General features: G+C 48.1%; 1 protein-coding gene and 1 pseudogene across 1 annotated transcript; one reads left to right on the top strand and one right to left on the bottom strand.

Moving 5' to 3' along the window:
* Positions 1-32,267: 32,267 nt before the first annotated feature.
* LOC123103848 (putrescine hydroxycinnamoyltransferase 1) lies at positions 32,268-36,327 on the bottom strand. Its single transcript, XM_044525531.1, has 2 exons — positions 35,806-36,327; positions 32,268-33,379 (listed from the first exon to the last, which is right to left on the bottom strand). Exons 1-2 carry the CDS (start codon positions 36,244-36,246, stop codon positions 32,513-32,515), a joined length of 1,308 nt encoding a protein of 435 aa, XP_044381466.1. The 5' UTR covers positions 36,247-36,327; the 3' UTR covers positions 32,268-32,512.
* A 10,159-nt stretch (positions 36,328-46,486) lies between these two features.
* LOC123107093 (uncharacterized) lies at positions 46,487-48,136 on the top strand (annotated as a pseudogene).
* The last annotated feature ends 23,953 nt before the right edge of the window (positions 48,137-72,089 follow it).

The following is a 72,089-nucleotide window of genomic DNA, read 5'->3' as shown; positions in this document are numbered from 1 at the left end:
GGGCTTGGTTGCTGGGTTGGGCTAGGCTCGGGTGGGCTGGTGAGTGGTCGGATTAGATGAGGAGTGCATCTGTGAGTGGTCTGATTAACTAACCTTGTACCTATGACTTTTGCTTTGGTTGAATAAAGATGGCGAGTTCCTCTCAAAAAAATCTATTAGGAAAATCTAAACGACGAAATCACTAATTAAAGAATACTTTTGTCGGAGTAAATAACCATGGGTAGCCTAGCCGGCTCCCCCTGGCCCTTCTGAAAAAAATTGCAAGCCCATCCGGACCTCAAGAAACCAAGACATGGGACCGCCTTCCCCTTGCCGGCTGACTCCCAGGCCGACTATCGGAAGACGGCCCGACTTCAGCCCTCATGAAGAGAGCCACGGGAGGGCCGGCTCCGAGGAGCCGGCCGCGAGAAGGCCGACTCCAAGAAGCCGGCTCCCACAAAGCGGTCAAGATCGTACCCTCAAAGTCTGCATCCACGTAACGGCGATGTGACGGGGCGTGAATACAGTAAAGCCTGCCACCCCCAAATCCCGGAGCACGCCTGGCACAGTGCGCCATACGGGTGGCCATGACCTGTCCGGCGCAGCATTGTTGCCACGTTGCCCCTGATATCATCCACGACGGGCTGCCAGTGTGGCCCATGGGCGGTGGGCCCCTTCGGGCAGAGAGACACCCGAAGGCGGCCAGGCCTCCCCTAGTCGGCCCGAGACAGAGCCGGCTCTCCACATCCGGCTTGCCCTCTCCTCGGAGAGGACGCCCCATTAAGGAGACAAGACGCAGTGAGGCTACAGTGATCACCCGCCGGACGGCGGCACTGTAGCCACGCCCACCTCGACGAAGCCCTCGTCACCAGAATTGAGCAACAGTAACCAGCCACCGACCAGGCCCTGGACAGTGGGGCCTGCCTGTCGGCCAAGGAGCCGGCAGCCGGCGAGATCCACCAGCCGGCGGGCCCCAGCAGTTGGCGCAGAAGCCGGCGAGTGTAGACACAGACGGCTGGGCCCCGCGCCCAGCCGGTTTACCATTGTACCCCTGGGGGGTAGGCCTATATAAACCCCCTGGGACATCCATGCAAAGGGTTGATCCCTGCTAGTTTTAGACACCACATAAGGAGAAGAAGAGAGCGAGTCGTGCCCTTCTTCCTCCTCTCACCAAATAGCTCCAGGAGCATCGTGTAGCTACTTCTTCATCTAGTGATCATGCGGAGGCCCCGCAGAGCAGCAGTAGGGGTGTTATCTCCATGGAGAGCCCCGAAGCTGGGTAAGATTCGTCGGCGTGCATGTCTTCGCCTCATCCCGTTTCCAAGCACCGGCAATGTTTTACTGGCTCCCACAATGATAAGCCACCCGTTGGCATATGTCGCACCTACCATCCGACATTTGGCGCCCACCGTGGGGCCAGGTGCACCGTCGTCCGGAGACCTGTTCTGGACGGGAACCCTCTTCCTCCCAAACGAGCGTAGCCAGCCCGACACGCCCGATGGCGCTCGCCACGACGCGCTGCAAGGCGTCACCAGCATCTGCGCGGTGAGCAGCCTCGCCGATCTCCTCGACAAAACCTTCATCTCCGACGAGCTCGCCTCCGACGCGGGCACCGACCACCTCGTTAACCTCCTCGGCCAGCTCCACGTCTCCGGCGAGCCTGCTATGGACTTGGAGTCGGTTGGCTCCACCGATCCGATGCCTATCGACTCCGACACGGCCTCACTCGACACTTTCCCCACCGACGTCACGATATACAACGACCCGCTTCCCCGGGCTGATGGCTGCGACGCTGTCACCACCGAGGTGATGGTCATCGGCCATGGCGACGCTCCCGACGAGAGCGCCCACGACACCCCGCATGCGGCGGCTCACGATTTGTCCATCCCCCTCCCGGCTGATGCCGACGACGAAGCACTGGAGGCTCGCCGCCTCGCCCTCCTCGCGGAGGGCCGGAGGCTGGCCTCCATGAGACGCCTCACTGAGGCCCACCAGCGCGAGGCCGACCGCGCCGCTTTTGGCACGCCGCCCCCAGGCGGGCCCAGCCGGGCCGGTGTTGTCAGACAGCGTGGCGCTGTCATCGCCGACACGCTGGGAGTCGACCGCCCGGTCTATGCCACTCCAGTCGAGAACCTGCGCGCCGCCCAGGCGGCCGTAGACGAGCTAGACGGATTGGGGGCCGAAGAAAACTCCCCCACATGACCAGACGCATCCAGCAGCTAATTAATGCGGCGGCGCGACGACACGAAGCCGACGCCCGCGCGGAAAGCCCTCCCCCGCGCCGAGATCACGGCGCGACGTCCCGGACACCGACTACGGGTAACACCCGCGCGCGGCGCGAGAAAGAGTCGGCTGCTAGCCGAAGCCGGACCCGAATCTCCATCGAGCGAGACGCAGAAGGCCACCCCCGGGCCGTGGAGTGGCGGGGCAACCCGCCTCCGCCTCGGCCCCGTGAAGAGAGATATCCCACCCCGCAGCCTGTTGCGCATCCGACTCTCAGCGGCCGGCTAGGTCACCGCGAAGGAGTCGGCGAGAACGACGCCCGCCATCGGATCGACCGCCTGGCGCTATCCCTAGCGCTGGAAGAAGAGGACGATGTCGGCCGCCTTGCTTCGGCCCCCGCATCCGCGACGAGCCTTTCCCCAAAGGGTTCTCGCTCCCAAGAGACACGCCCAAGTACAACGGCTCCGTGAAGCCGGAAGATTGGTTGATCGACTACTCCACGGCGGTTAGCATAGCCAACGGCAACAGGCGCGTTGCCGTGAAGTACGTGACCCTCATGCTGCAAGGCACGGTGCGGACCTGGGTCAACAGCCTCAAGCCATTCAGCATCAACAGCTGGCTAGATTTCACAGAAGCTTTCGTTCGCAACTTCACCAGCACCTACAAGCGGGCTTCCAAGCCCAGACAGCTCTCCTTGTGCGTACAAGGCCCCGCCAAGTCTACTCGCGACTACCTCATGCGTTGGGCCGAGCTCCGCAACTCTTGCGAAGGGGTGCACGAGGTGCAAGCCATAGAATACTTCACTGTCGGGTGTCGAGAAGGCACCCTCCTCAAGCACAAGCTTCTCTGCAACGAGCCGACTACCCTCGACGAGCTTCTAGACATAGCGGACTAGTACGCCACCGCTGACTCCTCAATGAAGACCGAGCTCCGGGTAGATGCGTCCGGGAAAGTACTCAACCCGGCGCCCAAGACGCCGGCAAGGGATTCCGGCCGACGCCCACACCAGAACGACCACAAGCGCAAGGGCCCCGTGCCGCCTTCCGCCAGTCGGCAGGTGGCCACGGTCGAACACGAGCAGCCCGAAGGGCGGCCCGCGCCCAAGAAATCCAAGGGCGGCAGGCCGGCTTGGCAGCCGGCCTTCTCCTACGAGCAAACCCTCGACGCCCCGTGCAAGTTCCACAGCGGCGCGAAGCCGTCCAACCACACAACCCGGAAGTTGTTGGGGAACGTTGCAGAAAACAAAAATTTTCCTACGGTTTCACCAAGATCCATCTAGGAGTTCATCTAGCAACGAGTGATCGGATTGCATCTACATACCTTTGTAGATCACGCGCGGAAGCGTTCAAAGAACGGGGATGAGGAAGGCGTACTCGACGTGATCCAAATCACCGGAGATCCTAGCGCCGAACGGACGGCACCTCCGCGTTCAACACACGTACGGTCAGCGTAACGTCTCCTCCTTCTTGATCCAGCAAGGGGGAGAAGAGGTTGAGGAAGATGGCTCCAGCAGCAGCACGACGGCGTGGTGGTGATGGAGCTGCAGTACTTCTGCAGGGCTTCGCCAAGCTCTATGGAGGAGGAAGATGTGTTGGAGAGGGAGAGGGAGGCACCAAAGGCGTGGTGTGAGAGGCCCTCCTTCCCCCACTATATATAGGGAGCCTAGGGAGGCGGCGGCCAAGGGAGGAATCCCTCCTCCCCAAGGCATCTAGGAGGTGCCTTCCCCCTTTAGGACTCTTCCTTTCTTGATCTCCTGGCGCATGGGCCTCTTGGGGCTGGTGCCCTTGGCCCATATAGGCCAAGGCGCACACCCCTACAGCCCATGTGGCCCCCCGGGGCAGGTGGCCCCACCCGGTGGACCCCCGGGACCCTTCCGGTGGTCCCGGTACAATACCGGTGACCCCGAAACTTGTCCCGACGGCCGAAATAGCACTTCCTATATATAATTCTTTACCTCCGGACCATTCCGGAACTCCTCGTGACGTCCGGGATCTCATCCGGGACTCCGAACAACATTCGGGTTACTGCATATACATATCCCTACAACCCTAGCGTCACCGAACCTTAAGTGTGTAGACCCTACGGGTTCGGGAGACATGTAGACATGACCGAGATCGCTCTCTGGTCAATAACCAATAGCGGGATCTGGATACCCATGTTGGCTCCCACATGCTCCTCGATGATCTCATCGGATGAACCACGATGTCGAGGATTCAAGCAACCCCGTATACAATTCCCTTTGTCAATCGGTATGCTACTTGCCCGAGATTCAATCGTTGGTATCCCAATACCTTGTTCAATCTCGTTACCGACAAGTCACTTTACTCATACCGTAATGCATGATCCCGTGACCAGACACTTGGTCACTTTGAGCTCATAATGATGATGTATTACCGAGTGGGCCCAGTGATACCTCTCCGTCATACGGAGTGACAAATCCCAGTCTTGATCCGTGTCAACCCAACAGACACTTTCGGAGATACCCGTAGTATACCTTTATAGTCACCCAGTTACGTTGTGACGTTTGGTACACCCAAAGCACTCCTACGGTATCCGGGAGTTACACGATCTCATGGTCTAAGGAAAAGATACTTGACATTGGAAAAACTCTAGCAAACGAACTATACGATCTTATGCTATGTTTAGGATTGGGTCTTGTCCATCACATCATTCTCCTAATGATGTGATCTCGTTATCAATGACATCCAATGTCCATAGTCAGGAAACCATGACTATATGTTGATCAACGAGCTAGTCAACTAGAGGCTTACTAGGGACGTGTTGGTGTCTATTATTCACACATGTATTACGATTTCCGGATAACACAATTATAGCATGAATAAATACAATTATCATGAACAAGGAAATATAATAATAATGCTTTTATTATTGCCTCTAGGGCATATTTCCAACAGTCTCCCACTTGCACTAGAGTCAATAATCTAGTTACATTGTGATGAATCGAACACCCATGGAATTCTGGTGTTGATAATGTTTTGCTCTAGGGAGAGGTTTAGTCAATGGATCTGCTACATTCAGGTCCATATGTACTTTACAAATATCTATGTCTCCATCTTGAACATTTTCACGAATGGAGTTGAAGCGACGCTTGATGTGCCTGGTCTTCTTGTGAAACCTGGGCTCCTTGGCAAGTGCAATAGCTCCAGTGTTGTCACAGAAGAGTTTGATTGGCCCCGACGCATTGGGTATGACTCCTAGGTCGGTGATGAACTCCTTCACCCAAATTGCTTCATGTGCTGCCTCCGAGGCTGCCATGTACTCCGCTTCACATGTAGATCCCGCCACGACGCTCTGCTTGCAACTGCACCAGCTTACTGCCCCACCATTCAAAATATACACGTATCCGGTTTGTGACTTTGAGTCATCCAGATCTGTGTCGAAGCTAGCGTCGACGTAACCCTTTACGACGAGCTCTTCGTCACCTCCACAGATGAGAAAAATTTCCTTAGTCCTTTTCAGGTACTTCAGGTTATTCTTGACCACTGCCCAGTGTTCCTTGCCGGGATTACTTTGGTACCTACCTACCAAACTTACGGCAAGGTTTACATCAGGTCTGGTACACAGCATGGCATACATAATAGAACCTATGGCTGAGGCATAGGGGATGACACTCATCTCTTCTATATCTTCTGCCATGGTCGGACATTGAGCTGAGCTCAATTTCACACCTTGCAACACAGGCAAGAACCCCTTCTTAGACTGATCCATATTGAACTTCTTCAATATCTTATCAAGTATGTGCTTTGTGAAAGACCTATGAGGCGTCTTGATCTATCTCTATAGATCTTGATGCCTAATATATAAGCAGCTTCTCCAAGGTCCTTCATTGAAAAACTCTTATTCAAGTAGGCCTTAATGCTGTCCAAAAGCTCTATATCATTTCCCATCAAAAGTATGTCATCTACATATAATATGAGAAATGCTACAGAGCTCCCACTCACTTTCTTGTAAACGCAGGCTTCTCCATAAGTCTGCGTAAACCCAAATGCTTTGATCATCTCATCAAAGCGAATGTTCCAACTCTGAGATGCTTGCACCAGCCCATAAATCGAGCGTTGGAGCTTGCACACCTTGTTAGCATTCTTAGGATCGACAAAACCTTCCGGCTGCATCATATACAATTCTTCCTTAAGGAAACCATTAAGGAATGTCGTTTTGACGTCCATTTGCCATATCTCATAATCATAGAATGTCGACAATTGCTAACATGATTCGGACGGACTTTAGCTTCGCTACCGGTGAGAAAGTCTCATCGTAGTCAACCCCTTGAACTTGTCGATAACCCTTAGCGACAAGCCGAGCTTTATAGATGGTCACATTACCATCCGCGTCTGTCTTCTTCTTAAAGATCCATTTATTTTCTATGGCTCGCCGCTCAACAGGCAAGTCAGTCAAAGTCCATACTTCATTTTCATACATGGATCCTATCTCGGATTTCATGGATTCTAGCCATTTGTCGGAATCCGGGCCTGCCATCGCTTCTTCATAGTTTGAAGGTTCACTGTTGTCTAACAACATGATTTCCAAGACAGGGTTGTCGTACCACTCTGGTGCGGAACGTGTCCTTGTGGACCTACGAAGTTCAGTAGCAACTTGATCTGAAGTTTCATGATCATCATCATTAACTTCCTCTCTAGTCGGTGCAGGCACCTCAGGAACATTTTCTTGAGTTGCGCCATTTTCCGGTTCAAGAGGTAATACTTCATCAAGTTCTACTTTCCTCCTACTTACTTCTTTCGAGAGAAACTCCTTCTCTAGAAAGGATCCATTCTTGGCAACAAAGATCTTGCCTTCGGATCTGAGGTAGAAGGTATACCCAATAGTTTCTTTAGGGTATCCTATGAAGACGCATTTTTCCGACTTGGGTTCGAGCTTTTCAGGTTGAAGTTTCTTGACATAAGCATCGCATCCCCAAACTTTCAAAAACGACAGCTTAGGTTTCTTCCCAAACCATAATTCATACGGTGTCGTCTCAACGGATTTCGACGGAGCCCTATTTAAAGTGAATGCGGCAGTCTCTAAAGCATACCCCCAAAAAGATAGCGGTAAATCGGCAAGAGAAATCATAGATCGCACCATATCTAATAGAGTGCGATTACGACGTTCGGACACACCATTACGCTGAGGTGTTCTAGGCGGCGTGAGCTGTGAAACTATTCCATATTTTCTTAAGTGTGTGCCAAACTCATGACTCAAGTATTCTCCTCCACGATCTGATCACAGGAACTTGATTTTCCTGTCACGTTGATTCTCAACCTCACTCTGAAATTCCTTGAACTTTTCAAAGGTCTCAGACTTGTGTTTCATTAAGTAGACATACCCATATCTACTCAAGTCATCAGTGAGGGTGAGAACATAACGATAGCCACCGCGAGCCTCAACACTCATTGGACCGCACACATCAGTATGTATGATTTCCAATATGTTGGTTGCTCGCTCCATTGTTCCTGAGAACGGAATCTTGGTCATTTTACCCATGAGGCATGGTTCACATGTGTCAAATGATTCATAATCAAGAGACTCTAAAAGTCCATCAGCATGGAGCTTCTTCATGCGTTTGACACCTATGTGACCAAGGCGGCAGTGCCACAAGTATGTGGGACTATCATTATCAATCTTACATCTTTTGGTACTCACACTATGAACATGTGTAGCATTACACTCGAGATTCATTAAGAATAAACCATTCACCATCGGAGCATGACCATAAAACATATCTCTCATATAAATAGAACAACCATTATTTTCGGATTTAAATGAGTAGCCATCTCGAATTAAACGAGATCCTGATACAATGTTCATGCTCAAACTTGGCACTAAATAACAATTATTGAGGTTCAAAACTAATCCCGTAGGTAAATGTAGAGGTAGCGTGCCGACGGCGATCACATCGACCTTGGAACCATTCCCGACGCGCATCGTCACCTCGTCCTTCGCCAGTCTCCGCTTATTCCGCAGCTCCTGCTTTGAGTTACAAATGTGAGCAACTGCACCGGTATCAAATACCCACGAGCTACTATGAGTACTGGTAAGGTACACATCAATTACATGTATATCACATATACCTTTCGTTTTGCCGGCCTTCTTGTCTGCTAAATATTTGGGGCAGTTCCGCTTCCAGTGACCACTTTCCTTGCAATAAAAGCACTCAGTCTCGGGCTTGGGTCCATTCTTTGGCTTCTTCCTGGCAGCTTGCTTGCCGGGCGCGGCAACTCCCTTGCCGTCCTTCTTGAAGGTTTTCTTACCCTTGCCTTTCTTGAACTTAGTGGTTTTATTCACCATCAACACTTGATGTTCCTTATTGACTTCTACCTCTGCTGATTTCAGCATTGCAAATACTTCAGGAATGGTCTTTTCCATCCCCTGCATATTGAAGTTCATCACAAAGCTCTTGTAGCTCGGTGGAACCGACTGAAGGATTCTGTCAATGACCGCGTCATCCAGGAGATTAACTCCCAGCTGAGTCAAGCGGTTATGTAACCCAGACATTGTGAGTATGTGCTCACTGACAGAACTATTTTCCTCCATCTTACAGCTGAAGAATTTGTCGGAGACTTCATATCTCTCGACCCGGGCATGAGCTTGGAAAACCATTTTCAGCTCTTCGAACATCTCATATGCTCCGTGTCTCTCAAAATGCTTTTGGAGCCCTGGCTCTAAGCTGTAAAGCATGCCGCACTGAACGAGGGAGTAGTCATCGGTACGTGCATGCCAAGCGTTCATAACGTCTTGTTCTGCAGGGAGAACAGGTGCGTCACCCAGCGGTGCTTGTAGGACATAATCTTTCTTGGCAGCTATGAGGATGATCCTTAGGTTCCGGACCCAGTCCGTGTAGTTGCTGCCATCGTCTTTCAGCTTGGTTTTCTCTAGGAACGCGTTGAAGTTGAGGACTACGTTGGCCATTTGATCTACAAGACATATTGTAAAGATTTTAGACTAAGTTCATGATAATTAAGTTCATCTAATCAAATTATTCAATGAACTCACACTTAGATATACATCCCTCCTGTAATCTAAGTATAACATGATCCGAGTTAACTAGGCCGTGTCCGATCATCACGTGAGACGGACTAGTCAACATCGTTGAACATCTTCATGTTGATCGTATCTTCTATACGACTCATGCTCGACCTTTCGTTCTTCTGTGTTCCGAGGCCATGTCTGTACATGCTAGGCTCGTCAAGTCAACCTAAGTGTTTGCACGTGTAAATCTGTCTTACACCCGTTGTATGTGAATGTTGGAATCTATCACACCCGATCATCACGTGGTGCTTCGAAACAACGAACTGTCGCAACGGTGCATAGTTAGGGGGAACACTTTCTTGAAATTATTATGAGGGATCATCTTATTTACTACCGTCGTTCTAAGCAAACAAGATGCAAAAACATGATAAACATCACATGCAATCAAATAATAATAGTGACATGATATGGCCAATATCACATAGCTCCTTTGATCTCCATCTTGGGGCTCCATGATCATCTTGTCACCGGCATGACACCATGATCTCCATCATCATGATCTCCATCATCGTGTCTCCATGAAGTTGCTCGCCAACTATTACTTCCACTACTATGGCTAACAGGTTTAGCAATAAAGTAAAGTAATTTACATGGCGTTTCTCAATGACACGCAGGTCATACAAAAAATAAAGACAACTCCTATGGCTCCTGCCGGTTGTCATACTCATCGACATGCAAGTCGTGATTCCTATTACAATAGCATGAACATCTCATACATCACATATATATCATTCATCATTCATCACAACTTTGGCCATATCATATCACAAAGCACTTGCTGCAAAAACAAGTTAGACATCCTCTAATTGTTGTTGCAAGTTTTACGTGGCTGAAATAGGGTTCTAGCAAGAACATTTTCTTACCTACGTTAAAGCCACAACGTGATCTGTCAACTTCTATTTACCCTTCATAAGGACCCTTTTCATCGAATCCGCTCCAACTAAAGTAGGAGAGACAGACACCCGCCAGCCACCTTATGCAACTAGTGCATGTCAGTCAGTGGAACCGGTCTCACGTAAGCGTACGTGTAAGGTTGGTCCGGGCCGCTTCATCCCACAATACTGTTGAAGCAAGATAAGACTAGTAGCGGCAAGAAAGTTGACAACATCAACGCCCACAACAAATTGTGTTCTACTCGTGCAAGAGAACTACGCATAGACCTAGCTCATGATGCCACTGTTGGGGAACGTTGCAGAAAATAAAAAATTTCCTACGGTTTCACCAAGATCCATCTAGGAGTTCATCTAGCAACGAGTGATCGGATTGCATCTACATACCTTTGTAGATCACGCGCGGAAGCGTTCAAAGAACGGGGATGAGGAAGGCGTACTCGACGTGATCCAAATCACCGGAGATCCTAGCGCCAAACGGACGGCACCTCCGCGTTCAACACACGTACGGTCAGTGTAACGTCTCCTTCTTGATCCAGCAAGGGGGAGAAGAGGTTGAGGAAGATGGCTCCAGCAGCAGCACGACGGCGTGGTGGTGATGGAGCTGCAGTACTCAGGCAGGGCTTTGCCAAGCTCTATGGAGGAGGAGGATGTGTTGGAGAGGGAGAGGGAGGCACCAAAGGCGTGGTGTGAGAGGCCCTCCTTCCCCCACTATATATAGGGAGCCTAGGGGGGCGCCGGCCCTAGGAGATGCAATCTCCTAGGGGGCGGCGGCCAAGGGAGGAATCCCTCCTCCCCAAGGCATCTAGGAGGTGCCTTCCCCCTTTAGGACTCTTCCTTTCTTGATCTCCTGGCGCATGGGCCTCTTGGGGCTGGTGCCCTTGGCCCATATAGGCCAAGGCGCACATCCCTACAGCCCATGTGCCCCCCCGGGGCAGGTGGCCCCACCCGGTGGACCCCCGGGACCCTTCCGGTGGTCCCGGTACAATACCGGTGACCCCGAAACTTGTCCCGACGGCCGAAATAGCACTTCCTATATATAATTCTTTACCTCCGGACCATTCCAGAACTCCTCATGACGTCCGGGATCTCATCCGGGACTCCGAACAACATTCGGGTTACTGCATATACATATCCCTACAACCCTAGCGTCACCGAACCTTAAGTGTGTAGGCCCTACGGGTTCGGGAGACATGTAGACATGACCGAGATCGCTCTTTGATCAATAACCAACAGCGGGATCTGGATACCCATGTTGGCTCCCACATGCTCCTCGATAATCTCATCGGATGAACCACGATGTCGAGGATTCAAGCAACCCTGTATACAATTCCCTTTGTCAATCGGTATGCTACTTGCCCGAGATTCGATCGTCGGTATCCCAATACCTTGTTCAATATCCTTACCGGCAAGTCACTTTACTCGTATCGTAATGCATGATCCCGTGACCAGACACTTGGTCACTTTGAGCTCATAATGATGATGTATTACCGAGTGGGCCCAGTGATACCTCTCCGTCATACGGAGTGAAAAATCCCAGTCTTGATCCGTGTCAACCCAATAGACACTTTCGGAGATACCCGTAGTATACCTTTATAGTCACCCAGTTACGTTGTGACGTTTGGTACACCCAAAGCACTCCTACAGTATCCGGGAGTTACACGATCTCATGGTCTAAGGATAAGATACTTGACATTAGAAAAACTCTAGCAAACGAACTATACGATCTTATGCTATGTTTAGGATTGGGTCTTGTCCATCACATCATTCTCCTAATGATGTGATCTCGTTATCAATGACATCCAATGTCCATAGTTAGGAAACCATGACTATCTGTTGATCAACGAGCTAGTCAACTAGAGGCTTACTAGGGACATGTTGGTGTCTATTATTCACACATGTATTACGATTTCCGGATAACACAATTATAGCATGAATAAAGACAATTATCATGAACAAGGAAATATAATAATAATGCTTTTATTATTGCCTCTAGGGCATATTTCCAACAGAAGTGCCATTGGCTCACCCGAATTTCCAAAGGCGAAGGGCTCGCGCCGCCTCCGCCTGCCGGTCCGCCGCCTTCGGCTCCGCAGCCGCCGGCCGCTCGGCCTGCAGTCGGAGCCGTGCACGATGAGTTCCCCGACGAGCATGCCGCCTACGTCATCTTTACAAGCTAGCCTGAAGACCGGTGCAGCAAACGCCGAGAGCACCAGGAAGTCGGCATGGTCGCTGCCAACCCCGCTGAGCACATGCATTGGTCAGAAAAACCTATCAGCTGGAGCCGGGCCGACCACCCAGAGGTGATGCCATCTCCCGGCTCTTATGCGTTGGTTCTGGATGCCACCCTTGCAACGGACAGACGCGCCACCTGTTTCTCCCGCGTGCTGATAGACGGCGGGAGCAGCATCAACATCTTATACCATGACACCCTGGAGAAGCTGAACATCAAGACGAAGCAACTCATGCCTACTCGGACAGTGTTCCATGGCATCGTACCCGGCCTGTCCTGCGCCCCCATTGGCAAGATCAAGATTGACGTACTCTTTGGGGACAAGGAGCATTTCCGCCGGGAAGCGATCTGGTTTGAAGTGGTGGACCTGTAGAGCCCCTACCATGCATTGCTTGGCCGACCTGCCTTGGCCAGGTTCATGGCAGTTCCCCACTATGCATACCTTAAGATGAAGACGACGAGCACCAAGGGCATCATCACCATAGCCGGCGACTACAAGAAGTCCTCCGAGTGCGCAGCAGCCAGCAGCCGGCTGGCCGAGTCCCTTGTGATTGCCGAAGAAAAGAAGATGTTGGGCCGAGTCGTGGCCATGCCGGCAAACAGTCGGCCCTGTCCCCCGATCCCAAGGAGTATGATGCCCAAGGATCTTTCCAGCCGGCCAAGGAGACGAAGAAGATACCTCTTGACCCCGAGTACCCAGAGAAGTTTGCCGTCATCGGGGCAAACCTAAACAGCAAATAGGAAGGCGAGCTCGCCGATTTCCTCCGTGAGAATCGGGACATCTTTGCATGGTCCCCCAAGGACATGCCGGGTGTTCCGAAGGAATTCGCCGAGCACAAACTACACGTCCGAGAAGATGCAAAACCAGTCAAACAACCCCTCCGCCGACTGTCGGAGGAGAAAAGAAGGATTGTGGGAGAGGAGATAGCCCGGCTTCTGGCAGCCGGCTTCATTATGGAAGTTTTCTTTCCAGAGTGGCTTGCGAATCCGGTCCTCGTGTTAAAGAAGAACAACAAGTGGCGCATGTGCATAGACTACACGAGCCTCAACAAGGCCTGCCCCAAAGATCCCTTTGCCCTGCCGAGGATTGACCAAGTGATAGACTCCACGGCCGGATGCGAGCTGTTGAGTTTCTTGGATGCTTACTCAGGATACCACCAGATAAAGTTAGATCCGGCTGACCGCCTGAAGACCGCCTTCATCACGCCATTCGGAGCCTTCTGCTACCTGACTATGACATTCGGCTTGAGAAATGCCGGTGCCACTTTTCAGCGTTGCATGCAGAAGTGCCTCCTCAAGCAGCTCGGCAGAAATGCCCACGTCTACGTAGACGACATTGTGGTGAAGACGGAGAAGCGCGGCACCTTGCTGGAAGACCTCAAGGAAACATTTGAGAACCTACGCCGGTTCCAAATCAAGCTCAACCCCGAAAAATGCGTGTTCGGAGTGCCAGCCGGCCAGCTCCTAGGCTTCCTGGTCTCCGAATGCGGCATCGAATGCAACCCAGTAAAGATCAAGGCCATTGAGAGAATGGCGATTCCCACCAAACTTCGAGACGTCCAAAAGTTTACCGGATGCTTGGCCTCCCTGAACCACTTCATCAGCCGGCTCAGAGAGAAAGCTCTCCCTCTCTACCGCCTCATGAAGAAGACCACTCACTTTGAGTGGAATGACCAAGCCGACCAAGCTTTTCACGAGCTGAAGAAGATGATGGCCACACCGCCTGTCCTGGTGGCGCCGACTGAGAAAGAGCCCATGCTCCTCTACATTGCCACAACCAGCCGGGTGGTCAGCACCGTCATCGTAGTCCAACGCCCAGAAGAGGGACGAGCCCAGCCGGTCCAGAGGCCGGTGTACTATTTGAGCGAGGTACTGTCTACCTCGAAGCAGAACTACCCGCACTACCAGAAGATGTGCTATGGCGTGTACTTCGCCGCCAAGAAGCTGAAGCCCTACTTCCAAGAGCACCCCATCACGGTCGTATGCACCGCCCCGCTTGCCGAGATCATAGGCAGCCGGGATGCATCCGGCCGAGTGGCGAAATGGGCCATCGAGCTGGCCCCCTACACAATCTTCTACCAGCCCCGCACCGCCATCAAGTCCCAAGCATTGGCCGACTTCCTCGTCGACTGGGCCGAGACCCAGTACCTACCGCCAGCTCCCGACTCCACTCATTGGCGCATGCACTTCGATGGGTCCAAGATGCGCACCGGCCTGGGAGCCGGCATCATCCTCACCTCTCCCAAAGGCGACAAGCTCAGATACACGCTGCAAATTCAGTTTGCCGCCTCCAACAACGTGGCCGAGTACGAGGCGCTCATACACGGGCTCCGGCTTGCCAAAGAACTCGGCATTCGCCGGATCCTATGTTATGGCGACTCGGATTTGGTGGTCCAGCAATCATCCGGCGATTGGGATGCCAAGGACGCAAATATGGCAAGTTACCGCTTCCTCGTTCAGTAGATCAGTGGGTATTTTGAAGGATGCAAGTTCCTCCACGTACCGCGAGCCGACAACGAGCCCGCTGATGCCCTGGCTCGAATAGGCTCCACTCGGCAAGCAATACCAACCGGTGTCTCTCTACAACGCCTCCTCAAGCCGTCTATCAAGCCGTCTCCAGAGTCCGATTCCATCTTCGTACCACCTGACCCCGATACAGCCGGGTCCGGCTCGAAGAACCAAGCAGGTGACCCAGGGACTTTGATAGTCGGCCCGGGGACATCAGTAGGCGGCTCAAGGACTTCCGTAGTTACGCCCAACTCGGGGACTGTCACACCCGGCTCGGGGAGTGCGGTAGTCGGCCCGGGGACTGCACCAACACAATAGCCGGCGGCCGACTCCAGCATTTCACCACCCAGCCCGCCCGCCCTGGTCGCAGTAGCCACATTGGCAATAGAAGAAGTCGCAGCTCCATCATGGGCTCAGTCCATCCTCAACTTCCTAATAAACCAAGACCTGCCGGCTGATGAAACAGAGGCAAGACAAGTCCAACACCGAGCCGGAGCATACACAATTGTCAACAGAGAGCTCGTCAAGCGCAGTGTCACTAGAGTCCTCCAGCGATGCGCCGAGCAAGAGAAGGGCATTGCAATCCTCAGAGACATCCACCAAGGAGAATGCGGCCACCATGCGGCCTCAAGATCACTCGTTGCCAAAGCCTTCCGCCATGGTTTCTTTTGGCCGACTGCTTTGGATGACGCCAAGGAGTTAGTTAAACATTGCAAAGGGTGCCAACTCTTCAGCTCCAAGCAACACATGCCGGCTTCAGCACTCAAGACCATCCCCCTCACTTGGCCCTTCGCCGTCTGGGGACTGGACATGGTGGGCCCATTCAAGATGGCGCGCGGCGGCATGACACATTTGCTTGTCGCCGTGGACAAATTCACCAAGTGGATTGAGGCAAAGCCGATCAAGAAGCTGAATGGGCCAACTGCCGTGACATTCATCGCAGACATAACAACTCGGTACGGCGTGCCACACAGCATCATCACCGACAATGGCACGAATTTCGCCAAGGGAGCCTTGGCACGTTTCTGCGCGATGCAAGGCATCCGGTTGGACTTAGCGTCTGTTGCCCACCCGCAGTCAAACGGCCAGGTCGAGCGAGCCAACGGCCTCATCCTTTCCGGCATCAAGCCCCGACTGGTCGTACCACTGGAGCGTTCAGCCGGCTGTTGGCTCGCTGAGCTGCCGGCCGTCCTCTGGAGTTTGCGCACTACTCCAAACAAGTCAACCGGCTTCACTCCTTTCTTCCTCGTGTATGGTGTCGAGGCGGTCATCCCAACCGACATCGAGTTCGACTCACCTCGAGTAGCCATGTACACGGAGGCGGAGGCCAAGGAAGCACGAGAAGACGGCGTCGACCTGCTGAAAGAGGGCCGGCTATTAGCCCTCAGCCGGTCCGCCATCTATCAGCAGGGCCTGCGCCGCTACCACAGCCGGAAGGTCAAGCCAAGATCCTTCCAAGAGGGCGATCTTGTGCTCCGGCTGATCCAGCGAACAGCCGGCCAGCACAAGCTCTCGGCCCCTTGGGAGGGCCCCTTCGTCATCAGCAGAGCTTTAGGCAACGACTCCTACTACCTAATCGACGCATAGAAGTCCAAGGCACGCAAGAGAGACGACTCCGACAAGGAGTCGGAACAACCATGGAACGCCAACCTCCTCCAAAGATTTTAAAGTTGAAATGTAGTATGTATCACGCTAACTTTTGTACTAAGTACGAGACAATAGGCCCCCCGAGGAGAGCTCGGGGACTGCCACCTTCTATCTATAAATGAAGAACATTATGCTTATGACCTTGTCATTACATTCACTTTTTCTTCGTTCGGCTCCGGGTTCGACTAGTCGGCCCGGGGACTGGCCGCCTAGAGTTATATTAGAAGTCCTACCCGCGGTCAGACAAGTAGTGTGCCGGCACCCAAGCTTTCTCTCGCCAAAAGTCGCAGTTCGAAGAACCGGCTGTCCGGCTGGCAAGAGTTAAAGGCAGGAAAGGATGCCCACACGAAAAATGGCTAGGGACTAACGGACTAATATAACAAAAGCCGGTTTGTCTCCTACCACCGACCAACTACCAAAGTAGCCGGCCGGCCGGTTTCCATTCACTTCACTTCAATCCAAGAAAGCTCGAGTACTTGCCTCCCCAAAAGGGGAAGGCGGCAAAGGAAACAGCCTAAGGATAAAAAGCATACGTGAATGGAAACCAAACATGCACACAATCATATTTACACAAAAGACCTTCGCAAGGCCAGCATTCAACATAGTTCGAATACACCCCCAGTGGGTGGAACTGCGCAAGTTTAATAAAAATTGTTCAAAGGGTAACAAGCAGGAAAAGCAAGGACGGCAGACTAAGCCAGGGGAGCGACTGGTGAGTCGGGAAGGTCGGCGGAAACGGCAGTGCCGGCTGGAGGAGTGGCCGGCTGGCGAACCTCGGCATGATCACCGCCCCCCGCTGAAGGCGCGCTTGCGCGCGCCTCGTTGCTGGAGGCACGGTCAAGCTGAGGCCGGCTGGCTGCTTCACCGGCCGGCTCGATGTCTTCGCCTTCCTCTCCATCGTCGTCTTCGCCTTCATCGTTGGAGGCGATCTCCTCTGCCGAGTCTTCACCCGCTGCCGGGTCTAGCCCGAACCACTCCTCCGGCTGGGCAACGTCGTCGTCATTTATTTCAGGAGCAAAGACGCTGATGTTAGTGCACTCGGCGATCGTCGATGCACGCTGAGCAATAGCCGGCCGCACCTCTTCTATCTCCTCGTTGGCCTCCAGCCGCCAGGTGCGCAGCTGGTCCAGGTTCAGCCCCGGATACCAAGCTCGGACGAACTCCAGCACCTGCCCAGCTCCAAGCCGGGCCGCTGATGCTTTCCAAGCCTCGAAACGGCCAACTGCAACCTCCAGCCAGTCGGCAGTCTGGCTCGGGGTGCGGGGAATCGTCTTTCCTGGCCAGAGGGCGGCCAACACCTGTGCTCCGGCGCGCTGGAGGCGGCGGAGCATACGATGAGCCGGCTGCAGCCGCGCTTGGACCGCCAAGAGTTGCTCCTCAGGCGTCCGGCTCGCGTCCGGCGCGATGTCGGCCCCCGCCTGACGGCGCGCTTCGCGATGGGCCTCGATGGTTTGGGTAGCAAAGACAGAGTAGCCGGGAAGGTAGTCTGCATAGAGAATAAAAAGCAGCACAAGTCAGAACACAAATCAGGCGGCAAGGGGCAGGCAAGGAGCGAGGAAGGCGGCTTACCGTCGATCAAATCCTCAATACGGCCGAAGCCTTCATTCAGCGCTTGCCTGGTCTCAGCCCGGCCCGCCGCTTCAGTCTCGAACTCGGCCTTCAGGGCGTCTTCGTTATCCTGCGCCTTCTTTAGGGCCGCCTTGTGGCTCTCCTCCTAGTCAGCCAGCTTCTTGGCCAGGCGGTCATGCTCCAGGACCAAGGCGTCGTACTCGGTTTCCTTGGCGCGAAGGGCGGCCTGCGCCTCGCTGAGCTGCCCCCTCAAGTCAGCATTGGCTCCTGCAAGCATGAAGACAAAGGAAAATCAATAAGGAAGAAGTCGTCAAGGAAGATCCGACCCGACTGCTCAGCAGTCGGCCCGAATCTCGGGGACTACACCCAGTGGATGCGCTGACGCGCCCCCACAGGAGATGAACGAAACCAAGTACGCACTCCGGCTGCTGATCAGGTCTTCGGTTCTCCGGCCCAGCTCCTGAGCCTGGGAGTTGAAGGCAGCAGCACGGAGGTTATGATACTCCTGAAAGAACAGACAGGAGGCGGGTATAAGATGGTTGTCAGGACCTAGTAAATTCCGAGCCGCCTGCGCAGCAGCCGACTCGGAACTCGGGGACTACACCTAGTGGGTGCGCTGACGCGCCCCCATGGAAGAAATCAAGAGAACAAAACAACCAAGGCTAGAAGACTCACCCGGATGACGGCCCGCGTCGCAAGGAACTCCTGAGTGTATTGCTGCAGCGAGGCGGCTTGGGCCTGAAGCCGGTTCCGAACCTCTTGGGCCGCCACGTTCAGCTCGCCCGTCCCCCCGCTGGGAGTCTACTCGGACGTGCTGGTGCTGGCCGCCTACCGGGCCTCCGCCGTCCGGCTAGCACCCGTAACTCGGTGCGGCTCCGGCGCGGCGGTGCCTCCCCCTACGCGCCGGCGCATTGCCGGCTGCACCTCAAGGCCGGCTCCTGCTTCCGGCTCACCCCCGGTCGGCTGCTCTGGCGCCGCAGCGGATTGGCCGCTTTGGCCCTCTCCGGTCGGCGCCGTCTGCGGCGTCCGTTCCACGGAGGCCACATGGACCTCCCTCCTCTCCATCATCGGCGGTTCTTGGTCGACCTCATCCAACGGAGGCACAGGGATGTTGGGGGCCACGGCGCGGAGGGGAATCGCGAGCAGCGGAGGCTGGTTGTGTGAAGCCTCCGCCTCCGTCTCCGCGGCTGCCGCCTCCGCCCGGGCCTTGGCTGCCGCATCGGCCTGCTCCTTCGCCGCCTGGGCGGCCTTTCACTTCGCCACCTCCCGCTCCTCCCGCGCCTCATGAGTGTTCCGCTCCGTGGCCTCCCTAAGGTCAGCGCGGGGATCCACGCGACGGGAGCTAGAGGACCCTCCAGTCGGCCCGACTATGGAGCCGCCAGGACCGCGCTCAAGGGAAAGCGGTGCCCTGCCCGGCCAGCGAATAAAGGGTTAGAAGGGTTTTCAATCGAAAAGAACAACAAAAATATGTATGAAATATAAAGACATTCGACGACTTACGCCGAGATCGCCTGCGGCTGTTTCACCGCCTTGCGGAAGCGGGCCGCCTTCGCGGCCGCCTCGTCCCGCTTGGTCGCCGCCGTGGAAGCCTTGGATTTCTTCGGCCGGCTGCCGAAGAAGGTCGACGCGGCCTGGCGCTTCTGCGCGCCGCCACGGGCAGCCGGCACAGCGGACGAGCCCGCGCCTTGAAGGTCAGGCGCCGGCTGGCGGTGCTGGACGGCTTCGACCTCGTCATCATCCGGCCAGTCCTCGAAGCCGTCTCCGGGCCTCGCGCTTCCTGCCTCGTCGCCTTCCCCCATGATGGCATCTTCCATGGCGGCCGCTCCCAAGTCCGGATCGTCAGCGTCGTCCACCGTGCGGTCGGGGAGGAGCTGGTGCTCTACCCCTGTGGCCCCGGTCGTCGGTGGAAGAAGAGGGTTCTGCCAAGGGAGAACCAACTAATCAGAAGTCGGCTATCATAAGGCCGACCACAAAAGGAAGAAAAGAGGAAAAACTTACTGTCGACGGAGGGTTGGCGCGGGAATACGGACCCTTGCCGTATCGCCAATCTTCGGTGAGCTTGCAGTTGGAGATGTAGTTCACCATGTAAGACACCTCCGCATGAGGCATCTCCCAGGTGCTCAGCCGGCACGGGTCGAAGCGACCGCTCATTTGGCAGATCATGTGTGGCCGGCCTTGGAGTGCAAGTACCCGGCGCTTCACGAAGGCGGCCACCAAGTCGGCTCCGGTCAGGCCTTCCGCCTGGATCATCACCCGGAGCCGGGAGATGGCTGCGTTCCCGGCCTGAGACAACGACTTGGCCCGATAGCTCCACGAGGGCTGCCTCTTAGCCGGCGGGCCGGCTACGTAAGCCGGCAGGTTGACGTAGTCGCCTTGCTGGGCGACGTTCTTCACGTAGAAATAAGACTTCTGCCAAAGCTTCACCGACTGGATCAGCGGAATGGGCGGGAACGGATTGTTCTCCCCTGTCCGCCTCATGGCGATGAAGGCTCCGCAGGGGGCGGGCACGCCCGCAACGACGGTGCCGAGCTTGCTCTGGAAGAATTCCCCCCAGAGCTCGAGAGTGGGGAGAACCCCAAGAAAGCCCTCGCACAGGGTGATGAAGGCCGACAGCAGCATCACCGCGTTGGGCGTTAGGTGATGCGGCTGGAGTTAGTAGAATTCGAGGAAGGCTCGAAGAAATCCGCTCGCCGGGAGGCCGAAGCCGCGCAGGCAGTGGGAGCGGAAGATCACCCGCTCGCCTTCCTCCGGCACCGGCGAGATCTCCTTCTCCGGCGCCCGACGAACCCGCACGAAGTTCTCGCCCGGCAGGCGCCGCGTCCGGCGGAGGAACTCGACGTGATCCTCGTGGACATTGGAACCGTCCCACGAGCTCGACAGCGCCATGGGGGTAATGCGACGGGGAGCAAGACGAAGCAATGGCAGAGATGCGCGCAACCCCGCTGCGGCGGGACCAAGGGAACCGAGAGGCTTGACAGAGAAACGGCGCGGCAATGGGTGCTGCAGCAGCGGAAGGAAGGAGAAAGAGTGAAAGAAGGGGTGGAGCGAGGGAGAGCGTGCGAGCCTCTACCGCTCCCCCTCCTCCCCCTACTTATAGGCCCGCACGGCGGAGCCGAGGAGGCGCGGCGTGGGGGAACGTGGGGATCAACTGCGCCCACTCCCCCACGTGCCGCGATTATTGCGCCCTAATGGCGTGACAAAACCGCCGCGGGAGGGCAAGCGGTCCATGTGGGCCGCAGAAGATCCGCGCTCGGACCGAGGCGAAGGAGTGGCGGGCCCGGGCCTGCAGCAGCGTCCCGTCGCGCGCGTGCGTTGGCAGGATCTCCTTGCCACGTGGCCCGCGGGATGGCGCGCGGTCAGCTCGCAGGCCGACCCGCGTTCCTGCCTACGAGAAACGGAGCTATTCCAAAGACGGCGCGCGCGAGCGAAGCCGACCCCTCGGGGTAGGAAACTGAACAAGCTTCTCGTCCCTTTGTCAGCCTCGGAGCTCGATCAGCTTTGGGGACTATTGTCGAAGTAAATAACAATGGGTAGCCTAGCCGGTTCCCCCTGGCCCTTCTGAAAAAAAATTACAAGCCTATCCGGCCCTCAAGAAACCAAGACATGGGACCGCCTTCCCCTTGCCGGCTGACTCCCAGGCCGACTATCGAAAGGTGGCCCGACTTCATCCCTCATGAAGAGAGCCACGGGAGGGCCGGCTTCGAGGAGCCGGCCGCGAGAAGGCCGACTCCGAGAAGCCGGCTCCCACAAAGCGGTCAAGATCGTACCCTCAAAGTCTGCATCCACGTAACGGCGATGTGACGGGGCGTGGCTACAGTAAAGCCTGCCACTCCCAAATCCCGGAGCACGCCTGGCACAGTGCATCGTACGGGTGGCCATGACCCGTTCGGCACAACACTATTGCCATGTTGCCCCTGATGTCATCCACGACGGGCTGCCAGTGTGGCCCACGGGTGGTGGGCCCCTTCGGGCAGAGAGACACCCGAAGGCGGCCATGCCTCCCCCAGTTGGCCCGAGACAGAGCCGGCTCTCCACATCCGGCTTGCCCTCTCCTCGGAGAGGACGCCCCATTAAGGAGACAAGGCGTGGTGAGGCTACAGTGATCACCCGCCGGACGGCGGCACTGTAGCTACGCCCACCTCGGCGAAGCCCTCGTCACCAGAATTGAGCAACAGTAACCAGCCACCGACCAGGCCCTGGACAGTGGGGCCTGCCTGTCGGCCAAGGAGCCGGTAGCCGGCGGGACCCACCAGCCGGCGGGCCCCAGCAGCCGGCGGAGAAGCCGGCGAGTGTAGACACAGACGGCTGGGCCTCGCGCCCAGCCGGTTTACCATTGTACCCCTTGAGGGTAGGCCTATATAAACCCCCCGGGACATCCATGCAAAGGGTTGATCCCTGCTATTTTAGACACCACATAAGGAGAAGAAGAGAGCGAGCCGTGCCCTTCCTCCTCCTCTCACCAAACAGCTCTAGGAGCATCGTGTAGCTACTTGTTCATCTAGTGATCATGCGGAGGCCCCGCAGAGCAGCAGTAGGGGTGTTATCTCCATGGAGAGCCCCGAAGCTGGGTAAGATTCGCCGGCGTGCATGTCTTCGCCTCATCCCGTTCTCAGGCACCGGCGATGTTTTACTGGCTCCCACAATGATAAGCCACCCGTTGGCATATGTCGCACCTACCACCCGACAACTTTTTTTAAAGATCACTCCCACCTCTTTAGGTTATGACAAGCGGCGCACTGCATTCGCGGCACTTGTCGCAACGTGGAGTTTTCCTTTTTCATACATCCTTTATTTAAAACGTTTTATCTCTTAAACCGTGTGTTCAAATTTCGAACCATTTTCACCATTGGATACCTCGCGTTGAGATCTTAAAAAAATAGATCCCATATTAATAGGTTTTGAAGAACTTTTTTCATGAAAAAATGGACAAAAAAACCGAATGAAAAAACTGAACCAGGAGCAAATTTTTTTCCTTTCCGAAGGAGACATGGCCGTGCTTCTCGCGGAAGAAAAAACAGAAAATGTGTTTTTTTCATTTTTAATACTTGCGAAAGCACAACCGTGCATCTCACGAAAGCAACACTATGCCTCGCGTGAAAGAAAAAACAAAAAAGCATTTTTTTCGTTTTCGAGAGGCCGTGTCTCTCACAAAAGCAAAACCGTGCCTCTGGCGAAAGAAAAAAAACAAAGAGCACGTTTCTTTTTATTTCCGAGATGCACGGTGGTGCCTCTTGTGAAAGCACAACCGTGTCTCTCGGGGAAGCAAAACCGTGCTTCCCGTGGAAGAAAATAAACCCAAAAAACGCGCATTTCTTCCGTTTCCGAGAGGCATGACCGTGCCTCTTGCTAAAGCAAAACCACGCCTCTCACGGAACCAAAAGCGTGTCTCTCGCGGAAGAAAAAAAGTGTTTTTCGTGGAAAAAAATTCTTTTCGAAAAAAAAGTTTGGTCCTAAAGCTAAGGAAGACCGATGTAAACCCAAAAAAGTCAAAAAAAAACTTTAAAACTCGTTTAGAAGGCTAAAAACGTGTGCAAATAAATAAAAATAAAAATAAAATCCAAAGGGAATGTTCAGAGCGCGACATGTGGCGACAACTGAGAGCGCGCCAGAGGGCCCACCCCCAAGTGATCGTTGGGAGGCTCCCAAAGGACCCGTAATATTACTTCGCGCAAGGGTGCACCCCCCCTCCCCCCGACATGATGGGCCAGCCCATTCGCATTTTTCCCCTTATATAGAGAACTGCAAAAAATGTGCATTGAGGTGGATTCGAACCGAAACCATGGGGAATCAACACAATACGCGATAACATCCCCAACCACTTCACCTTCTATGGTCACATACATGTTCTTCGCCCTTTTGTTCTCTCTTTTTCTTTTCCTCCTTATTTTCCTTTTTCCTTTTCCTTTTTCTTTTTTTCTTTATCTTTTTTATTTTTCATCATTTCTAATTCGATGAAAAATGTTCACCGGATTTTACGAACATGTCTTTCAAACTCAATGAACTTTTTTCAATTTCGCTGATCTTTTTTCTAATTTAATAAACTTCTATGAGAATTGATGAACTTTTTTCCAAATTCTATGAACACATTTATAATTCTATGAACATTTTTCAAAATCGGTGAGCTTTTTCTCAAGTTCAATGAACCTTTTTTAAATTCAACGAACCTTTTTTTCAAATTTGGTGAACTATTTTCCAATTTGGATGAACTTTTTTGTCAAATTCGATGAACGTTTTTTAAGTCGATGAACTTTTTTTTCAAATTCAAGAATTGTTTTTGAAGATCATGCTTTTTTAACGGATGAATTTTCTTAAAACTGATGAAATGTCATCGAAACCGATGAGTTTTTTTCTCCAAATTTGTGAATATTGATTTTCAAAAAAAACAGACATGAGAAGGATGGGGGGGTCATAGAGAGGTGAGTGAATAGCAAAAAACTACCATATTACGGGCTATCGTTCCGAAAAACTACCGCATTTTTTAATTTTTCAAAAAACTACCACAAAAGTGGCTGGCTGTTCCGAAAAACCCAAGTGGCCAAACAGTTAAGTTTTAACTGGGGTTATGACATGTGGGGCCCGCCCGTCAGGGTTTTGTCGGCCATAGTGCTCACGGCGCGCGGGTGACGGCCGTTAGGGCGCACGGGCCGTCCCGACCAGGTCAAAATGGGTCCGGCCCTCACTCTGTCTCCCTCTCGCTCACTCACTCTCTCCCCCCTCACTCTCACTCTCCCCCCTCGCTCTGTTTCCCCTGGCCGAGCTCTCCATCGTCGCCGACCACCTCAGTTCCTCGTCGCCGGCCAGGATGCCTTCTTGGAATGATGGGGATGAGAGCTCCGATGACAGCATGGGGGGCAACCTAATGGACATGGAGTACTTTGTAAGCCTCATCCTCCTCCTCTCTGTCATTATCTAGGGTTAGGGTTGAATCGATTTGGGAATGAGGGTTGATGAGTTGTATATTTATATGGATGGATTCGTTTGGTTTGGTTATCTATTAGTTTTGATCTAGGGTATGAATGGCACTGTGATGTCTGATCTGACCTTGAGCAAGGCAAAGCTTGACTCAAGTTGAACTAGTTGATGCATTGGTTTTGATCTAGCTTTTACTGCATGTAGGACACACCTGACACCATCCCTGAGCCACTCTGGAGTGGTGCTCCCATGGAGGAAGTTGCCAAGTGTACTCTGCATGATATGAAGCCTAGGAAGTGTGTTGCTTTTGAAGGTGCTAAGACTGGGAGGAGGTTCTATGGATGCCCTGTTCAGGTGAGTAATTGAGTATGCTGGGTGGATTCAGTTATGCCTAGTGGATTCAGTTATGCCCAGTGGTTACTGAATTTGTACATTAACTCTATTTGAACTGAATTTAGTACTGAATTTATGGTTACATGTCCTCCTTGTGTACCAACCCTCTTTTTGAATTGAAGTTAGAACTGAATTTATGCATTTTCTGAAATATGTGTTCTCTGATCAAACTACAGGGAGGTGTGAATTGTGGTGTAGTTCAGTGGGTTGATCCTGCCTGGCCTGATGTACTTAATAACTGCCTCATCAAGTTGTGGGAAATGTTCCATGAGCAAAACCTTGGAAGGATTCAAGACAAGCATGCATATGAGGATGAGGTTGCCAAGTTGAAGAAGGACTATGATCTGCTCTGCACTGAGTATCATAAAATGGTTGATGATGTTAGCAAGATGTTTGACTGGCATGATGGTGTTGGCAAGATTGACTACCAAAAAGCAATGGATGCTGGGAAATTTGAGAAGCAGAAGGAAGAGCTAGAGCTGGAGATGAAGATGGAGAAGCTAAGGCTAGCAAAAGAATAGAGGTGTATCCTTCAGGCCCAGGCAGACATAATTCACAACACCAGGAAGGCAATGAAAGAGATAAAGGTGGACAGGGATCTTCTTGCACAAGAGAAGACAGAGCCTGAGAAAGTAGTTGCTGATCTGCTGAATGCTGGCCATGGGAGCAAGGAAAAGCTTGAGAAAATCAAGGCCATACTGGAGGCTTGAAGATTTGGACAATGGTGGTTAAGTAAGTAAGGTGGCCTACACATATAATAGGCCTTGCAAGATGATGGTAGGAGTATATTTTGTGCAGTCCTATATGAACTGTTTAAGTTATGATAACTAGAGTGGTGGAGAACCTTTGCTAAGTCTGGCTTATGTTATTGTACTGTTAAGAACCTATCTATCTTAAGTAATGCAATGAAGAACTGTTTCATTTCTTTAGGTTGTTTTCTTGAAAGTAGCAACGCTGAACTAGTATATTTTTGGGCCTAAAACCATTATGTACACATTGTGGGCCTAGACTGGGCTGTTTTATTACTCCACCTACCTACCACCAACCATTAGTAGTCTATAAAGCCCACCCCTTGAGTGAAACCGCAGTCAATCCCCCCATCCCCACCCTTCTCAACCCCCCAGCCGCCAAAGAAACCCTAGAATCCAAGGGAGAGATGGATCCTGGAGTGGTCATAGATGGAGAAGAAGAGGTGCCCAGACAAGCCAGGCGCAAAGATGCAAGGAGGAGGGCGAGAAGGCAACTTGCTGAGATGATCCTTGCAGCACGCAACCGCAAGGACATAGAGCAGTTCCTGGAGGCATTCCCCCTGGTTCCAACCCTAGTGATGATGATATCATCTACTGGGCAAGGAGGAGGGCAAATTTCCATCCCTTTCAGGTCACCAGGCAAATGTGGACTAGGATTTTGTACCCATGATGCTGCTGTTATGTTTCTGTGTTCCTAGATCTGTCTTTCTATCTATGTGATGTTTGAAGTTGGTGTAAGAACAATGTTGAATGAGCTATGTATGTGACGAATCAAGTTGTCTATGATGCAATGCAATGTATGAAGCTGGTGAAAGAAAAATGTTGAATGATCTATCTATGTGATGAATCAATCTGTCTATGATGCAATTTATGAGTGAATCTTTTATCTATATTTGTATGTATGAATGAATTGATCTGGTGATCTTGATGTTTTAAGTTAGATATGTTATGGTTTGGTCAGATGGCCACATCTTGTTGTTTTAGGTTTGATCTCTTAGGGTTTGGTGCCTAGATGGGAAAATCTTGATGTTTTAGCTTTGATATGTTAGGTTTTGGTCCTAGATAGCCACTTTGGGGTTGGTCGACAAGTAGCCACCCAAAGTGGCCAAATTTGGGTGGCTTTATGGTTGGTCGACAAGTTCCACCCCAAAGTGGCCAAATGTGGCCACTTTGGGGTTGGTCGACAAGTAGCCCCCCAAAGTGACCAAATTGACCTAATCATATCAATCAATTATCAACAAAATAAATCACTTGATCTACATAACAATGCTCAGCATAAGAAATAATTTCATATGAAACAATTCATAACCTAGGACATATCAAATCAAAATAGAGCTTGACAGCAGATAACTTAATTGTTCCAAGCAGTTCAAACACAGACCATATAACTTAATTGTTCCAAGCAGTTCATACATAGACCATATAACTTAATTGTTCAAATGAAAACAGAGTTCACTGCAAATAACACAGATAACAAGCATGCCTAACAAGCAGAGTTCAAGGCATAAAGCATAGTTGAGTGCAACACATTCAATGGCTGCCACTAGCTGTGAAATACAAAGCAAGTTTGCTTGGGGCCTTCCTCTTCCTCTTAGAACCAACATCAGCTTGACCTGATGTTGATGCTGCCCTTGGAGCATTGAAACCTCTTGCACTTGACCTGGTGTTCTTTGCTGGAGATGATGCACTTGACCTGGTGTTGTTGGCTGGTGCTGAAGTAGGTGGTGGGTTCTTTCTCTTTCTTGATCCACCTGTTGAAACTGCAGTAGATGTGGTTGCCCTTGTTGTAGCAGATGTGGTTGACCTTGTTGAAGCTGTTGCTAGTTTCCTGCCCCTAAGTGGTCCTAAAGCTGGAGCAGGACCTGAAGCTGGAGCTGGACCTGAAGCTGGAGCTAGACCTGATGATGTGGCCTGGTGGTTGTTTTTCCTTGTCATAAACTTGGCCTTAAGTCTGTCTCCACACATTGTCCACCTGTGGCCTTGCAGACCACAGTTACTGCATGTTATTGTGCCCATCCTTGATGTATCCTTTGGAGCTGGCACCTCAAATTCACCCTTTCTCCTAGTTGTCTGCTTCTTGCCTTTCTTCTCCCTAAAAACTGGTGGTTCTATGTCTGGTGTGTTGGTGTTGGGCCAGAATTCAGGGCCAGGGACAGGGTAGATGATGTGCTGGTATGCAGCCTTATACATTGGCTTCTTAAAGAATGGATGCACATAATCTTCTGGGTGAACTTTTATCTTCTGCATTGCAGATATTGCATGGTGGCAAGGTGATCCAGTCATGTCCCACCTCCTGCAAGAGCAGCTCCCTACATCAAGCTTCACACAGTATGTGTTCTCTCCACTAGTTACTTGACAGATGTTGGGACCAGCCATGTTTGCTTCACAGTATTTAGCCCACTTCTTGCTCTCCTCAAGCTTCTCCATGTAATGTGGGGTTATTTCCCACCTACAGCTCTCTGTTTTCTCTCTGATGCCCTGATACTTAACCATTAGTTTGGTCCTCAACCCTTCAAACATGGTCTTAATTGGTTTTGACCTAACATCTAGAATCATTTTGTTGAAAACCTCACTAAGGTTGTTCACTACCAAGTCAGTCTTGCACACATGATCCATTGCATATCTAGCCCAACACTCCTTAGGGATGCCATTCAACCACATGTAGGCTGGTTCGCATGCTGCTTTCAAACCTGCCATTCCTTCTTTGTGACCATGTTCAGTGAAGGAATAGCTAGCTTTGTCAACCCATTTCTTAAGTTCTTCTGCTCTAAAGCCAGCTGACTGGAAGTTGGCATATATGTGTCTTAGGCAATATCTTTGTGGGGATTGAGGAAATACTTCATTAATTGCTTTAAGAAGGCCCTGTTGTTTGATTACATAAGGTAGTAATGAGATAACTATAGCAGCATTGCTATGTGCATAAGAATAATACAGAGTCAGAGAAAATACCTTCTGCCTGTCAGACATGATGGTGTAGTTCCCAAACTGGTTGCTGGTGCCAATGCAGACTCTAAGTTGGTTTAAAAACCAGGTCCAGCTAGGCCCATCCTCTTTGTCAACCACCCCAAAAGCAATTGGGAACACATTGTTGTTCCCATCTCTCCCAGTTGCTGCCAATATCTGCTGGCCTGTGGATAACTTGATGAAGCAACCATCAAGTCCTGCATAAACAGAGATAGTTAGGGCAAAATTGAATAACTTGATTACATTTGTAACATGATTAAATCACTGATTTGTACCTATGAAAGGCCTACAACTAGCAAGAAATCCATCTTTTGATGCCTGGAGGCAATAGAACATGTACTTGAACCTTGGTGTGGGGGCTGGGTTCAAAGGATCCTCAAAAGTTGTCACTATACACCTGCTTCCAGGGTTTGTGTCAAGCACACATTGTAGGTAGTCCCTCAACCTCAGATACTGCTTTCTATGATCACCTTGCACAACATCAACAGCCATCAGTCTTGCCCTATATGCCAAACTCCTAGGTACATGCACCCCAAACTTCTTCTTAGTATGTTTGAGAACTGTCTCTACATCAGCCTTTACATTTGATCTAACTGTGTCCTCCATAGCTTCTGCAGCCCATTCAACAGTAACCTTTGTACTCTCTCCACAAGCTCCACAACTATGATCCATGTGGCACTTCTTGATTGTGAATGTATCTTCATGGGCTACTTTGGATGCAGTCATGAAAAAATCACATCCATTCTTCCTCTTTGGGCACCAAACAATAACCCTTGATGGTTCATTCCTATGGTACTGAAAGTTTCTCAAAGTCCTAACATGAAAATTTCTCAATGCCTTTCTAAACTCATACACATTGGTGAAGCAAAGGTCCTTGCACAACTGCTCATGTGCATCAGGTACCTTTGGGTCATACCATTTCCTCTCTTTCTTCTTCTTCAATCTTCTCTTCCTTCCAGAAGGTAGTCTTGGAGTCTCCCCATCTGAGTCAGAAATGCCCACATCACCAGGGAAGCAATACTCATCAGCTTCAGGTACAAAATCTTGAAACTTTGGGATCTCTGGCTGACTGTGAGCTCTGGAAGTTGGACCTGGATTTGCTGCTGCTCTTCTCACAGGCTTGAGTTTCTCAGGCCTGCATTTTTCCACAACTATTTCCTCTCCACTGTCTGCCTCTTTCTCCTCCTGCCAAAACTCTGAAACATCACTGTCACCTTCAAACTGTTGTCTGTCTTCTATAGCATCTCTTTCTTCTTCATTTCCAATATTTTCTTCACCTCTCTTCCAAGCCTTGTAAGACATCTTTATCCCTCTATAGTCACCCCTATCAATCTCAAAGTCTGAGGATGATTTGTCAATATCATCATCCTCTTGACTAGCAGCCTGCCCATCATCATCTCCATCATTAGCTTCTGAAATGTTGAAGTTACAACTTTGCTGTGTGTTCAAATTAACTTCAAGAGGGTGGACCACTCCATCTTGTGACAGACTTAACACAAAACCAGGACCCCCCCCCCCACTGGACTGCCTATTGGAATTTGTTCTTCACAAACATTGTGAGCCCTGTTACATTCAACATCTCTATCTTCATTTGCCTTGGAAACAATGATATTGAGCACTGTGAAATCTGGGTGGTCTATCATTTCTTCAACTGCATCTTGACTGTCCAGAAGAAATAAACCTTCCTGTCCAATCCCTTGTTCTTTTACCCAGTACATGTAGTCATCTGACCCATAGCCTTCAGTCTCAGTAAGTGCTATCAAGTTCAGAAATGTGATGTCTGAAACAGAAAATCTCCTTTCCATATTATCTCTGCCCTGGAAATGCAGCCTAACATCCCAAATTTCATCATCCAGCCTGCATTACATAATATGTTATTTGAAAAGCCCAACTAAGTAAGTGTTTTTTGCTACAAAAATTCAGTGCACACTACTATAAAGTACAGTAAGGAATCTGAATCCAACAAATGCTTCTCTGAATCCACCATGCATTTCTACTAAATCTAACTAATCCTTCAGTGCTAAGTGATACTGTTGCATCCAAAACATGCCACAGAGTGTTTGCTCAACTATTATTCAGTGCATATTCATGTTCTAAGATGAATCACAGCAGCATCAACCTAGGGTTTGGTCAAAAAACTAACTAAATTATGCTATGTTGTTTGAAATGAACAAGCAGAAATGCAGAAACTGTTGAAGGAGCTCATAAGAGGAAAAAAACTTACTTCACCCCTCCAAATGCAGAGGCCCAGTGCTGGGAGTTGGCCGGATCTGCATGCATAGCCCTAGCAAGAGACCTCGCTGCTCTGTACTCAAGTGAGAACTGGCAATCATCAGGCGACGGCGGTGTAGCCTGTGTCGTAGGAGCCTGCATCAGAGCTGCAGCCTGTGGTGTCCGCTGCGGCGGCGGCGGCGCCGCCGGCTGGGTTGCGAAGCTACCGCTCCCCAGCCAGTTATCAACCTCTGAGAACTCGCCGCCTCCATCCCCCCTTCCACCTCCACCCGTTGAATGGCCGCCATCGCCTAGTTTCGCCGCCGCCGCCGCCATCGGAGAGGGAGGCGCGCACGAGAGAGAGGGAGACAGAGAGGGGGAAGACAGAGTGAGGGCGGGCCGGATCCGTTTGACCTGGTCGGGATGGCCCGTGCGCCCTAACGGCCGTCACCCGCGCGCCGTGAGCACTGTGGCCGACAAAACCCTGACGGGCGGGCCCCACATGTCATAACCCCAGTTAAATCTTAACCGTTCGGCCACTCGGGTTTTTTGGAACAGCCAGCCACTTTTGTGGTAGTTTTTTGAAAAATTAAAAAAAGCAGTAGTTTTCCGGAACGATAGCCCGTAATGTGGTAGTTTTTTGCTATTCACTCTAGAGAGGTTGGACGAAGTAGAGAGTGAGACGGGACCTTTACATTCTTTGTCAGCATGTTTACATGAACTAAGCATGCTATTTGCCTCTCTTTTTTCTTCAAGTATAATAAATGTATCTATTATGCATAGATCAATTGGTAGTCCAGATAACAGAAATGCTAAACCTACTCATACGCAATTAAGCTACGGGCTGATGTGTCGAAAGTGTAGCACTTGTGTGTCAATAATAGCATTGCTCCTTTTGTGCAGACGATGGTGACGGGCGTTCCTTGGATTACAAATACAAATGAGTTGAGAGCCAAACCTGAGGCCATTTTCATTCAGACTTTGTATAGATAATAGTTAGCCCAGAATGTCACATAGTAGTAGTGAAGAAAGGCGCGAGAAACAAGCAGCAACCTCGACACTTCCACAGCATCTGTTGCGTTATGATACAGCACATGGACGGCACTCCACACGACGGACTCGAGATCCCAACTCCCAGGCGGCTCTTGGTGCTCTTTGAAAGGCGCATCACCGTACAAGGCTTTGGTCGGTCACTCCCCGTAGAAGGCCTTCTCGAAGCACTGCAGGTACTCTGGCTCGAGCGCGAACAGCACGGACACGCCGTCGTCCTTGTCGGGCGCCTGCGTGACGTAGGCCGTGCCGCTGCCGAACATCTGCGCCGGCGCGACGAACTTGGGGCAGCCCCAGCCGAAGTCGGCGTCGTGGATGGGCATGCCCAGCCAGCTCACCACCCACAGGTCCGTCTCCGGCATGAACTGCCCGCGCGCCGCCTGGCTGCCCTTCTCCGACTCCACCTCCAGGTAGTCGATGACGGAGCGCACGAAGGCGTCGTCCACCCGCGCCACCGCGCGCTTGATCCGCTCCGCCACGAACCCCAGCGGCTGCGACAGCACGTCCCCCACGCGCACCGTCACCAGGTCCCGCACGATGGCGTTGCCGAAGTAGTTGGCCGGCAGCGGCGGGCGCAGGCGCTGCCGGATGTTGGCCGGCACGCGCAGCCGCGACTCGGCGTCGGGGGCCAGCCCGCGGGCCACGCACATGGCGCGCCACAGGTGCGCGGTCAGCGCGCAGTAGGTGGACACGCCGGGCGCGCAGCTGGACTTGATGCCGGCGAGGAGCTTGGGGGACACGGCGTAGACGCGGGTGACGAAGGGGCGGGGCAGGCCGTTGAGGTTGCTCGGGGAGTAGACCGGGTGCTCGAAGGTGGCGTGCGGGGGGGAGCGCGCGCGCAGCACCGTGCGGTCGTGCACCGGCGGGGTCGGGTGCACGGACGCGGCGTCCAGCCCGCGCGCCAGGGTCGTCCACGTCCGGATGAACTGGATCGCGCCCGCGCCGTCCATGGTCACGTGGTGCATGCCCGTGCCCACGGCCACGCCGCCGCACTTGAGGAACGTCACCTGCAAGACCAAACCCACGGGTTACATTTTGCGTCCAGTATAATAACCGTAAGACATGGCACGATCATTGATATCCTTGTTCCCATTCACGTCATCGATCTCTTTGTTCCTCTGCTCAAACACCGTGCAGCCGCCCAGCTCTGAACTTTTCTACTGTATAAAATCTCTGATCGACGTCACGCGATAACCATACTCAAATACTAGCATGGTTCGCCTGCTTGACACACGCGCCAATAATAGTGTACTGTAATACGACGGCGACTACTCACTCTCTGTCCAAATTGTCAACAGCGACGATGGAGCCTTCGGCGGTATCACGACAGCAACCAGGCCATAACTGCAGACTTTTATAAAACACAAAAAGATTGATCATGTCGATGAGAATCAGCCAGCTTCCAGGCAGCTATCGCGGAGCCTCGTTGCAGTCCCTATCCGTCATGCAGGCAACCGATAACTACCAGTAGATTAATGTTACATGTCACCGTCTAGTAACGAAGCCATCTAGAAGGAAGATATGGTTTCCATGTGGGCACGTCGGCAGGCGCACCCTCCTGATCGAGTGATCGGAGAAGCAAGCGACGCCTCCGGCTAAGTGGTAACTATGCGGCGCTTTTCGGGGAAGCTAAAGCCGAAAGCAGAGCCGTCGCGTTCGACGTCCACCTCAACGATTCAGATCAAATGCAGCTGCGGCAAGTGGTCGCTGTATGCGGATAGGCACAAAGGAGGCACATCTCGTGGCCAGATCCGGAGAAAGATAAGACTTGGACGATCAAATAAGCCTGAAATGAGAAATGAGCTGGGCTGAATGATGAGGTCGTGGATGGATCCCACGGACTTGCAAGGACAACGGATCATCTAGATGACTAGGACTAGATAAGATTTTCCTGGGGTCCCGTTTCTGTACTATAACTGACAGATTAGCACAAAGAAAATTTGTAGGAGATGATCGTAAATGTGCAAAGCAAGGCCTCCTCTACGACTCTTCTTCATTCGTCTTGTGCCTCGAAATGAATGAATCTTGACGGTGAAAGAAACATGTCACCGGAGGCTAGGCCAGCACGACACTGGGACACTGAACCCGGCGCCAAAATTGTGGACGCGGCGCGCAGGCGCCCATGCCCCCTGCTGGACCACCTGCGCGCCGTGTCGCTCCCGGCGCGGCTTCTGGACTGGAGTGCTTGGCAAGACAACGACGACGAGCGGAGTACCGCGACAGTCAAGATCAGAAGCCCCGAGTTTTTCGCTCGGGGAATTGATTATGCACATCAGTGAGCTTCCTTGGAGTACCGCTACTTCCAAGACGTGTCCTACTAGTCACTAGTCATCTCACCTCACCGGTGGACTGACTGTTGGTTACGTTCACGCGCCGGCAATCAGTGAGCCGTCCTGTGCGTGCCACAGTGCACTCCCTGACCAGAAGAAAAGGTTGGGTTCGATCGTGAAGTCAACTACAGCACATGATACGATTTCTAGCTAGCTAGCTAGTAGAAATTTCATCACTGAAAATGGTCTATGAACGCCAAAGCAGACGCTGCTATACTGTCCAAGCCGCCGTTGGTTCGCAACTCCAACCAAGCGAGATGAGATGAGATGAGATCATCCCCTGTGGCCCTGTCCCCCCGGTTTTGTCGTCGTTGCCACGAGACACGGCTCGATCCAAAGTCGCGCGTCATCTGCTTCATCCGTCCCGGGAGTGCCACCCGCCCATAATTGATGGGAGTACTATTGACTTCCCTAGCTAGGCCGCCCCTACCGTGGCTGGCCGAGTTCGTGCAAACCGCCACGCCAACACGTACGCGGCGGCAGCGCACCCCCCAAGCATTCATCGCTCACCTTTAGCAAAATTATTGGCACCTAGTACAAGCCACAGTGAATCACACGCCATAGCCACGAGCTCAAGTAATCTTTCTCTCCGATCAACGACGACTAAATACTACAGTAAATAAATAAAATAAGATGCACGCACACGTCATGCAAAGATTTCCAAGGATGCTCGCGTACCAGACTGCCAATCCGTCCAAGAAAGCCAGCATCCGGTTCTATCATTTTAATAAATTTTTTGGGGGGGAATCATTTTACTAATTATTTCTACTATTTCTTTATGCAGATGGAGATAGATAGATAGATTCCACGCTACTAGCATTTCTTAAACCTCGCAGATAAAACAATATGTAGGTCCTCGGAAGAAGAAAGATTATGGTTTCGATCCAACATCCGGTAACTGCGTCGCACGACTGTCTGGGAGCTTAGTACGCCTCACTGTCGAGGTGGGGCCTGGGTGTCGGGGCCCCACGCGACAGCGAGGGCGAACAGTCAGTCGGCGTACGTACAGAGCACCTCCCCGAGTTTCCACCGGCGCGCGCGCGAAAATAAACGGGAGAGAAAATACTGCGGGGCGATTAAATTGGGTCCGGTGCCGTCCGTACCTGGACCATGGCGAGGAGGCAGGGCGGGTCGCCGGAGGCGGCGAAGGGGACGAGCAGGCGGCGCGCCTCCGGGGAGGGCTCGAAGTCCCGGAACATCTCGTCGCCGGTGAAGTCGGCCCGCGCGACGACGAACAGCGCGCCCTCGCCGTTGCAGTCGATCTCCAGCCGCCCCTCGGGCCCCGTCGCCATCCGCCCCGCCAGCGGGTAGAAGGGCACCAGCGCCCTCGCCAGCGCCTCCCGCAGCCTCTCCGGCGCGAAGAACCCCTCCTCCTTCTCGCCGTCGCCGTCGCCGTCGCCGGCGGGGGGCGGCGCCGGGTAGTAGTAGACGAGCGGCGTGTGCGTCTTGGGCACGGCGAGGTCGAGGTTGGAGAGCCACAGCGTGTGCCGCGGCGTCGGCTCGCTCGGCGCCACCAGCGTCGTGTCCACCACCTCCACCTTCATCTCGATCTCGCTTGCTTGCTTCTGCGCTGGGCTCTGGCGGTCTCTTGCGTGTGCGTGCGCGCGCGCGTGTGTGCAGCCGCTCAAGAGCGTGAGGGTTTATTAATAGGGGCTTGAGGGAAGGACACGAGGATATTTTACCGGAGCTCTTGGTTTACAGTCTGACGAGACGGTGATTATGATTAGTCGATTAATCAACGGAGGCTGGCCGCGCTAATTGGCGCCATCACGTGCGAACGGCACCGACGGGACGTCACGTGTTCCCCTGTGCTCATCGTGATCCGCCGGCTGCCCGTTGAAACTTTGGGACGGTCGAAGTTAACCCGATCTTGTGGTACTGTAATGGCGTAAGTGTCTCGTCGCCAAGCTACTGGATTCTACTGCGATCTCTTTATCTCGTCCGCTTTTGTGTCGCTTCCGCGCTGCTGCCTGCTATCCCCTCGTGATGGATCGTCTCTGCATTATTTCGCAGGAAACAGACCGGGGGCGGAGTCGTGTTAAAATACTAATTCTCGGTGGGGTCATGTGTAAATCGGGCACGTGTTTGCATTATTACCGTCCGAACAGGGTAGTACTCTCCGTCCTGTCCGCTCTTTTTAAACCGTCTCTGCATTATTACCGTCCGAACAGAGTATTACCGACGTGAGGCGCGATAAATGTAATTAGGTAAAGGTGACGCTTCACTGGCCAGTGGTCGCCGCCCGCCGTGCATGCAGAGCGAGCGAGACTGGACATGGAGCCTGTGCCCGTCGCCGTACGATCAACAGTCGGGAAGATACCCGTCGAGCGATCACGGATCGGCGGGTACTGTTTCCCCGTGTCTAGAAACTGCTTCAGAACCGAGCGTGCGTACGTGCCAAAACCGTCGCCTCACGAGAGAAACATGCGTGCGTGCCTGCGTGCCGATCCGGCCAGTTTCGGAATGCGCAGCCGGAGTAGACAAACACCTTGGCTATGGAACCGGATACTCTAACATTGAGAAGGGAAGTTAGAGAAGTTACAATACATTAACTTTTTTTTTCTATTCATATGGTTGAGCCTAAAACGACTTAAATTAATTTGCAAATTGATAATCTAGTGTGTACATTTATAGTAATTACACACAAATAAGTTGATGGTGAAATAAAATTAATTTTAAATTATTTATATCTACAGTAAATATCAATAGTAAACAACCTGCTAATACCTACTAACCTTTTCTAACTTCCCTTTTTCATTTTACACTAGGTTAGGACTGTAGCATTGTGACTTTCCTTTTCTATATTAGAGGATCCGGTTCCCTTGGCTATTAGCGTGCTCGGCGACGCGTCTGACGTACACCGGCTGCTATCGCAACCTATGTGGTAACAATGTGCCTGGATTTTATTAAGTGCGGGGAATCGATGTGCGCGCCACACTGTCACGGTGGATTCCATCTCCGTTGCAGAGAAAAGTATGTGGAAAAAAGAATGACTCTGAGTCCCTGACCGAGCTCCATGAAGACGAGTAGATTAATTGTTTTTCCAGTAGAGTAAAACCAAGAAGATACTGTAACTGGGACGGCCGCCAAGGATTCGATTGGATTGGACACCAGTTTTTCCAATATATGAGAATCAGAGAATCGAATAAGGCCTCTGGCTGAGCACTGGCCCGGTGGCGCCTTGTCGCTTTATGCCAGTATATATTAACGATTCTCTGGTCAAATCACCTTTGATCATTGTAGTCTACTAGCAGGGGAAACTGATTCGTGTAGGAGTGGCCGTGCCGCGCGCTCGTCTGCGCGACGTGGGTTGTTTACCGGTGAAACTTCCACCTTTGAGCTCGCAATCTCTTTCCCGGTCTAAGCTACTGTACTATTCCCTTCGTCTCAAAATAAGGACTTTTTTGCTTCATAGGATAGGATAGGATTATCATAGTAATAGGAATCTTGTAGGAAATGAGATGACATGTATCTCAAATTCTATAAATAGAAATAGGAAACAAGATGTCATTTGGTTGACACCAAATGAATTTTCCATTGAGTCTAGGCTTTTTTTTATTTTCCTATGAAATATGGAGGATAGGAATCAATCCTATGTAGGAATAGGAATCCATTCCTATGAACAAAGGCCAGCTGAGACGGAGTGAGTATTTCCTTCATTTTAAATAAATGACTCAACTTTGTATTAAAATCACCATCGTGCGGCTCCTGCGGCCGCACCGGGGCGCCCAGATCCAATCGTCGGCGGACCTCCCCACCTCCCCTTGCCGTCGTCGGAGGGCGTCATCGAGCAAAGTCCGGGCGGCGGGGTTGTTTCTGTGGCGCAGTCGCGTCGGATCCGGTGAGCTCGGCTGCGAGCTTCATCGGCTGGGCTTTCTTCCCCGAGGCAGATGTGGGCTGGCGTCGGCAACTGCTGCCGGCGGAGGGTCTCGGGAAGGCATGGGCGTGTGGTGTGAAGGCTCTGGGTGGCGCACGGCGTGGAGGCCCAAGGGTGGTGCGTCATGGGCAAGGTGCGAGACGGCCCGGGGCGGCTCGGACCTGGCCGCTGGGCGGCACGGCGAGGCGTCCGCCACGAGGAACCACACGACAACAGAGGAGTGGCGGGGCGCGGGCGCGAGGGGCGCATTTTCTCGTCCGGCGTGCGTTGGCGCAGGTGCGTGCTGCGGCATGGCTGGATATGGCTTCGGGCGTTGCTCCACTGCAGCCTACGACGGCTTGGTGGTGGCAAACTACGGTGGCTCAATCTGCGATGGGAGGCCTTGGATCCGGCCAGCCGTGGTCGGATCTGGCTTGGCGGCTGGATTCGATGGCTGGACGCTTGCGGCATCCGCACAGTGAGGCTGGCTGCGGCGGCTCCTATCTGTTCTTTATCGACAAGCTGATCTGCGGGTGGTGATGCATTGCAGGAGGTTCAGCTGGTTTGATCAGGGCGTTGTGCAACTACACCGGGCGAAAACTTTGACTCTGGTTTTGGCCGGAGCCGGCAACGGCGGCGCTAGTGTGCGTCGTGACCTTCTTGAAGGTATTGCCGTGGTGAGTGCTCATCTCCGTACCGACCCTTTCTCCGAGGGAAACCTAAGATCCGTGTATTCATGGATCAGACGATGGCGGTGTCTTGTGCCGTGCACCTCTTCATGGCTTCGTCTTTGGAGGTGGGGATCAGTTGGAGGGACTACCGGACTAGTGGTAGGTGCGCCAGAGTGGTGAGTTGGCGGCGAGGCTTCTGTGGCAACGATGGCGGCAGTGAGCGAGGTCGGAGGCACGTCAATGGTTGCATTAGTCGGCTCTCCTTCGGCGTGTTCATGGGATTGCCTTGGTCTGTTTGTTGCTGTGAAGTCGGAGCTGCGGAGGAGGGCCCTCTGTGGCAACGATGACGAGAAGCAGGTGGTCTGTTCGACGATCTTTCACGGCGCCAACTTTGCATATTACTTTTTCGTAGCTCTCTGTCAGAGTCGGAGCTGCGCCGTCCTCGACGCGGGTGGCCGAGTTTTGCGCGGAGCTTCATTGTCTCCACATGACCTCTACGGTGAAGTCAGAGTCGTTTGCTCCGGAATTAGAGATGCCGATGACGCCGCTTGAGAAGAAGTGATGACGATGACACGAGTGTGCTAGCTCGACGAGGCCCTCTTTAGAAAGGGGTGTATGAGGTATTCTATGTGTGCCGCTCAATGAATTGTGACGGTTTTCATCCAGTTTCCATTAATTAATTGGGCAATTCTCTTCTGCTTAATTATTGGACAAGGCAAATCTTTTGCCTCCGTTTCAAAAAAAAACTTCATACTAAAATTAGTACAAAGTTGAGTCACTTACCTTAGAACGGAGGGAGTACTTACTAATAATTCACATGTACAGAATGAAAACTTCATTCTCGACTTAACAAGAATTTTTATAAAAATGTTTCATTTGCTTCTCTTCATTGCAACTTTTATTTTTCTTCAAAACTTATCCTCATTTTTGGCCTAATTATTCTTCTGATGATCGACTCAACCTCTGATAAAAAAGATAGACCAATTGCAATCAATGATAAGAAAAGATAGACCCGGTTCACTGTTGTTGAATTCGATTCACAACAACCCGGCTCCTTCCTAGGGCAAGAGGTGGCGAGGCATAAGGCTCTAGGCGAAAGCCTTGTTCTTTGACGGGGTCGTTGTCGGTGATGCTTCATGGTGGCATCGTCGAGAAATACTTCTTCTCATTTGGTCGCAGTCAATCAGTAGGGAAGTTGCGATTGGAGGTTGTGGGCTAGGTCGGACCCATCCCAAGTTTGATGAGAAGGTTGTGTGCGGTACTATGCGAAAGCCTTTTGATCGGCGAGGGTGGATGCCGGTGACAACGGTGTTTCTTGGACGTTGTTTCCTTTCTTGAAGGCGTTTCTGAAGATCTTGCTCACAATCGCTTTGGGGTAAAATAGCGATTAGGTGGTGGTGTTCTTTTTGCTTTGGTTTTAGTGGTTGTTTTTTCTTTCCTATTCTTTTTGTTTGTTGGTTTTCGATATAGTTTTTCTTATAAACCAGATAAACTCTTTTTCCTATCTAAATGAAATCGGCAGGGCTCCTCCCTTCCTCGTTAAAAAAAATACCACTAATTGAAAGCTTTTGGTCAATAGCTTTAGAAGAAGGTTTGAAGACATGGTTTTGTCTTTCTTATTCTTGTTTTCTTTGTTCTTTTCTTCCTTTTAATTGCTTGTATACAAAAAAAATACAAAAATAAGTGCAGCAGGAATTTTCTACCGTTTACTGTCCAAAAAAGTCCAGCTCGGTTATATATGTCCCGTTCGAATGTACTACTACTACAAGACCGGGGTGCATCTAAAAACAAAACAAGTCCGGGGTGAAGGAGTGCTTGCCATCTCAACAGGTGAAGGTTCCAAGGTCAACGGAAATTTTCTCGACCTGTCCATGTGCACTGACGAACGTTCGAGGACCTGTCCATGTGCACTGACGACCGTCCCATCTGAACCTCCGGTTCTTCGCCGTTGGCCTCAGCAGAAGGGTCGATACTTGAAACCTACGCGATTCCCTTGGGCGTGAGAATTTTTTGAAGTTGTAATGATCTGGCCAAGTCAAGGATTCTGGTCCGGGAAAAAGATTTGGTTTGTGACTAACTTAGCCAAAGATTGCCATAATTAAAGTTAGGCAAGTTTGATCAACTTAGGTGAGTGTTTGGTTCATGCCATACCTTAGGCAAGCCACACTTGGATCCCACATGACATACACACAAAAAGTGTGGCAAAATTCTCTTAGGCTTGCCAACTTGTGGTTCTTATTTTGATGAACTAACTTTAGGTAAGCTTGGCAAAAATGTGTGGTAAGATATGGCAATGCTAGTCCTAGAACTAAACAACCCCAAAATCCGCTCCCTCTGTAACGGTTTATGGAGCTTGTTTGTCTCGACCTTTAGGCGCGGGGGGGGGGGGGGGGGGGGGGGGGGGAGGGGCAATAAGAGAAAAGTCTAAGGCCTCCTTTGGTTTGGAGGAATTTTGTAGGATTTGTAGAAAATATGTTTTTTTGTAGGAAAAATTCCTATTAAGACCTTTGGTTTGTAGGAAAGGATTTCTATTCCTATATAGGATAGGAATCAATCCTTCACATTTCAAAGGGAAAAAAATATTAGCCTAAATTCAATGGAAAAAAAATCCTATACTATGAATCAAGTGACATCTCTTTTCTTATAGGAAGTGAGATACATGCGATCTCACTTCCTATGATTTTCCTATTCCTATGATAATTTCTATCCTATGAACCAAAGGAGGCCCAATTGTTTTTCAGTCACTATCAGTGGACCAGCCGCCACAGTGCATGCCATGTAGGCGTTGTAGACGGCAACGAATGAAACTTTTTTTAACCTAGTACAAATGCAAGTGTTTATATAAATGCGCATACATTTACCCCTTATGAATGCACATGCACGCATCTTATTCCTATGAACATCTCCGAAAGACTGAGTCATCATATCATCTTGAAATTTACGAATTCACCGTAGGCACCTCGTCGTCGATGAAAACGTCTCCTTCCACTGAATGCACATCGCCGGAAATCCTGAAATAAATCCAGGAATAAATACGAGCATCAGGACTTGAACTCTGATGGGCTGGGGATACCATAGTCTCTCTAATCATCCAACCACAGATTTGTTCGTGCTTTGAATGAAACTTGCATCATAATTGCACCACAAAAAGTTTGTGCACCAATTTTTTAACTTTAAGCATTAAAGTGCTCATTCTATGCAACTTGATGTATCATCGGTGTGTGTGTGTTTTACGAAAAGATCAAATCTATTATAAAGATTCACCGGAAATATAAAACACCACAAGCATAATAAAAATCACATCAAGGTCAATGGACCACCGAACGACAATTGCCGCCGCCAGACGAGTCGCCGACGCACCCTGTCACCGCTCTCATACTGGAGCCGGTCTGACCTTGTCGATGACAACTGAGAAGTCTTTGTGCACGTGCGCCTAAGGAACAGCGCCTTGGAGCCGCAGTCATCTCCGTTGAATCTTTGAATAGATCTAAAGAACTTGCCACCAAATAACATCGTTGCGTACGCAAGATGACAAAGCCTAAGCTCGCCGTCCCGAGAAGCTGGCAAGGATCTACGCTGGAGCTGCGTCTAATCCATCCCAACGGACGAACTTGAGGAGGACAAAAACCTATTTATCTACCTAGCCGGATTCGAGGTACCAGAAACCCCCTCCCCGACACCGGCCGCCGAAGCGGCAGGCGGAGAGGAGACGAATCCACGGACTCGCCGGTGAAGAGTGAGGGGAGGAAGGCTTTCCCTAGTCACCGGTGTATTTGTCTCTAAATTTTATTATGTGATGTTTTGTACTTTTGGTGAGTATTATAATGATCCGCTATTCAAAAAAGAAAAACCAAACCAAGAAAATCATCAAAAATTAAAACAACATTGCACTTCTTTGGTCTTTAGTACTCCAGGGTATAACTGGTCAAAGGACCCGTGCTTCATGGGCGGGCCCAAAAGCACGCATGCTTGGCACGTCACATGCTTGGCCCGACACACGACAAGCTTAGGGCTATCCGTGGGCTGCGAGCTAAGCCGAGCCCCCCTTTTCTTAGAACATCCGAAAACCTAAAAAAAGTCTAAAAAGCCCAAATAAAAAAATAGCACGTGGGTCGCCGTCACACCTGGCATGCCAGGCCGACACGTTTAGCTAATGTATCATGCTTGGGCCTCGAGAAGAGGCACACGTGCTTGTCACGGCCCACGATCACGAGAGCTATATCTCGCTTATGGTCTCGCCTCACCTAAAGTATCTGGAGGTATGGGTCGACCCATTTAACGCGTTTTCTCGCCGGTTCATTCACTAGTTTGTTCACTCGGCTACTGGGCATTTTTGTTCGTTTTCTTTTCTTTTGTTTTTTGCTTTCTTTCAATTTTCTTTTGGTTTTCTCACTAGTTTACTTTGTTCCCGCAAAAAGGAAAATTAGTTTTTTTCCTTTTCTCAATTTCCACTGCATTTTTTTCTCTTTTCTTTCTTTCTTTCCTCGGTTTTCACTATTTTCCTTTTCTTCCTTTCTTTATTTCTTCATTTGTGGTTTTTATTTGTTTTGCTTCATTTCCTCATCGGTTTTCAAGCTTTTCTTTGGGTTCTTTCTTTGTTTGTTTCCAAGGTCTTTATTTTGTTCTTTCCTCCGTTTCTTCGGTTTTCGTTGTTCTTTCTTCATTTTTATTTTTACTGCAACACATGGCTACATTTTTTCACACACATTTGCACATTTCACGTATGGATCAAGACTTCTTTTATACGTTTTTAATATTTTCCAAATGCACGATTAATATTTTTTCTAAATACATTTGATGAATACTTTTTTCATAAACATTGTAAATTTTCGGTATATATTAGGAACATGTTTAAAATCTTTAAAACATATAATTAAACTGTTTTTGATACACTGTCACATTTTTCTTTAAAAACGTGTTTTTCTTTTCAAAATTTCAAATACACATTCTACGTTTTTATCATATACATCACACACTTTTTTTACACGTTTAACATTTTTCTAAATAGACAACTAAAATTTTAATAAAAATGTGTTTTTCTTTTCAAAATTTTAAATACATATTCTACATTTTTTATATAAATCACGCACATTTTCTACACCTCTAACATTTTTTTAAATATACAACTAAAATTTTAATAAAAATGTGTTTCATGACTACTTTTTCCATACACATTTTACATTTTCAATATATATCGGGAACATTTTCTAATACATGTTTAAAATTATTGAAATATATGATTAACATTTTTGTATCAATTTTTTTGTTCAATTGTTTTAGTACACGTTTTACATCTTTTTTGTATACATCAGGAACATGTTTTTGTACCCCGTTAACATTTTTTAAATAGATGATTAACATTCTTTGAAATAATTTGTATATGAGGACTACTTTTTCCATACACAGTGTCTTTTTGGCATATATCATAAATATTTGCTGATAAATGTTTAACATTTTTTTGTTGCATGGTAAATTTTTTTTCAAATTCCATATTTACATTTTTTAAAATACATTATCAACTTTTTTCATACACGTTTTATATTTTTTGGATAATTTTTCTGTATATGTAAGGAACATTTTTTTCTATATGTAGTTCATAGTGGAATCTCTAAAAGGTTTTATATTTAGGAATGGAAGGAGTATATTTAGAATATTTGGATGTGAAAAAAAAGAAAAACAAAAAGCAGAGAAGAAAACAAAAAAGTGAAAGAAAAACAGAAAAAAAAACGAGGTTGAGACCTCCCACGAGCTGGCCCGGCCAGTATGGCGCTCCCTCAGGCGAGACCAAACTCACGGAATATCCTGACGGACGCTCGTTGCGGCAGAATGTCAAGCGAAACGCACAGAGGCGAGCTACCTACAGATCAAGATGGGCCGGCCCAACTACGAGATAGTACTCGCGCTACAGTATCCGGTTTTGGGTACTTTCTCGAAGGTTCCTGACCGGTTTTGGGAGAAGGTTCTTGAACCGGTTTTTCACTGATTTTTCCTTTTTCTATTTCTTTTTTTCTTCTGTTTCTTTATTACATTTTCCAATTCCTTTTTCATCTCTTTCTATTTCCTTTTTGTTCTTTACATTTTCAAATTCCTTTCTGTTTCTTTTTTTCTTTTTTTCTGTTCGTTTTCTTTCTTTGGTTTCTTATTTCATTTTAATTTTCTTTTCTCTCTTTTTTCAAAATATTCAAATTTTGTTTGCCTTTCCATAAAATGTTCAGTTTTCAAAAAAATGTTCTCAGAATTCAAAAATTGTTCTCATTGCACAAAAAAGTTCAAAACTTTCGAAAATTAATATAATGTACCAGACTTCAATTTTTTGTTCACGTTTTCAAAAAATGTTCGTGCTTCGAAATTTGTTCGGGATTTTTCAAAATTTGTTCTCAATATTCAAAAAATGTTCGTGCTTTAAGAAATTGTTCGCGCTTCTAAATTTGTTCTACGTTTCAAAATCTGTTCTACGTTTCAAAATTTATTCTCAAATTCAAAACAAATGTTCATGCTTTAAAATACATTCCGCGCTTCCAAATTGGTTCTCCGTTTCAAAATTTCTTCTCAAGATTTAAAAAATGTTCATGCTTTAAAAAATGTTAATGTTCAAATTTTGTTCTCGATTTCAAAGTTGTGTTCTCTAAATTCAAAAAATGTTCGGGATTTTAAAAAGTGTTCATTTTATCAAAACTTTGTTCAAGATTTTTAGTTTTTCTTCTAACATTTTCAGCAAACGCGAACAATTTTTGATTTTTTTAAAATTTTGAACATATCCAATGTTTAAGGTTTCTAGGTGGGGGTGTTAGATATGTAGTACTCACTCCGTTCCTAAATATTTGTCTTTCTAGACATTTCAAATGACTACTACATGCGGATGTATGTAGACATATTTTAGAGTGTAGATTCACTCATTTTGATCCGTATGTAGTCATTTGTTGAAATGCCTAGAAAGACAAGTATTTAGGAACGGAGGGAGTAGATGATATGTTAAAGTACGCGCGCTACATATGACCGAAGGTTTGCTCAAAGAAAAAACATACGTATGACCGAAGGAGTTTGTTAGCTCGCCTGGTCAGCGACAAGGGTATACTAGCTCCAGGTGGAGGGTCATTTTAGGTGATTTTTTCGCTGTTTCGTCGCGACGATGGGCCGGCCATTCGGGGGCTGTTCCTGTGCGGCGCGTGCGAATCGGACGCAAAGAGCGGCGCATAGGAGGTCTCCAAACCGCGCCCGCACGTTTAAGGGTGGGCCGGCCCAGAGGACCAGGTCTGCTGCACGGATCGTTCTTCCTTCCCCTGCCCCGCTGCCGCCGCACCGCCACCTCCACCGCCGGGGACTCGCGCCTCCCATCCCAGCAAAGCCCTGTTGCTGCTGTCCAATGGCTCGGAAGGATCTCTCCCGTCGCCGGCGGGCCTGCGACGATGACCGTCTCAGCGCGCTCCCTGACGACCTGCTCCTCCTAATCCTGCGCCGTCTCGACAGCCGCACCGCACACGGCGCCGCGGCGCTCTCCAAGCGCTGGGCTCACCTCCCCCGGGAGATCACCGCCCTGGATCTCAAAGTGACCGACACACTGCCACAGCGCTACCGCCGATGCCTCCTCCGCCGCGGCGAAGCCACGAGATCGCTGCAACTAGCCCAGATTGCCAGAAAGCTAGAGGATATCGCCGGGCGGTACCAGCGCCGCGCCATGCGCTCCATGGTCGCCTCTGTCCGGAGCCTCTTGGCCAGCGGACTTCACCGGCGTGTGAATAGGCTATCGCTCGAGATCTTCGAAGACAGCACCTCGGCCTGCATCAACAGCCTTATAGTGGAAGCCGTCGACTCCTGGGGCGTCCAGGATCTCGCGGTCGTTGCCACGCCGACCGAGCGGACCGTGAACACGCCGCCGGCCTACGATCTCCCCCATGGTCGCATCAGCAGAAAGCCAGGCGAGTCTCGCCTGCAAAGCCTCAAGCTTTCCAACTGCTTGCCCCCGCCGCTTGAGGGGTTCACCGCGCTCACCACGCTCGTCTTGCAAGACTTGCCCAGATCAACGCCGGCGGCCGTCTACCGGAGGGTGATTGCCGCGTGCCCGCAGCTGCAGATTCTGCACCTCATCCGCTGCGGGTACAAAAGCAGAGCCTTTGCACTGATACTCAACGCACCCATGTCAGGAATCAGGGAGCTTCTATTGGACGGCCCGTTGATGCTAGTTGAGATCCGCTCTCTCCCGAAGCTCCAGAGCCTTAGTGTTCTGCACGCCAACCTTCTGTTGAGCTCCGCCGCCTCCCCTTGCCTCGAGCATGTGAGCTTCGTCTTCTCCGTTGATCAAGGTTCTTTCCGGTACAACTCGAAGCTGGACTGCTGGAGACCATCTCTGTCATCCTCATGCGGTTCTTTCAAGGCGCCGCCGGCATGACGGACCTCGCCCTGCGGATTACCGGGCCAGGTATGTGGATCGCCCTGAAGAATCCGGTCTGTCAAATGGCCAACGTAAGGAGGCTGCTGATTGCGGACGTGCCTTCCTCCTGGGATGTCTCGGGCTCAGGGCCGCACCTGCTCATCGACGCAGCACCATTGCTTGAGAGCATCCACGTCCATGTTCCCAAACCCGAGGAGGAGCCGTGCCGGAAGACGCCGTGGCCGCCCTCGACCGCGCGCCACCACCGCCATCTGAAGGAGCTGGTGGTCGTCGGCTTTCAGGGAACAGAGAGGCATCTTCACCTTGTAAGGTACGCCGTGGAAGCGTCCACGGCGCTGAGCCGTGTTGCTCTGTTCAAGCATGGACATGTCAGGGAGAAGGAGCCCTGCGGCTGGGAGATGGTGACCCTGCGAAGCAAGTGGAGTGACGAGGAGAAGCGCGCCGTTCTGGATAGAGTCTGCTGCCCCATCGCCCAAATTGAAGTGGTGCTAGGTTGAATTCAGTCTCTGCAGTGTACGCAGGAAATTATTATTACGCTTCTGGGATTAATTTGTGTTCTTCGAGTAAGGATGATCGATGTTTGTCTGGTTTCTGGATTTTGCTAATAAGTGAGAAGAAGAAAATGAAGGTTGTGTGATGTAATCTGTATGCTATGTAACTGAAATGTTTCCTGCCTTACTTGCTGCTGTTTTGTACTACCTCATAGCGAGGTCGATATGAGACGGCCATCCTGAAATAATCAAAGGTGGTCTGCAGGCATCAGAAGGCAAGGTACCGTTTCTCGCTCAACTCGTTTGTTTTCTGTAGTACACTGTTCTTATGCCACCCATGCTTTCTTATAGGACCTCCAGTTTACCTCAGTTTATATATGCTTTTACTCCGGAAAAGAATATAAATCACGTTTGCGCTTTCAGCTTATTAGATAGATAAATCTTTGCCCTGATTAGGAATTTTATGTTCTGCTCTTTGCATGTCTAGATGAAGTAACACGTCTTTGTTCCACGACTCGGAGTCTGTTACTCCCTGTACTACTTGGATCACATCAGTTGCTAATTAGTTGATGAACGTCATATATTCCTTGGTCTAAGATGGCATCTGGTGCTTGAAACTGCGGCTGTACTAATAAGGTGAGATGTTAATTTACGTTTGCAGAATCACTTTAAGTTTCATTTGATTATTCGAGTATCAGTATAAATGTCTTATTGCATATTGCCAGATGTTTTTGTATCACCTTTGCTGGATACACCATAACTGTAATTTGGCCTGATGGAGTTCTCTCATTTTCTATCTCATACTATACTAGATGTGTTCATGTGGTCGCCTTGATTTTGGCTTTCGATAAAGGACTGAACTTAGTTTTTGTGCTTCAGGTCATTGAATATCTAGCAATATATTCATCTTCGGCAAGCAGCTACTCCAAACTCCATCTCTCCAAACGGCATAGGATAGCCTGATGTTTCATGTGCTCTCTGAGTCAAATTGCAGCTCGTGTCGCCTATCCATTCTTCCCTTGCTTTGGTAACTCCACCAACTTGCTGCCATGTATTGTAGATTATGTAGAGAGTTTGTTGTTTCCATGAAATCACCAAGATTGTGTCTAAAAATCTGAAGCCTGTATTCATTTGAAACAATTCACCAGTTTATTGGCGCATTTAGAGGGCTAATGTCTTTCATTCAGTCACTAAGCTAGAGTAATAATCCTAAATGTAGTAGCCATCCAAAAAAACAAGCAAACATCAGTTGATAGGCGGTCTGAACGCCATGGGCGTAAAAGCTCCTCTCGGGGCCTGAAAGCCATAGCCATAGAAGCCCCTTCTGAACGCGGTGATCGAAAAAGAAAAACTGAAATGTTTCCTGCACTTACCTTCTGCTGCCTTGTATTGCATAGTGAGGTCAATATGCTGGAGTATCATGCTTCTTTTGCAAACTTGGGTGCCGCAATCGCTTCTTTATATTTCCCTAATTGCTATTTTCTGTACACAAGTTTCAGCAGCAGCTACCTTTATGAGCAATTGAGCATTGTTGCAATCGTTGGTTGGTATCTACATTACTTTACATGTTTGATTTATACTCCGTCTATCGGTGGTCATCCATGCCTAGAATCTGGGCATAGATGTTCTGAACTTGAGAAGTGATCGGAGTGAAATCTCACATGTCCCAAGTTGCTAAATGTAGCTTCTTCTGGAGGACGGAAGATCCCCTGTTTTTTACCAACAGTTGAACTGTGCTTGCAGTACAGATGCGCGCATCCTAGTTATTTGGCTCTCTGAAAACTTGTTTTTTTTGTGTCATCGTTGTTTTTTAAGATAAAATCACAGTTGAGCAAGCTGCTTCGTCTCCGCCTTGCTCAGGTACTTTTTTTTTGAAAAAAAATTCAAACTTTATTCATTAGAAATAATCATTACATCGTTTATGAGGATTGGTACAATTGCATTATGTGGTTCCTCGAACCAATCAGAAATGAAGGAAAATCTAGCAAACTTGGCAAGTTCATGAGTAATTTTATTTGCTTCTCTATTACAATGCTCGAATCTAGAAATAGGAAAATCGCAAGCTAAGTGAAAACAGTCATAAAAAATTGCAGCTGCTGCCCCCGACGATTGTCCTCCTTCGTTCATGGTCTCAATCACCTCCATATTATCCGAGTTAATAATTATGCGATTACAACCTGTCCTTTGCACAAGCGATAGGCCGAATTTTAACGCCAAAGCTTCAGCCATCAACACATCTGCACACCAGTCAATCTTACCATTTCCCCCACCGATGAACCTACCTTTGTCATCTCTTAAGACCACGCCGATCGTACCCCTGAGAAGGTCGTGGTCAAAAAAAGCATCAACGTTAAGTTTAACAAATCCCGTCAGGGGGCTAGACCATCCTCCTCTTTTCATGGAAGCCTAAGGCAAGGAGGCATTAACAAAATTGGCAGTGAAAGCGCGTATCCCCATGGATATCTGTTGTGCATTCTGAGTGGTCTCATTGTGTACCAATTTGCGCCTTTCCCACCACAAGTACCAGGTTGATATGGCAATCATGTCACGCACATTTCGAGTGCCCATAATACATAGTTTCTGATCTGGTAATGAAAGTAAATATTCCAAGACTACCTCACCCGCATAGTCTATTTTACAAGCTCTGTCGATAATATCGTCCATCGTGTTCTCCAGACTTCTTTTACTCTGTCACATAGAAACAACAGATGTTTTGTGTCTTCTGGCCCAGATGAGCAGGCAGGACACTCAGGCAAGACTTTCACATGTCTATTAGCTAACTTAACACGACACAGAAGAGTGTCGTGAAGTGTACGCCAAATAAATATTTTAACCTTTGATGGACACGCAAGTTTCCAAATCCTCCCCCAAATAGGATTGACTGTGGTACGTCCCATCCCATTGGTATGTCGTAACTTGCTGAAGGAAATATGCCCTAGAGGCAATAATAAAGTTATTATTTATTTCCTTATATCATGATAAATGTTTATTATTCATGCTAGAATTGTATTAACCGAAAACATAATACATGTGTGAATACATAGACAAAAACAGAGAGTCACTATTATGCCTCTACTTGACTAGCTCGTTAATCAAAGATGGTTATGTTTCCTAACCATAGACATGAGTTGTCATTTGATTAACGGGATCACATCATTAGGAGAATGATGTGATTGACTTGACCCATTCCATTAGCTTAGCACTTGATCGTTTAGTTTGTTGCTATTGCTTTCTTCATAACTTATACATGTTCCTATGACTATGAGATTATGCAACTCCCGTTTACCGGAGGAACACTTTGTGTGCTACCAAACGTCACAACGTAACTGGGCGATTATAAAGGTGCTCTACAGGTGTCTCCGAAGGTACTTGTTGGGTTGGCGTATTTCGAGATTAGGATTTGTCACTCCGATTGTCGGAGAGGTATCTTTGGGCCCTCTCGGTAATGCACATCACTCAAGCCTTGCAAGCATTGCAACTAATAAGTTAGTTGCAGGATGATGTATTATGGAATGAGTAAAGAGACTTGCCAGTAACGAGATTGAACTAGGTATTGAGATACCGACGATCGCATCTCGGGAAAGTAACATACCGATGACAAAGGGAACAACGTATGTTGTTATGCGGTCTGACCGATAAAGATCTTCGTAGAATATGTAGGAGCCAATTATGAGCATCCAGGTTCCGCTATTGGTTATTGACCGGAGACGTGTCTCGGTCATGTCTACATAGTTCTCGAACCCGTAGGGTCCGCACACTTAAAGTTCGGTGACGATCATAATTAGGGTTTTTGTGTTTTGATGTACCGAAGGTTGTTCGGAGTCCCGGATGTGATCACGGACATGACGAGGAGTCTCAAAATGGTCGAGACATAAAGATTGATATATTGGAAGCCTATATTTGGATATCGAAAACGTTCCGGGTGAAATCGGGATTTTACCGGAGTACCGGGGGGTTACCGGAACCCCCCCGGGGGTTATTGGGCCTACATGGGCCATAAGGGAGGAGAGAAGGGCCGGCTAGGGCAGGCCGCGCGCCCCCTCCCCCCTAGTCTGAATAGGACAAGGAAGGGGGGGGGCGGCGCCCCCCTTTCCTCTTTCTCCCTTCCTCCTTCCTTTTCCAACAAGGCAAGAGGGGGGGGGGAGTCCTACTCCCGGTTGGAGTAGGACTCCTCCAGGCGCACCCATAGGGCCGGCCGCACCTCCCCCTCTCCCTCCTTTATATACTGAGACAAGGGGGCACCCCATGACACACAAGTTGATCCTCGTGATCGTTCCTTAGCCGTGTGCGGTGCCCTCTTCCACCATATTCCACCTCGGTCATATCGTAGCGGTGCTTAGGCGAAGCCCTGCGTCGGTAGAACATCATCATCGTCATCACGCCGTCGTGCTGACGAAACTCTCCCTCAATGTTTTGCTGGATCGGAACTCGAGGGACGTCACCGAGTTGAATGTGTGCAGAACTCGGAGGTGCCGTACGTTCGATACTTGGATCGGTCGGATCGGGAAGAAGTACGACTACTTCCTCTACGTTGTGTCAACACTTCCGTTGCCGATCTACGAGGGTACGTAGACAACACTCTCCCCTCTCGTTGCTATGCATCACCATGATCTTGCGTATGCGTAGGAAAATTTTGAAATTACTACGTTACCCAACACTTGCTCCCATATTGGTGGCCCCATTCCACAAAATAAGCAGACCGAACCAAAAAGATCCCATTTTTCGTGAAATTCCAAGCTACAAAATCAGGCATATCATGTTGCGATATCGGGATCGCAAGCACTCGCTGAACATCAATAGGCCATAGAGTTTGTCTGAGAAGATCTTCATCCCAAATTTAGAATTGGATCAATCAAATCTTCTACCTTTCGTAACAACTGGCCTCCCTTAGGGGTAACAATTTTACGGTTTGCACAATTTGAAATCCAGGCGTCCTCCCAAATGTCAATATTCTGCCCATTTCCCACTCGCCAAATATGACCACGCTTCAGGGAGCTCACACCCGCCATAATACTTTGCCAGGTGAAGGAAGAACCCTTCTCCAGGTCAGTGTTCAACAAGTCACCATCAGGATAGCATTTGACTCTCAAAATAGTAGCACATAGAGAATCCAGATTCTCGATAAGACGCCAAGCCTGTTTAGCAAGCATAGCCAAATTGAAACAATGGATATCCCGAAAACCCATTCCTCCTTGGTTCTTGGGTATAGACATTTTCCACCAAGCCATCCAATGCATCCTCCTTTGGTTGTCCTCATCTCCCCATCAGAAATGCGCCATCGCGTCAATAATTCCTTTGCAATTTTTTAGCAATTTTAAAGACTGACATTGCATAGGTGGGAATAGCTTGAACAACCGCTTTAAGTATGATTTCCTTTCCTCCAGCCGACAGAAGTTTTTCCTTCCAACCACTAATTCTCTAACAATACGATCTATTAAGTATTGAAAACAATCGGTTTATCTAAACCCACATTGGCTGACAGTCCTAAATATTTGTCTTTCAAGGCCTCAGTCATTATATTAAGAATTGTACACATTTGTTCTCTAGTGTCCACTCCTGTATTAGGGCTAAAAAAGATGCTGGATTTTTTGACACTGACCATCTGGCCTGAAGCTGCGCAATACGAATCTAGAACTAATTTTAATGTTTCCGCACTTTGCAAATTTGCTTTCATAAGGATTAAAGAGTCATCAGCAAAAAGAAGGTTCGTGACAGATGGGGCATCTCTGCAAACCTTTACTCTTGAAATATTCTCATTTTCTTCCGTATGCGTTAGTAAAGCTCTGAGACCCTCCGTGCAAAACAAGAACAGGTAAGGAGACAGCGGGTCTCCTTGCCTCAGACCCCTAATAGGTTTAAAACTTTCACTTTCCTCCGCATTAAACCGAATACGATATTCAACAGTAGACACACACTCCATAATAAAATTTACCCGCACATCACGAAATCCAAGTTTGAGCATAATCTCCTTGAGAAAAGGCCATTCAACCCAGTCATAAGCTTTATGCATATCCAATTTTATCGCACAAAATCCTTCTTTGCCTAATCTCTTTTTCTTGATGGTGTGGAAGCATTCGTATGCCACTAACATGTTGTCCGTAATAAGTCTTCCAGGCACGAATGCGCTTTGAGTTGGGCTAATAATATCTAGTAGGAACACCTTTAGGCGAGAGGCAATTATTTTTGCAATAATTTTATACACCACATTGCACAGACTAATTGGTCTAAACTGGGTTACCTTCTTCGATTAGTTGACTTTCGGTATCATCACAATCGCAGTATCATTCCAACCAGATTGGATAGTGCAAGTGTTTACTGCTTTCAAAACCTCCTCGATCAGATCATCTCCTAACATTGGCCAAAACCTTTTATAGAAAATAGCATGGAGCCCATCAGGCCCTGGGCTTTCAAATCCCCAATGTTGAACAAGATTTTACGAACATCACCAGCCATTTACGGAGAAAGGAGGGCATTGTTCATCTCAGTAGATACTCTCCTCTTTACTAGTGATAACACATCCTGATTAGGTTGCTCAATCTCTGAGGTAAACAACTTTTTAAAATATTCTGTGATATGATCCTTCAATTCTGTATCTTGTCGCCAGACCCCAATATCATCGAGAATCTTTTTAATATTATTTCTCTTTTTCCGAGCAGTAGCTGCATTATGGAAGAAGGGAGTATTTCGGTCTCCGTGCATCAACCAATTTGCTCTACCTTTTTGCAACCAAAAAATCTCTTCGCGATCCAACAGATTCTCAATGAGAACTACAATTTCTTTCTGCCTAGAAAGGGAATATGTATTCATAGGGCCACGTTTCAATTTCTCTAACTCTTTTTATTCTCCGTCTTGGTCCTTTCAAGATCTCACGGTCCCAGGAATGTAGATCGACGTGTACCGCTCGGGTCTTGTCTGCGAGCGTCAGGCCAATACCGGCCAGCTGTGCCTTCTCCCAAGATGCCTTGACAATTTCACTAATAGTTTCTTCTTTAAGCCATCTGGCTTCAAACTTTTTAATACCCCTATTCAGCGGCCGAAACATATTACCGTCAAAATAATCCATATCCAGAACTAACAATGGGTGGTCAGAATGTACATGGTTTTCATTAATCACAGCCGCCCGTGGAAATTTATGCGCCATTGTACATTACATATTGCACAGTCAAGACGTTCCCTAATCTCACTTCTCCTCCATGTAAAGGGGTCGCCTATGAACCCCATATCATCCAAGCCACATTCTGCTAGATAGTCACAAAAATCCTTCATCATTCCATTTGGTCTGGCATTGCCTCCCTCTTTCTCCTAGGAATATAAAATTTCATTAAAGTCTCCTAGAATCATCCATGGATGATTACCCTTATGATACAAATTATGAATATCCTCCCAAGATAAATTAAGATCGCCCCAGTTCGGGTGACCATAAAAACCCATGAAACGCCACTATACGACTTCCTCATTCATAAACAAAATATCAATAAAATTAGCCAAGATATAGTTCAACTCAATTTTGTTCACTTTATAGTAAAACAAGACAAGGCCCCCGGCCCGACCATTACTCTCCACCACAAACATGGAATCAAAACTAAGGACCCGACGTAGCTCATCGGCTTTACAATTATTCAAGTGGGATTCTGAAAGAAAATTTAAGTCTGCCCAAACCCGCTCTTGAAGGTCCAAGAGCTCTCGAACTGCCATGGTAGATAGCATTCAAGGAAATATGCCCTAGAGGCAATAATAAAGTTGTTATTTTATATTTCCTTATATCATGATAAATGTTTATTATTCATGCAAGAATTGTATTAACCAAAAACTTGATACATGTGTGGATACATAGACAAAACACCGTGTCCCTAGTAAGCCTCTACTAGACTAGCTCGTTAATCAAAGATGATTAAGTTTCCTAACCATAGACATGTGTTGTGATTTGATGAACGGGATCACATCAGTAGGAGAATGATGTGATGGGCAAGACCAATCCGTTAGCTTAGCATAATGATCGTTAAGTTTTATTGGTATTGCTTTCTTCATGTCATATACATATTCCTTTGACTATGAGATTATGCAACTCCCGGATAACGGAGGAATACCTTGTGTTCTATCAAACGTCAAAACGTAACTGGGTGATTATAAAGATGTTCTACAGGTATCTCTGAAGGTGTTTGTTGGGTTGGCATAGATCGAGATTATGATTTGTCACTCCGAGTATCAGAGAGGTATCTCTAGGCCCTCTCGGTAATGCATATCATAATAAGCCTTGCGCAATGTGACTAATGAGTTAGTTGCAAGATGATGCATTACAGAACGAGTAAAGAGACTTGCCGGTAACGAGATTGAACTAGGTATGGAGATACCGACGATCGAATCTCGGGCAAGTAACATACCGATGACAAAGGGAATAATGTATGTTGTCATTATGGCACGACCGATAAAGATCTTCGTAGAATATGTGGGAACCAATATGAGCATCCAGGTTCCGCTGTTGGTTATTGACCGGAGAGGTGTCTCGGTCATGTCTACATAGTTCTCGAACCCGTAGGGTCCGCACACTTAACATTCGATGACGATTTTGTATTATATGAGTTATGTAATTTGGTGATCGAATGTTGTTCGGAGTACCGGATGAGATCACAGACATGACGAGGAGTCTCGAAATGGTCGAGAGGTAAAGATTCATACATTGGATGATGATATTCGGACATCGGAAGTATTCCGAGGGTACCGGGTGCATATCGGGTCACCGGAAGTGGTTCCGGGCATCCCCCCGGCAACTACATGGGCCTTAATGGGCCAAGAGGGGGACAGACCAGCCCCTAAGGGGCTGGTGCGCCTCTCCCATATGGGCTGGACAAATTGGAGTAGAAAAGGGGAAGGAGAAAAGGAAAAAGGGAATAGGATTCCCCCTTCCCTGTCTTCCCTTCCTACTCCGAATATGAATAGGAAAGGGGGGGAGGCCGAATTGGGAGGACCCCAAGTAGGATTCTGCCACCTCTTGAGCACTGCACTGGTTTTCCCTTGAAGAGGGAAGGGTGATGCAGCAAAGTAGCGTAAGTATTTCCCTCAACTTTTGAGAACCAAGGTATCAATCCACTAGGAGACTACGCGCAAGTCCCTCGTACCTACACAAATAAATAAGAACCTCGCAACCAACGCGATAAAGGGGTTGTCAATCCCTTCACGATCACTTACTAGAGTGAGATCTGATAGAGATAATAATAATAAGATAAATATTTTTGGTATTTTTATGATATAGATTGAGTAAAGATTGCAAAATAAGAGGCGCTAGAAATAACTTGTTGATGGGAGATTAATATAATAGAGAATAGACACAGGGGCCAAATGTTTCACTAGTGGCTTCTCTCAAGATAGCATAAGTATTACGGTGGGTGAACAAATTACTGTCGAGCAATTGATAGAAAAGTGAATAATTATAGGAATATCTAGGCATGATCATGTATATAGGCATCACGTCCGCGACAAGTAGACCAAAACAATTCTGCATCTACTACTATTACTCCACACATCGACCGCTATCTAGCATGCATCTAGAGTATTAAGTTCATAAGAATAGAGTAATGCTTTAGGCAAGATGACATGATGTAGAGGGATAAACTCAAGCAATATGATATAAACCCCATCTTTTTATCCTTGATGGCAACAATACAATACGTGCCTTGCTGCCCCTGCTGTCACCGGGAAAGGACACCGCAAGATTGAACCCAAAGCTAAGCACTTCTCCCATTGCAAGAAAGATCAATCTAGTAGGCCAAACCAAACTGATAATTCAAAGAGACTTGCAAAGATAACCAATCATACATAAAAGATTTCAGAGAAGAATCAAATATTGTTCATAGATAAACTTGACCATAAACCCACAATTCATCGAATCTCGACAAACACAACGCAAAAAGAGTTACATCAAATAGATCTCCAAGAAGATCTAGGAGAACATTGTATTGAGATCCAAAGAGAGAGAAGAAGCCATCTAGCTAATAACTATGGACCCGAAGGTCTGAGGTAAACTACTCACACATCATCGTAGAGGCTATGGTGTTGATGTAGAAGCCCTCCATGATCGATGCCCCCTCCGGCGGAGCTCTGGAAAAGGCCCCAAGATGGGATCTCTTGGGTTCAGAAGGTTGCAGTGGTGGAAATAGGGTTTCGTGGTGCTCCTGGATGTTTTCAGGGTAGATGGATATATATATATATAGGAGGAAGAAGTAGGTCGGTGGAGTCACGAGGGGCCCACGAGGGTGGAGGGCGTGCCCAGGGGGTAGGCGCGCCCCCTGCCTCGTCGCCTCCTCGTTGGTTTCTTGACATCCACTCCAAGTCCCCTGGATCACGTTTGTTCCAAAAATAACTCTTCCAAAGGTTTCATTCCGTTTGGATTTCGTTTGATATTCCTTTTCTGCGAAACACTGAAATAGGCAAAAAAACAACAATTTGCACTAGGCCTTGGGTTAGTCCCAAAAATAATATAAAAGTGTATAAATAAGCCCATTAACATCCAAAACAGATAATATAATAGCATGGAACAATCAAAAATTATAGATATGTTGGAGACATATCAAGCATCCCCAAGCTTAATTCCTGCTCGTCCTCGAGTAGGTAAATGATAGAAACAGAAATTTTGATGTGGAATGCTACCTAGCATAATTCTCAATGTAATTTTCTTTATTGTGGCATGAATATTCAGATCCGAAAGATTCAAGACAAAAGTTTAATATTGACATAAAAACAGTAATACTTCAAGCATACTAACTAAGCAATCATGTCTTCTCAAAATTACATGGTAAAAGAAAGTTCATCCCTACAAAATCATATAGTTTGGTCATGCTTCATTTTCGTCACACAAGAATGCTCTCATCTTGCACTACCCCGATGACAAGCCAAGCAATTGTTTCATACTTTAGTAATCTCAGACTTTTTTCAACTTTCACGCAATACATGAGCATGAGCCATGGATATAGCTGTTGGAAATATGCCCTAGAGGCAATAATAAAAGCATTATTATTATATTTCCTTGTTCATGATAATTGTCTTTATTCATGCTATAATTGTGTTATCCGGAAATCGTAATACATGTGTGAATAACAGACACCAACATGTCCCTAGTAAGCCTCTAGTTGACTAGCTCGTTGATCAACAGATAGTCATGGTTTCCTGACTATGGACATTGGATGTCATTGATAACGAGATCACATCATTAGGAGAATGATGTGATGGACAAGACCCAATCCTAAACATAGCACAAGATCGTATAGTTCGTTTGCTAGAGTTTTCCAATGTCAAGTATCCTTTCCTTAGACCATGAGATGGTGTAACTCCCGGATACCGTAGGAGTGCTTTGGGTATACCAAACGTCACAACGTAACTGGGTGGCTATAAAGGTATACTACGGGTATCTCCGAAAGTGTCTGTTGGGTTGACACGGATCAAGACTGGGATTTGTCACTCCGTATGACGGAGAGGTATCACTGGGCCCACTCGGTAATGCATCATCATAATGAGCTCAAAGTGACCAAGTGTCTGGTCACGGGATCATGCATTACGGTACGAGTAAAGTGACTTGCCGGTAACGAGATTGAACGAGGTATTGGGATACCGACGATCGAATCTCGGGCAAGTAACATATCGATTGACAAAGGGAATTGTATACGGGGTTGCTTGAATCCTCGACATCGTGGTTCATCCGATGAGATCATCGTGGAGTATGTGGGAGCCAACATGGGTATCCAGATCCCGCTGTTGGTTATTGACCGGAGAGTCGTCTCGGTCATGTCTACATATCTCCCGAACCCGTAGGGTCTACACACTTAAGGTTCGGTGACGCTAGGGTTGTAGGGATATGTATATGCAGTAACCCGAATGTTGTTCGGAGTCCCGGATGAGATCCCGGACGTCACGAGGAGTTCCGGAATGGTCCGGAGGTAAAGAATTATATATAGGAAGTGCTGTTTCGGCCATCGGGACAAGTTTCGGGGTCACCGGTATTGTACCGGGACCACCGGAAGGGTCCCGGGGGTCCACCGGGTGGGTCCACCTGCCCCGGGGGCCACATGGGCTGTAAGGGGGTGCGCCTTGGCCTACATGGGCCAAGGGCACCAGCCCCAAGGGGCCCATGCGCCTAGGGTTTCCAAAGGGGAAGAGTCCCACAAGTGGAAGGCACCCCTAGGTGCCTTGGGGGGAGGGAAACCTCCCTTGGCCGCCGCCCCCCTAGGAGATTGGATCTCCTAGGGCCGGCGCCCCCCCTAGGCCCTCCTATATATAGTGGGGGAAGGAGGGCTTTTTCATCCATGCCTTTGGTTGCCTCCTTCTCCCTCTCCAACACCTCCTCCTCCTCCATAGCGCTTGGCGAAGCCCTGACGGAGTACTGCAGCTCCATCACCACCACGCCGTCGTGCTGCTGCTGGAGCCATCTTCCTCAACCTCTCCTTCCCTCTTGCTGGATCAAGAAGAAGGAGACGTTACGCTGACCGTACGTGTGTTGAACGCGGAGGTGCCGTCCGTTCGGTGCTAGGATCTCCGGTGATTTGGATCACGTCGTTTTTGACTACCTCATCCCCGTTCTTTGAACGCTTCCGCTCGCGATCTACAAAGGTATGTAGATGCATCCGATCACTCGTTGCTAGATGAACTCATAGATGGATCTTGGTGAAACCGTAGGAAAATTTTTGTTTTCTGCAACATTCCCCAACAGTGGCATCATGAGCTAGGTCTATGCGTAGTTCTTCTTGCGCGAGTAGAACACAATTTGTTGTGGGTGTTGATGTTGTCAACTTTCTTGCCGCTACTAGTCTTATCTTGCTTCAACGGTATTGTGGGATGAAGCGGCCCGGACCAACCTTACACGTACGCTTACGTGAGACCGGTTCCACCGACTAACATGCACAAGTTGCATAAGGTGGCTGGCGGGTGTTTGTCTCTCCTACTTTAGTTGGAGCGGATTCGATGAAAAGGGTCCTTATGAAGGGTAAATAGAAGTTGACAAATCACGTTGTGGCTTTCACGTAGGTAAGAAAACGTTCTTGCTAGAACCCTACTTCAGCCACGTAAAACTTGCAACAACAATTAGAGGACGTCTAACTTGTTTTTGCAGCAAGTGCTTTGTGATATGATATGGCCAAAGTTGTGATGAATGATGAATGATATATATGTGATGTATGAGATGTTCATGCTATTGTAATAGGAATCACGACTTGCATGTCGATGAGTATGACAACCGGCAGGAGCCATAGGAGTTGTCTTTATTTTTGTATGACCTGCGTGTCATTGAGAAACGCCATGTAAATTACTTTACTTTATTGCTAAACGCGTTAGCCATAGTAGTAGAAGTAATAGTTGGCGAGCAACTTCATGGAGACACAATGATGGAGATCATGATGATGGAGATCATGGTGTCAAGCCGGTGACAAGATGATCATGGAGCCCCAAGATGGAGATCAAAGGAGCTATGTGATATTGGCCATATCATGTCACTATTATTATTTGATTGCATGTGATGTTTATCATGTTTTTGCATCTTGTTTACTTAGAACGACGGTAGTAAATAAGATGATCCCTCATAATAATTTCAAGAAGTGTTCCCCCTAACTGTGCACCGTTGCGACAGTTCGTTCGTTTCTAAGCATCACGTGATGATCGGGTGTGATAGATTCCAACGTTCACATACAACGGGTGTAAGACAGATTTACACATGCAAACACTTAGGTTGACTTGACGAGCCTAGCATGTACAGACATGGCCTCGGAACACAGAAGACTGAAAGGTCGAGCATGAGTCGTATAGAAGATACGATCAACATGAAGATGTTCACCGATGTTGACTAGTCCGTCTCACGTGATGATCGGACACGGCCTAGTTGACTCGGATCATGTTATACTTAGATGACTAGAAGAGGGATGTCTATCTAAGTGGGAGTTCATTGAATAATTTGATTAGATGAACTTAATTATCATGAACTTAGTCTAAAATATTTACAATATGTCTTGTAGATCAAATGGCCAACGTAGTCCTCAACTTCAACGCGTTCCTAGAGAAAACCAAGCTGAAAGACGATGGCAGCAACTACACGGACTGGGTCCGGAACCTGAGGATCATCCTCATAGCTGCCAAGAAAGATTATGTCCTACAAGCACCGCTGGGTGACGCACCTGTTCTCCCTGCAGAACAAGACGTTATGAACGCTTGGCAGGCACGTACCGATGACTACTCCCTCGTTCAGTGCGGCATGCTTTACAGCTTAGAGCCGGGGCTCCAAAAGCGTTTTGAGAGACATGGAGCATATGAGATGTTCGAAGAGCTGAAAATGGTTTTTCAAGCTCATGCCCGGGTCGAGAGATATGAAGTCTCCGACAAATTCTTCAGCTGTAAGATGGAGGAAAATAGTTCTGTTAGTGAGCACATACTCACTATGTCTGGGTTACATAACCGCTTGACTCAGCTGGGAGTTAATCTCCCGGATGACGCGGTCATTGACAGAATCCTCCAGTCGCTTCCACCAAGCTACAAGAGCTTTGTGATGAACTTCAATATGCAGGGGATGGAAAAGACCATTCCTGAAGTATTTGCTATGCTGAAATCAGCAGAGGTAGAAGTCAAGAAGGAACATCAAGTGTTGATGGTGAATAAAACCACTAAGTTCAAGAAGGGCAAGGGTAAAAAGAACTTCAAGAAGGACGGCAAGGGAGTTGCCGCGCCCGGCAAGCAAGCTGCCGGGAAGAAGCCAAAGAATGGACCCAAGCCCGAGACAGAGTGCTTTTATTGCAAGGAAAGTGGTCACTGGAAGCGGAACTGCCCCAAATACTTAGCGGACAAGAAGGCCGGCAAAACAAAAGGTATATGTGATATACATGTAATTGATGTGTACCTTACCAGTACTCGTAGTAGCTCCTGGGTATTTGATACCGGTGCAGTTGCTCACATTTGTAACTCAAAGCAGGAGCTGCGGAATAAGCGGAGACTGGCAAAGGACGAGGTGACGATGCGCGTCGGGAATGGTTCCAAGGTCAATGTGATCGCCGTCGGCACGCTACCTCTACATTTACCTACGGGATTAGTTTTAAACCTCAATAATTGTTATTTAGTGCCAGCTTTGAGCATGAACATTGTATCGGGATCTCGTTTAATTCGAGATGGCTACTCATTTAAATCCGAGAATAATGGTTGTTCTATTTATATGAGAGATATGTTTTATGGTCATGCTCCGATGGTGAATGGTTTATTCTTCCTCGAACGTAATGCTACACATGTTCATAGTGTGAAAACCAAAAGATGTAAGGTTGATAACGATAGTCCCACATACTTGTGGCACTGCCGCCTTGGTCACATAGGTGTCAAACGCATGAAGAAGCTCCATGCAGATGGACTTTTAGAGTCTCTTGATTATGAATCATTTGACACGTGCGAACCATGCCTCATGGGTAAAATGACCAAGACTCCGTTCTCAGGAACAATGGAGCGAGCAACCAACTTATTGGAAATCATACATACTGATGTGTGCGGTCCAATGAGTGTTGAGGCTCGCGGTGGCTATCGTTATGTTCTCACCCTCACTGATGACTTGAGTAGATATGGGTATATCTACTTAATGAAACACAAGTCTGAAACCTTTGAAAAGTTCAAGGAATTTCAGAGTGAGGTTGAGAATCAACGTGACAGGAAAATCAAGTTTCTACGATCAGATCGTGGAGGAGAATACTTGAGTCAGGAATTTGGCACACACTTAAGAAAATGTGGAATAGTTTCACAACTCACGCCGCCTGGAACACCTCAGCGTAATGGTGTGTCCGAACGTCGTAATCGCACTCTATTAGATATGGTGCGATCTATGATGTCTCTTACCGATTTACCGCTATCTTTTTGGGGCTATGCTTTAGAGACTGCCGCATTCACTTTAAATAGGGCTCCGTCGAAATCCGTTGAGACGACACCGTATGAATTATGGTTTGGGAAGAAACCTAAGCTGTCGTTTCTAAAAGTTTGGGGATGCGATGCTTATGTCAAGAAACTTCAACCTGAAAAGCTCGAACCCAAGTCGGAAAAATGCGTCTTCATAGGATACCCTAAAGAAACTATTGGGTATACCTTCTACCTCAGATCCGAAGGCAAGATCTTTGTTGCCAAGAATGGATCCTTTCTAGAGAAAGAGTTTCTCTCGAAAGAAGTAAGTGGGAGGAAAGTAGAACTTGATGAAGTATTACCTCTTGAACCGGAAAATGGCGCAACTCAAGAAAATGTTCCTGAGGTGCCTGCACCGACTAGAGAGGAAGTTAATGATGATGATCAAGATACTTCTGATCAAGCTCCTACTGAAATTCGAAGGTCCACAAGGACACGTTCCGCACCAGAGTGGTACGGCAACCCTGTCTTGGAAATCATGTTGTTAGACAACGGTGAACCTTCGAACTATGAAGAAGCGATGGCGGGCCCGGATTCCGACAAATGGCTAGAAGCCATGAAATCCGAGATAGGATCCATGTATGAAAACGAAGTATGGACTTTGACTGACTTGCCCGTTGAACGGCGAGCCATAGAAAATAAATGGATCTTTAAGAAGAAGACAGACGCGGATGGTAATGTGACCATCTATAAAGCTCGGCTTGTCGCTAAGGGTTATCGACAAGTTCAAGGGGTTGACTACGATGAGACTTTCTCACCGGTAGCGAAGCTAAAGTCCGTCCGAATCATGTTAGCAATTGCCGCATTCTACGATTATGAGATATGGCAAATGGACGTCAAAACGGCATTCCTTAATGGTTTCCTTAAGGAAGAATTGTATATGATGCAGCCGGAAGGTTTTGTCGATCCTAAGAATGCTGACAAGGTGTGCAAGCTCCAACGCTCGATTTATGGGCTGGTGCAAGCATCTCGGAGTTGGAACATTCGCTTTGATGAGATGATCAAAGCGTTTGGGTTTACGCAGACTTATGGAGAAGCCTGCGTTTACAAGAAAGTGAGTGGGAGCTCTGTAGCATTTCTCATATTATATGTAGATGACATACTTTTGATGGGAAATGATATAGAACTCTTGGACAGCATTAAGGCCTACTTGAATAAGAGTTTTTCAATGAAGGACCTTGGAGAAGCTGCTTATATATTAGGCATCAAGATCTATAGAGATAGATCGAGACGCCTCATAGGTCTTTCACAAAGCACATACCTTGATAAGATATTGAAGAAGTTCAATATGGATCAGTCTAAGAAGGGGTTCTTGCCTGTGTTGCAAGGTGTGAAATTGAGCTCAGCTCAATGTCCGACCACGGCAGAAGATATAGAAGAGATGAGTGTCATCCCCTATGCCTCAGCCATAGGTTCTATTATGTATGCCATGCTGTGTACCAGACCTGATGTAAACCTTGCCGTAAGTTTGGTAGGAAGGTACCAAAGTAATCCCGGCAAGGAACACTGGACAGCGGTCAAGAATATCCTGAAGTACCTGAAAAGGACTAAGGAAATGTTTCTCGTTTATGGAGGTGACGAAGAGCTCGTCGTAAAGGGTTACGTCGACGGTAGCTTCGACATAGATCTGGATGACTCTAAGTCACAAACCGGATACGTGTTTATTTTGAATGCTGGGGCAGTAAGCTGGTGCAGTTGCAAGCAGAGCGTCGTGGCGGGATCTACATGTGAAGCGGAGTACATGGCAGCCTCGGAGGCAGCGCATGAAGCAATTTGGGTGAAGGAGTTCATCACCGACCTAGGAGTCATACCCAATGCGTCGGGGCCGATCAAACTCTTCTGTGACAACACTGGAGCTATTGCTCCTGCCAAGGAGCCCAGGTTTCACAAGAAGACAAGGCACATCAAGCGTCGCTTCAACTCCATTCATGAAAATGTTCAAGATGGAGACATAGATATTTGTAAAGTACACACGGACCTGAATGTAGCAGATCCGTTGACTAAACCTCTCCCTAGAGCAAAACATGATCAACACCAGAATTCCATGGGTGTTCGATTCATCACAATGTAACTAGATTATTGACTCTAGTGCAAGTGGGAGACTGTTGTAAATATGCCCTAGAGGCAATAATAAAAGCATTATTATTATATTTCCTTGTTCATGATAATTGTCTTTATTCATGCTATAATTGTGTTATCCGGAAATCGTAATACATGTGTGAATAACAGACACCAACATGTCCCTAGTAAGCCTCTAGTTGACTAGCTCGTTGATCAACAGATAGTCATGGTTTCCTGACTATGGACATTGGATGTCATTGATAACGAGATCACATCATTAGGAGAATGATGTGATGGACAAGACCCAATCCTAAACATAGCACAAGATCATATAGTTCGTTTGCTAGAGTTTTCCAATGTCAAGTATCCTTTCCTTAGACCATGAGATCGTGTAACTCCCGGATACCGTAGGAGTGCTTTGGGTATACCAAACGTCACAACGTAACTGGGTGGCTATAAAGGTATACTACGAGTATCTCCGAAAGTCTCTGTTGGGTTGACACAGATCAAGACTGGGATTTGTCACTCCGTATGACGGAGAGGTATCACTGGGCCCACTCGGTAATGCATCATCATAATGAGCTCAAAGTGACCAAGTGTCTGGTCACGGGATCATGCATTACGGTATGAGTAAAGTGACTTGCCGGTAACGAGATTGAACGAGGTATTGGGATACCGACGATCGAATCTCGGGCAAGTAACATATCGATTGACAAAGGGAATTGTATACGGGGTTGCTTGAATCCTCGACATCGTGGTTCATCCGATGAGATCATCGTGGAGTATGTGGGAGCCAAACATGGGTATCCAGATCCCGCTGTTGGTTATTGACCGGAGAGTCGTCTCGGTCATGTCTACATATCTCCCGAACCCGTAGGGTCTACACACTTAAGGTTCGGTGACGCTAGGGTTGTAGGGATATGTATATGCAGTAACCCGAATGTTGTTCGGAGTCCCGGATGAGATCCCGGACGTCACGAGGAGTTCCGGAATGGTCCGGAGGTAAAGAATTATATATAGGAAGTGCTGTTTCGGCCATCGGGACAAGTTTCGAGGTCACCGGTATTGTACCGGGACCACCGGAAGGGTCCCGGGGGTCCACCGGGTGGGTCCACCTGCCCCGGGGGCCACATGGGCTGTAAGGGGGTGTGCCTTGGCCTACATGGGCCAAGGGCACCAGCCCCAAGGGGCCCATGCGCCTAGGGTTTCCAAAGGGGAAGAGTCCCACAAGTGGAAGGCACCCCTAGGTGCCTTGGGGGGGAGGGAAACCTCCCTTGGCCGCCGCCCCCTAGGAGATTGGATCTCCTAGGGCCGGCGCCCCCCCCCTAGGCCCTCCTATATATAGTGGGGGAAGGAGGGCTTTTTCATCCATGCCTTTGGTTGCCTCCTTCTCCCTCTCCAACACCTCCTCCTCCTCCATAGCGCTTCGCGAAGCCCTGACGGAGTACTGCAGCTCCATCACCACCACGCCGTCGTGCTGCTGCTGGAGCCATCTTCCTCAACCTCTCCTTCCCTCTTGCTGGATCAAGAAGAAGGAGACGTTACGCTGACCGTACGTGTGTTGAACGCGGAGGTGCCGTCTGTTCGGTGCTAGGATCTCCGGTGATTTGGATCACGTCGTGTTCGACTACCTCATCCCCGTTCTTTGAACGCTTCCGCTCGCGATCTACAAAGGTATGTAGATGCATCCGATCACTCATTGCTAGATGAACTCATAGATGGATCTTGGTGAAACCGTAGGAAAATTTTTGTTTTCTGCAACGTTCCCCAACAATAGCACTATGGGTGGAATAGAATAATGATAGGGGGTTATGTGGAGAAGACAAAAAAGGAGAAAGTCTCACATCGACGAGGCTAATCAACGGGCTAGGGAGATGCCCACCAATTGATGTCAATGCAAGGAGTAGGATTGCCATGCAACGGATGCACTAGAGCTATAAATGTATGAAAGCTCAACAAAAGAAACTAAGTGGGTGTGCATCCAACTTGCTTTCTCACGAAGACCTAGGGCATTTGAGGAAGCCCATTGTTGGAATATACAAGCCAAGTTCTATAACGAAAAATTCCCACTAGTATATGAAAGTGAAAAAACAAAGAGACTCTCTATCATAAAGATCATGGTGCTACTTTGAAGCACAAGTGTGTAAAAAAGGATAGTAGCATTACCCCTTTTTATTTATTTTTATTTCTGTTCTTTTTTTGGGCCTCCCTTTTTTTGGACTTTCTTTTTTTGGGGGACAATGCTCTATTAATGATGATTATCACACTTCTGTTTATTTACAACTCAATGATTACAACTCGATACTAGAACAAAATATGACTCTATATGAATGCCTCCGGCGGTGTACCGAGAAATGCAATGAATCAGGAGTGGCATGTATGATAAATTACGCATGGTGGCTTTTCCACAAATACGATGTCAACTACATTATCATGCAAAGCAATATGACAATGATGAAGCGTGTCATGAATGAAACGATGGAAAGTTGCATGGCAATATATCTCAGAATGGCTATGGAAATGCCATAATAGGTAGGTATGGTGGCCGTTTTGAGGAAGATATAAGGAGGTTTATGTGTGACAGAGCGTATCATATCACGGGGTTTGGATGCACCGGCGAAGTTTGCACCAACTCTCAAGGTGAGAAAGGGCAATGCACGGTACCGAAGAGGCTAGCAATGATGGAAGGGTGAGAGTGCGTATAATCCATGGACTCAACATTAGTCATAAAAAACTCACATACTTATTGCAAAAATCTACAAGTCATCAAAAACCAAGCACTACACTCATGCTCCTAGGGGGATAGATTGGTAGAAAAATACCATCGCTCATCCCCGACCGCCACTCATAAGGAAGACAATCAAAGAACACCTCATGTTTCAAATTTGTTACACAATGGTTACCATACGTGCATGCTACGGGACTTGCAAAGTTCAACATAAGTATTTCTCAAATTCACAACTACTCAACTAGCACAACTTTAATATCACCATCCTCATATCTCAAAACAATTATCAAGTATCCAACTTCTCATAGTATTCAACGCACTTTCTATGATAGTTTTTATTATACCCATCTTGGATGCCTGTCATATTAGGACTAATTTCATAACCAAAGCAAATTACCATGCTGTTCTAAAGGACTCTCAAAATAATATAAGTGAAGCATGAGATATCAATATTTTCTATAAAATAAAACCACAACCGTGCTCTAAAAGATATAAGTGAAGCACTAGAGCAAAATTATCTAGCTCAAAAGATATAAGTGAAGCACATAGAGTATTTTAATAAATTCCAATTCATGTGTGTCTCTCTCAAAAGGTGTGTACAGAAAGGATGATTGTGGTAAACTAAAAATCAAAGACTCAAATCATACAAGATGCTCCATGCAAAACACATATCATGTGGTGAATAAAAATATAGCCTCAAGTAAAGTTACCGATAGAAGAAGACGAAAGAGGGGATGCCTTCCGGGGCATCCCCAAGCTTAGGCTTTTGGTTGTACTTGAATTTTACCTTGGGGTGCCTTGGGCATACCCAATCCTAGGCTCTTGCCACTCCTTATTCCATAATCCATCAAATCTTTACCCAAAACGTGAAAACTTCACAACACAAAACTTAAACAGAAAATCTTATGAGCTCCGTTAGTATAAGAAAACAAACCACCACTTAAGGTACTGTAGTGAACTCACTCTTTATTTATTTTGGTGTTAAACCTACTGTATTCCAACTTCTCTATGGTTCATAACCTTCGCTAGTAGCCATAGATTCATCAAAATTAGCAAACAACATGCGAAAAACAGAATCTGTCAAAAACAGAACAGTCTGTAGTAATCTGTAGGTTTCGAATACTTATTGTAACCCCAAAAATTCTAAAATAAATCGCTGGACGTGAGGAATTTATCTATTAACCATCTGCAAATAGAATCAACCTAATCTCACTCTCCAGTAAAAAATGGCAGCAAATCTCGTGAGCGCTAAAGTTTCTGTTTTTTACAGCAAGATCGCAAAGATTTTCCCCAAGTCTTCCCAAAGGTTCTACTTGGCACAAACACTAATTAAAAGCATAAAACCACATCTAAACAGAGGCTAGATGAATTATTTATTACTAAACAGAACCAAAAATCAAGGAACAAAAATAAAATTGGGTTGCCTCCCAACAAGCGCTATCGATTAACGCCCCTAGCTAGGCATAAAAACAAGAATAGTTCTAGGTATTATCATCTTTGGTATGTAATTCTTCAATAGAACACTTATAACCCTTGGGAGTTTCCTTCTTTTTATTAATTATCAAACTCCTAGGCAAGAAATCAAGAAATTCATTTGTAGCAAAAGGTTCTTTAATGATATTGAAGAAGCTGGGGTGAACACTTATAGATTTGAGATCCGCAATTTCCTTACTAGAAGTTTCACCCTTATTTTTAGAAGCATACATAAATTTGGAAACCTTGATAGTAGGAGGATCTGGAGTATTTTTAACGGATGAAAAGGCTGATCCTAAATTAGTAATAATATCCTCAAGTTTACCAATTCTTGTGAAATCTAGATCTATTCTTTCGTTAACTATATGTTCTTTTTCTTTAAAAAAATTCAGAGTAGCTCCTACCTTAGATCCATATTGAGTGATGTAGTTGTGGATCTTTTTATCCAAATTTTCAGTTAACTCCACAGAGGCAACTTTATTTTCGATAATTTCAAGCCTGTGCATCACATGTTCCAAAGTTAAAATAGTTCCACTAACCAAGAGAGATGGTGGACCAAACAAATCTATCATAGCATTATAAGAATCAGAAGTATGGCTACCCAAGAAATTCCCTCCGGTAATGGTATCAAGAATGTATCTATTCCAAGGGGTGATGCCTACATAAAAATTGCGAAGACGAACGGAAGTGGATAGCTTCCTAGAGGATCTATTCTGAGCATTGCAAATTCTATACCAAGCATCTTTTAGATTTTCTCTCTCCCTTTGTTTAAAATTGAGAACTTCATGCTCGGGAGTACTAACAACGATAGGCGAATTAGCCATAACGACACACGGCAACACAAGAAGCAAGCGAAAAGAGACGAACGGAAAAGAGAAGGGGAACGGAAAAAGAGGGCGAATAAAACGGCAAGGGTGAGGTGGGGGAGAGGAAAACGAGAGGCAAATGGCAAATAATGTAATGCGAGGGATAAGAGTTTATGATGGGTAAACTTGGTATGTCTTGACTTGTGGTAGATCTCCCCGGCAACGGTGCCAGAAATCCTTCTTGCTACCTCTTGAGCACTCTGTTGGTTTTCCCTTGAAGAGGAAAGGGTGATGTAGCAAAGTAGCGTAAGTATTTCCCTCAGTTTTTGAGAACCAAGGTATCAATCCAATAGGAGACTATGCGCAAGTCCCTCGTACCTACACAAACAAATAAGAACCTCGCAACCAACGCAATAAAGGGGTTGTCAATCCCTTCATGGTCACTTACGAGAGCAAGATCTGATAGAGATAATAATAATAAGATAAATATTTTTGGTATTTTTATGATATAGATTTGTAACATCCCAAATTTTCAATTTGAAATGTTATACATAGGTCATTCATGCATATCATATTTTATTGCATTTCGTTCTTGTGATCCTCGAAATCCTAAGCAACTCAAGGACCCTCGGAGAGAGTTAGGGATTTTCCCTCATTCTCATATTTGAGTTTTATCAAATATTGGAACAAGCATCACTTTGGTTTTAATTATTTTTCTTCCCCAAAAATATTTCATATTAAAATTATATGAGAGGAGATAATATGACTTCTCCAAAATAAATGAAATGTTGGAGTAAGAATATTAAAATCAATTTGTATTTTTATTTGGGGTTTTATCGCTATTTTATTTGAATTAGGAAAAATATGCTTTCTCAAAATTGCATTAGAGGCCCAAATAAATGTTCGCCTTGTCCGACGTATTTTTAGAGGACAGGGAAAATTTATTTCAACATTTTTGGAGTCCGTTTAGTATTTCTTTTCTTTGTTTTTCTGTGCGGAATTATTTAAAAAAAGT

The sequence above is a fragment of the Triticum aestivum genome, chromosome 5A, assembly GCF_018294505.1.
Source record: "Triticum aestivum cultivar Chinese Spring chromosome 5A, IWGSC CS RefSeq v2.1, whole genome shotgun sequence".
In the NCBI taxonomy this organism is placed as follows: Eukaryota; Viridiplantae; Streptophyta; class Magnoliopsida; order Poales; family Poaceae; genus Triticum; species Triticum aestivum.
Note: the sequence above shows the minus strand (reverse complement) of the source record. Positions and strands in the feature narration are given on the sequence as shown.

What these genes read in the sequence shown, in the direction of transcription:
- LOC123103848 (XM_044525531.1), bottom strand. Translation starts at nt 36,246, where the DNA reads ATGAAGGTGGAGGTGGTGGACACGACGCTGGTGGCGCCGAGCGAGCCG. An exon ending in GCCTCCTCGCCATGGTCCAG is followed by an intron (nt 33,380 to 35,805) that starts GTACGGACGGCA and finishes TTGGTCTTGCAG; the next exon opens with GTGACGTTCCTCAAGTGCGG.